This window comes from Lactuca saligna, chromosome 3 (assembly GCF_052625555.1).
Source record: "Lactuca saligna cultivar CGN05327 chromosome 3, ASM5262555v1, whole genome shotgun sequence".
Taxonomy (NCBI): domain Eukaryota; kingdom Viridiplantae; phylum Streptophyta; class Magnoliopsida; order Asterales; family Asteraceae; genus Lactuca; species Lactuca saligna.
In genome coordinates, this window is record NC_136419.1 from 129,613,562 (window position 1) to 129,685,650 (window position 72,089).

Below are 72,089 nucleotides of genomic sequence, written 5' to 3' on the forward strand. Positions count from 1 at the left end.
GGTCTCCAACCTAGAACTGCAAGGGCTTTCTTCGTTTATCGGCGTAGCTCTTTTGTCTATTTTGTGAGGCTTTCAGTCATTCCCGAATTTGTATGTTCCTTTCAGTGGTTTTGTGGATGATCTCTGGGCCAGTGAGAGGCCGATCAGGGACCTGCCCCTTGGCTAGCTGCGTGTCGCCCACCTCAGCTTAGCATAGAGGGGATCTACACTTACACCCATACAAGGCTTCAAAGGCGTAGCCTTGATGCTGGTATGATAAGTTTTATTGTAGGAGAACTCAACCAAGGGAAATTAGGTGTCCCACGACTTACCGAATTCGATGACACACACTTTCAACATGTCTTCCAAGGTCTGGATGGTTCTCTCACTCTGGCCATCTTTCTGAGGATGGTAAGTTGTGCTCATATCCAATTTAGTTCCAAGAGCTTTCTGAAGTGACTGCCAAAATCTTGAGGTAAACCTGCTATCTCGATCGGAGATAATGGATATCGGCACGCCATGCAGTCGGACTATCTCTTCGATGTAGATTCGCATGAGTCTCTCCTTTTTGAAAGTTTCCGTGATTGGCAGAATGTGGGCGGATTTTTTCAATCGGTCGACTATTACCCAGATGGTGTCGTACCCACTCAGAGATTTGGGCAATTTGGTAATGAAGTCCATGGTAATCCTCTCCCACTTCCATTCCGGTATCTCCGACTATTGAAGCAAACCTGAGGGCTTTTTATATTCGACCTTCACCTTGGTGCAAGTTAGGACTTGCCCACAAAGGTAGCAATTTCCACTTTCATTTTTAGCCACCAATGTAGTTTCTTGAGATCACGGTACATCTTGTTCGAAGCTGGGTGAATGGAGTATTTAGTCTTGTGACCTTCATTCATGACAACCTCTCTATAACCACCGAAATTTAGGGTCTAGATCAGGTTCATTAAATAATAGACTCCATCTCCTTTGATCTCTAAGTTCTTCTCCATTCCCCTCAAGACTTCATACGACACTTTTTCTGGCTTTAAGGCTTCCAGCTGAGCCTTTCTGATTTGTGCGGATAAGTAAGAATGAATAGTCATTGTCAGTTCCTTCAGTCTACGACCTGAGCATTCCTTCTGACTAAAGGCATCCGCCACCACATTGGCCTTGCCGGTATGGTAGCGTATTTCAAACTCGTAATCGCTGAGTAACTATACGCATCACCATTGTCTTATTTTTAGCTCTTTCTGGTTGAAAATATGTTGTAGGCTCTTATGGTCGGTGAAGATTATGCAGTTGGTTCGGTAGAGATAATGTCTCCATATCTTTAATGCGAAGACCACTGCTCCCAACTCCAGGTCGTAATTTGTATAATTTACTCTGTGTGCCTTTAGCTGTCTTGAGGCATAAGCAATAACCTCTCCTCGCTGCATGAGCACACAGCCTAAGCCTTGTCTGGATGCATCACAGTAGACAACGAAGTCCTTCGTCCCTTCGGGAAGAGACATGATAGGTGCGCTGCATAGGGCCTGCTTTAATTTTTGGAAAGCAGTGTCTTTCTTTTCATTCCAACAAAAGGGTACACCTTTCTATGTCAGAGTGATTAAGGGTTTGGCAATTATGGAGAAATTTTTGATGAACCTGCGATAATAGCCAATGAGGGCCAAGAATTGACGAATTTCTTTAGGCCTCTTTGGTGTTGACCAGATCTATATCGCTTTGATTTTGGAGGGGTCCATGAGTATTCATTCCTCGCTTACCACGTGACCTAAGAAAGTTACCTTTCAAAGCCAGAATTCGCACTTGGAGAATTTCACGTCTAGATTTTCCGTCCTTAGAGTTTTCAGCACCAATCTCAAGTGTTGTATGTGATCTTCCTCGCTTCTGGAATAGAAAATTATATCATCGATGAACATGATTATGAACTTATCTAGGAAAGAACGGCACTCCCGATTCATCAGATCCATGAATATCATTGGTGCATTGGTTAGACTAAAGGGCATTACTACGAACTTGTAGTGAACATATTGAGTCCAGAATGTTGTCTTAGCAACATCAATCTCGTGGACTCGCAGCTCATGGTACCCTGATCTTAGGTCTGTTTTTGAGAAGTAGCTGGCTCCTTGAATTTGGTCTAAAAGGTCATCGATCTAGGAAGAGGATAACGGTGTTTGACGGTGATCTAGGAAGAGGATAACGGTGTTTGACGGTGAGCTTGCTCGGTTCGCGATAGTCAATGCACATCCAAAAAGATCCATATTTCTTTTTCACAAATAAGGCCGAGGCTCCCCAGGGTGAGGAACTCAGTCTGATGAATCCTTTTTTGAGTAGTTCGTTGAGCTAACTGGATAACTCTTGCATTTCTACTAGCACTAGGCGGTAAGGGATTTAGCTACAGGGGTAGCTCCTGGAATTAAGTCGATGCGAAATTCGACTTGGCACTCGGGAGGGATTCCCGGGAGCTCTTTGGGAAAGACATCGAGAAAGTTGCAGACTTTGGGGACGCTCTCAAGGTGTTTAACTTCCTACTTCTCGTTAATGACATGGTCTAGGATTGTTTGACACTCCTTTCGCAGAAGTTTTTGGGCTTTGAGGCGCAAAATGACACGAAGGTTTGAGCTGAGTTTATCACCATAAAACATGAGGAGTTCACCAGAGGGTAAATTGAGATGGATGGATTTTTCGTAACAAAGGATATCAGCATGATTGGGGCTCAACCAATCCATGTCGATGATGACATCGAAGCTCTTTATGGATACTGGCATACGATCGATGGGAAAAGAGTGATCATTTTGGGTAAGGGTACAGCATACGAATATGTCTTTAGTGCTCTGTTTCTCACCATTAGCCATCTGGACAGTAAACATTTCGATTAGAGATTGGGATTTATGTCGAGGAGGAACGTACTCATAACAGCGGTAGGTTTAACAACTGCCTATTCCTGGCCCATCGCTAGCACTCTCCCTGTGCTACCAGTTGTTGTTGCCTTGGGGAAATTTCTTTTATAATGCCCGACTTCCCCACAGCCATAACAGGCTTGAACGATACCTGCTCCAGAGGCCTAATTGGTTGGTTAGACTGGCGTCCTGCAGCCTCTAGCCGTGTGACTCTTCTTTCCATAGTTGCTACAGATAATTTCATGACATGGGTCGGGGTTATGGTGATAATTGCACTTTCTACATCGAGGAAGGGTACCCGTATATCTGTTGGTAGGTGCTTGATTGGTAGGCGCAGTGGCAGGAGTAGTAGTAACAAGAACTGCCACAGTTTGCTGTTTCTTGGAGGGCTCCTGCGAAGACTGGACCTTTTGCTGTTTCCAGAACTTTCTTTTCTCACCACTCCCTTTTGCTGGTTCGAGAGAGGAAGTCACTTTATCAAGATCTACTCTGTGATCTATGAGAGTTTGCGCCAGGAACTTGGCATTGTCGAAAGTGGTTGGCCAAGTAGCCAAAACATTTCATTGCGTTGGGGGAACCAATCCCCAAATGTATCTATTTATTTTCTTTCTTTCCGGGGTGACCATTCCCGGGCAGACAAGTTCTAGATCTTCAAACCTAGTAGTGTAGGCAGCAATGTCGGATCCCTTCATCTTCAAGTTCCATAGCTTGTGCTCCAGTTTCTGCACCTCGCCCCATGAGCAGTACTCAGCAAGCATGAGCTCCTTCAGGCTCTCCCAACCCATAGCATTTGCTACTGGCAGGGTTAGGGATTTGTCCCGACTATTCCACCTAGTCAATGCTCTATCTATGAAGGTGCAATCAGCAAACTTCACCTTGCTCACTTCCGAGCATGCGCATATCTCGAAGACCGATTCAATCTTTTCGATCCATCGGGATAAGGAAATAATGCTTCCATTGTCATCAAAGGATATGGGTTTTGTGTTCAGAAAGTCTTTGTAGGAACACTCATTCCGGTGTCCCTGGTTTCCATTGAGATAGAGGGGTTGGGCACCACTTTCTGACCCGCTAGAGCCTCCCGAATTTATCTTTGACATTGCGGCAGCCACAGCTGCAGTAACAGCTGCCTGAAACATAGCAGGATCGAACTGAGCAGGTGGTGGAGCTGGATCTGTTGAAGGGTTGTTGTTCTTTCTATTAGGTCTTTTCTTTGGACGCATTTTTTTCTGTATCAGAAAGAAGAAGATGGTAAGTCCCTCATACTTTCGAATCAAGAGATATGAAACAAGGTATATCTTTATCCGATAGTTATAGTGTGCTACTAAGCGATAAATAAAGGAAAAGTTACTAATACAAGTAATCTATTGCTAAGAAAGAATGAGTAGCAACACTTGGAATGAATCTCTACAGTGTATTTGGCTCTGGCTAAAATACTCCTAGAGTATTTTAAGTTGTATGTTTTGTTCTATCGATATCTTGTGGTAGGGATACTTGGTAAGTTTTAGGCCTGCAACAACACCATAGTCACTCCTAAGCACATGTTGGTCATGTCTCGAATAAATATAGTTGATTAGGATATATTGACCCTAGACATGGTTACATAACTGCCCAGGTTTAATCGCAATGTCCAACATCCAAATACTTTTGGTTTATTCTACTCATGATACAGTTTCTAGTATGTAGGTATACTTGTACACTTCTTGTAAAATACTTATATTTTAAAGTATACTTTTAGTTTAGAGCACTTCGGCCCCTTTGTGTTTATAGTTGTATACCATGTAAGGTTCGGTATACTTAGTTCACTATATACATTAGCTCTTATACCAATCTGTCATACCCCCAAACCGTCATAAATAAACGCCAGAAACATCCGGGGGTAGGTGACGTCATTTGTAGTATCACAACAATTTCATCATAGTAATCAAGTAAACACAACCATTACATTGCATATGAGTATTTACATTTGTTTGAAAACATAGTTTGTCTACATCAAAATGAGACAAAAGTAAAAGACGTGATTCCATAACGCTATGTCTTCTCCAAAAGCTGGTAATGATTCCTGTCTATTGTTGTCCTGAGAATACAAGCGATTTTGAAAACATATCAGCATAAAGTTGGTGAGTTCATAAGCATGTTTTTATATTGAAAACTAGTCACTGAATTTGTACAAATGATTTATTTTCATTATAAGTAAAATATCGTTTGTATCAAAAACCCTGGTTACCACTAGTATGTAAGATATGTTCCATTGGAAAACACTGGCTACCAGCAGTAAGTATAGTATGTTCCGTTTGAAAACCCTAACTACCACCATGTATCTCTAAATCATGCTCACGCCTTCGAGCATTCTTAACAGCTTTATCAAATGAAAGAACTTCCCTATTGGCTACAAAATCATGGATTTCACGTCGTAGTCCCTCTCAGAATAACTGAATTTTCTCATCTTCGGTTGGAATATACCTTGCAGCAAACGGTGCTTTTTTATTGAACCGAGTTTAATAATCATTCACAGTCATTCCTCCTTGTTTAAGCTCAAGGAATTCCTTCTCCAATCTTCTCTTCATATCCAGAGGACAATACTTCTCTAGCACACGAGTTTTGAATAACTCCCAGGATAAATTCTCCTGGTCATACCCGTTGAGACCTTCATATGTTGCTTCCCACTAGACCAAAGCTTCTATGATGAGCATTGTAGAAGCATAAATATCCTTGTCTTCATTATCCACATGAGAGACACGAAATACTTTCTCGGTATTCTGAATTCAAGTTAAAACAACTATGGGATTAAGGACACCAGAATGAACGAATGCGGGAAAGATAACTCTTATGATAGATCCTTAAGAGTAAAGAAGATAATGGGGATGGGTAATTGGGTCGATTGTTTGATTGTTTAAAGATAATAATTATATTATTGTGGGTTCAAAACCCTATGTACTCACCAGGTTTCCCAACCTGACCCACTCAATTTATTTATATTACAGGTGTTGAGATGATGTCACATTACAATGAGAGATTAAAGAGATGTAGATCACTAGTGTAAATAAATGTAAGTTCTGTTTATGCTTATGTTTCTGTATTGATGATGACATCCCAAATGTTTTAAAATGAATTAAAAATACTTTTCTTCGGAAATGCTTTGATAACATATTTATCATGTTTTACTTGGAACAAATTCCGCAACATTTTTATTAAAAGAGGTACTCTGATTTTTATTAAGAATAAACAAAATCGGTCTTTTCTGGCCGTGAAAATAGGGATGTCACATGGAGTATTCCATACTCACAAAGATCAAGATTTGGGACAAAAAGGTGCCAACATTAAGTTAAATTAGATCTTAATGAAATATTCATCAAGGTTGGAGCTTTATACCTCTAGAAGATGCACAAGAGAAAGAGAGAGAGAGAGAGAGAGAGAGAGAGAGAGAGAGAGAAAGAAAGAGAGAGAGAGATAGAGAGAGTAGTTGTTGGATCCAAAGCCTTAAGTGAAACACCATAACATCTAGGTTCCTCCTTCACCACCAAGAGCACTAAAATAGCACCAAAATGACTCTCCAAGCTTCAAAACACACTCACACACTTTAGAGTTTTGAGATAGGGATGGAGGTTGAACCTAAGGAAGCTTATGGGACTATAATGATGCTTAAATAAAGTCCAAACACTAAAATTTTGGGTTTGAACCATGGCCACGTATGCCCAGCATATGCGAGCCTTGCCCAAAAATTACGAAAATGCCCATTGGGACTAAATTTGCAAAGAAAACTCAAATAAGGGGTCAAAGTTGAAAATATCTGGAAATCAAGATGTTACAACTCCTGCTCACTTGAACTAGACTTCGTCCTCGAAGCATGCCACCATGAATAAATTAGTGTAATGCTCACGCATCTCTGCTTTAGGCTCCTATGTCCATTTGGAACCCTTCCGATGTTGCCATTGGACCTTGACTAGAGACACTTCTTTGTTGCACAGGGTCGCCATCTTCCTATCCAAGATCGTTACTAGTCTCTCCATATAATTCAAGCCTTCATACACATGAATATCATCCAAGGGAACAATCGTAGACTCATCGACTACACACTCCCGAAGCTGAGACATGTGAAAGGTGTTGTGATTCGAACTGAGCTTATTAGGCAAATCCAGATGGTATGCAACCTTGCCCACCCGGACAGAATTCCTGAAAGGACCAATGAATTTGAGGCCTAGCTTGCCACAATTTAGAAATCGGATGACATTTTTCCAAGGTGACACCTTTAGAAGCACCAAAATGTTGTTGTTTTCCTGTTTCACAGATTTCCTGCGAATACAAGTAGTTTTGAAAAGTGTCAACAATTAAGTTGGTGAGTTCATAAGTGTTTTGTTTGAGAAAGAAACCGTTTTCTTTGTAAAAGCGACAAAGCATGTTTCCAGAAAACCCAATATTTTCTTTGTTAAGAGTGAAATGAATGCTTCTATGTTATGCGATAATGAACTCTAGAAAGACCCGTAGATTCCTTCTATAATCACCCAGTGTATATAAGTTATATAAGATTTAAATTAAATAAACTGTCGAATATAATGGGTATGCCCTAGGTCCACAACCAAACAAGGAACAGGAAGAAAGGCGGACCCACCAATTCTAAGTCAATTATGAATAGATTATTATATAACTCTAACATATACACTTAGCAATTATAGCCGAAGCCTAACCATTCTATATGAATGTAGTTTTAACAGAAATATGTTTCCAAATAAAATGCAATGTTTTGCTTATAAGAGTTAGGTAGTCCTAAATCCCAGGACCGAAAGTAAACAAGTATTTTCCATAATTAAAGATATAAAAGTGATTTTAATTCGGCATAAACCCCTTTTTGATATAAAAGTGTACAAGTATTTTTTCCATACTTAAAGATATAAAAGTGATTTTAAATTGGCATAAAACCCTTTTTGATATAAAAGTGTACAAGTATTTTTCCATACTTCAAGTAATTCATGTGAGTTAAATCGACATAACTCGCTAATTTAAAAGTAAAACCCATAAATCTTATGATTTGTTAATACCACATGTGAGTTATTATAACCATGCTAAGACTCAGACGGCCTCGTAATACGACGTTCTTCAGGTGTCACACGTTAAATGACACTTGTCACCTCAGACCTACCGGTCTAGTTGTTGCAAGCAACTCTGGTGCGGGCTTGTCAGACCCAATATAGATCTATACACAACTATCACGCTCTCCCTCCGAGAGACTCTAGTTACAATTTATAGGATTTTTGACTTTGTTACCACGAAGGTAACACGAAGGGAATGTCTCACAAATTTATTCATTAACAGATTTACGTGAACCGAACTGAAAACCTTTGGTAAATAAGTTTGAAATGTAAATGACACATAAACTTTACCTATTATAGTTTATCCAAAACGTTTGTAATGTAAAAGAACCCCTTTTTATGAAAATACATTAGTGCTATGATTCCATAAACTATTACTAATATGTAGTATATGAAAAACCCATTTGTTTTGAGAGTAAAACCTTTCTCATGTAGTAACAATCCATAAACTATGCTTATTATAGCTTATTATATGTGTTCGAATGAATGAAGAATCCTTATCATGAATGAATAAATTTCAGTTTATGATGATAAACTAACAAGAAAATACATTCAATATTTAGAACTTATTCTAATACACTTTGCTCAACATAATACAAAGGGTTATGAAAGTTATAAGCTGTTAACTAGTTTTTAACCTTTCTGCATTGTTTTAGAAAAATCATATGAAGTCAAAAACTGAATTTGTAAATTTTGATAGTTCATAAAACGTGTTTAGTTTATTGAAAATTTTTATTATGATTTTTGGAATTATTTAACTTGTGTTAAAATGTTCATATTCACAGACTCATCCGAATTCGTTTCTGAATGATAGGCAGTTTTGTAAAAAGCACCATCAAGTGTAGACAAATCGTATGAACATGTGCAAGTAGTCATTTTAAAGGTAAAAACCTGAACTATTTGCATCTAATATAGTTTTGAAAACTAAAATGTTTAAGTTGACCAAAACAGTCCGTGAATGGGGTTAAACTTTTTTTGATGAAAGTTGTTGGATGGGTTTAGTTATGTTCTTGGTGTTTTAAATTGTATTCTCCCCCCCCCCCCCCCTTAAAACTTAAGAAAACATGAAAAGATAGGGGTATGAACTCACCTTGAGTGATTAAGTAGATGGATGATGAAGAAAAGAAGTGTTCAACTCAAGAACACTTAGAAGATTGCTTGAAGATTCTAAGAACTAACACAAGTATGATGAAGTTTGTATAAGCAACCTATGATGTGAATAGAAAGAGGTGGAATAATCATTTGAGGGATGTTAATACTTACCAAAAGTAGAAGAAAATCTTGGAGAATAGCCTTGAATCTCGAAATTTTAGAGAGAGAAAGTGAGAGAGAAAGGTGTTTATCTTTTAGGGGAAAAATTAGAGAAATGAGAGAAATGTGAGGAGAGATAAGAGTTTCTCCAGCCTTTGACTAAGGATGTGGCTGGAAAATGGTGGTAAAATGACAATGAAATGACTAGGTATGATGGAATAGTGACTGAGGGTTGTACTATGAAAGTATGGGGAGGTTGCTTGTGTCATACTCTAGATAGAGTCAACACTGTACCCCAAAATCTAACTTAATAGATTTTATTCTTAGGCAAGGATTTCCCCTAAATATATGATTAAAATGAATATTTAGGGTCTCTTTTATTAAATTACGAGTTTTGGTGAAAATCTCGTGTTAAAATCACGAAAAACGAGCTTAAAACGAAGTTTGGGACAAAAACCAGGAAAAAGTTGTGAAATTCTGAAATCAGGAGGCGAGGTTCGGTCCTAGGTGTTGAACTGTCACACCCCTAAACCAAAGATGGCGGAAACGTCCGGGGGTGGAGGACTTCATGTATAGTATCATAACCACAATTGCAATAGTAATTTAAGCAAACACAACCAACATATATATAATTGAAAGATTTACATCATTGTATGAGTTATGTTTGTTTCCAAATCAATTACAATATGTTAACAAAAACATGAAATGTTGACGCCTTAACGTCCCATCCTCAAAATGCACTTCGGTACCTGTTTAGTAATTTCTTTAGAATACAAGTTGTTTGAAAAAGTGTCAACACAAAGGTTGGTGAGTTCATAGGATTTTGTTTTCAAACTTGATAAAAGTCTTTCTCTTGTAAATGTCACGTTTGTTTCAGAAAAATCCGATATTTTCCTTAAAATTTGTGTAACGTAGTCTTATGACCGAAGACCAAAATGTATAAGTAACCTCTCTTACTAATAGAAAATGATATGTGTTTAAATCGACATAAATACGTTTGAATTAAATGAAATTCGCGTAAATTCTTATGTTTGTTAATACTTTCTGTGAGTTCATTATAACCATGCTATGACCTAGTTGGCCTGACACGACGTTCTTCAGGCGTCGTAAATGTTTATGATATTTGTCACCCCAAACCTGCCGGTCTAACTGTTGCATGCAGTTAAGGTGTGGGTTTTTCAAACCCAATATAGATCTATATACAACTATCACGCTCTCCCTCCAAGAGACTCTGGTTACAATACATGACTTAATGGTAAGTGTGAAGTGAATGTCTCACAAAGTCTTTAACAAATTTACGTGTAATGTAATGAAAATCCCTTATTGTATAAATGTACAATCTTTGTATGAGTGTGTCATGTAGCGTATCATAAACCATACCTATTATAGTTTATCAATAACAAGGGTAGTAATGGTAACGTACGTAATCTATATTCAACGTAGTTCGTTCAATTGTTTGAGTAAAATGGATGTACTTGGATTATAACAATCGTGTTATCCTTTATATTTCATATGAATATCTATATCAAAATCCATTTATTAACTAATGCATGTTCGTATACCAAGATAAAATATCATTCTTTTGTAATAACATACATTCACGTAAGGATATACACCTTTCTCAACATGATACAAGGTGATAATAATATGTTAGCATTTTTCTGTTTGAAACCGCTTCGATCATTGTTATTAGAAAATGTATAAAAACTTCATAAAAGATCCAAATCAGAATCCATAAATTCTGGGAGTTTGGCGAATGAGTCTAGTTTGTTCATAAATTTTTCCATGATTTTTAGTGACCTCCAACTTAGGTGAAAACGTCCATAAAAACAGACTGGTCCGGTTTGATCCTTGAAGTGATAGGACGTTTTGCAAAAATCACCATAAATTGTAGAAAACTCGTATGGAGATGTGCAAGTAGCCATTTTAAAGCTAAGAACTTGAAATACTTGCAAATTGTACAATTTTGAAAACAAAAATGTTTTAGTTGACTAAAACAGTCTGTGAATGGAGTCTAACTTTTCTGATGTAAGCTGTTAGAAATATTTAGTTTTGTTCTTGATGATTTAACCTGTATTCTCCCCCTTAAAACAAAGGAAAATATAAAATATAGGGTTATGAACTCACCTTATGTGATTTCAGTAGATGATTGTTGAAAAATGGAAGTGATCAACTCAAGAACACTTGAAGATGCCTTGAAGATTTTCGAGAATCTAACATCAACGTGATGGAGTTTGTCTAAGCAATCAATGATTTAAGTAGAATGAAGTGCCATAATCACAAGGAGGATGAATTATACTTACCAAGAGAAGAATAAAGCTTGAATATCATCCTTGGAGTCTTGAAATAGAGAGAAATAGTTTGAGAGAAAAGTTGTGTTGTATTCTTGGTGAAATGAGAGCAAGTGAAAGAAAATGAGGAGAGAGGGTGAATGTCCAGCTCTAAAAATGTGGGAATGAATTTTGAGAGAGGTAAAAAGGACAAGTAAGTGACAAGGTATGGTGGGGAGGAGTGTGGGTTAGTCATGGAGTGGGTATGGTGGTTGCTTGTGTCATAATACAAAGAAAAGTCAACACTCAACCTTTGTACTTCACCCACTCTTCTTGGATAAGATTTTATCCCCAAAAAAGTGATTAATAATTAACTAAGGGTTTTATATGTTAAAATAAAGTTTTGGGTGAAAATCCCTAGTTAAAACGATGAAAAACGAAGTTAAAATGAAGTAGTAGTCGAAAACCGGAAATAAATGAACTTCCAGCGAGACCTCTCGGTGCTGTTCAGAGGTTCGGTCCTCCTGAGGCTGGGCGAGAGGCCAAATGAAGCGAAATAGCAAGAAGCGAAGGTCAAGTTTTGTTCGAAAGCATCAGGAGAGAAATAGCCCGAAAGGCGGAGTAGGAGCGAAATGGACCGAACGCGGAACAGGAGCGAAATGGACCGAGACTCGGGTTCGGGCATTGCGCGAGGTTCGGGCCCGAAAGGGAGGGTTACGGTCTGCGAGGTTCAGTCCTGAGAGGGGGGTTTCGGTTCCGAGAGGACTTTCGGTTCAGCTTCTGGATTCGGTTCAATTGGTTTCGGTCCCTAAGAGGACCTTCGGCCCTAAGAGGCTTCGGCCCTATATAGAGGGTTTCGGATCTTTTAGGGTATTTTACCCGTTCTAACTCCGTTTTAAGTGATTTTTGACCCGGTTAATGGTCGGAATGACCCGAATGACTTCAAAAAGTTACGGGAACCATTGAGAGAGATTTGGTAGAGATTTCAAATAGAAAGAGATAGAGTGAAAACGATTCAGAGAGGTTTCGTTTGTGACCTTTTTGAGTGTCCGGCTTCGCAATGCAAGGTTCGTAAACCCCATTAAGCCATGTTTTAATGTCTTACACACTCCCGATGAGTGTGCATTAGTGTTTTATCGCTTTGGTTCATTGTTTACCGCATTTAAGGCTTAGGAAAAATTCAATCACCTGGATTTTTCAAATGATGCTTTCTCATTAAAATAGTGATGAGAATTGTTATCGAGAATTTAGAAAAGAAAAGATAGATTTGAATGATTTAAGATGAAGAACACAGAGAGTAAATATTAATCAGATCTTATATTGATAAAGATTGATTACAAAGTTTAAGCAGAAGTGAATTCAAGCATCGTCCTACAACTTCTAGCCTAAGTCCCTATTTATAGGGAACATTTTAACTTCGCACAAAATATGACTTAGTAAAATAACACAAAATGCGAAACTATACAAAAAACTCTATTCGACTTATACAATATACATTAACATTCTCCCCCTTTGTAAACAGTCGATACAATTCAACTCATAAGCTTTTGAATTGCAGAGTGAATTGCCTTTCGCACCTCTCCATACCAGGAGATCACCTTCTTCAAATCCTTCTTGTCTCCTTCGTTATTTTTCTTGCAATTGTTCATACGTACAATGAAGTGCGTATATTGCGAAGAATTATATCTTTCAATCTCTGAGACCTTGAACAAAAATTTCTTCGGATTACCTTTTGTGTCTCTGCCTGAAAACACCATACCAAATGGTTTTAAGCAGATTTCTCCAACAGCATACTTTGACAAAGCAGATTGTGTCAAAGTCTCCTCCCATGGAACTTTCACTTCCCTTCCCACAACATGTGCTAATTCATCATCATTAAGGGCTAGATAATTGAAGTAATTGTCTATGAAAGTCTTCACATGTGCGAAGCCAGCTTTGAATACATCTGTATCAGAGCCTTTAAGATTGTTTTCTTCCATATGCTTCAAAATCAGTGCTACTTGAATTAAGTCATTGCAATTCATCAAAGGAAAGTCAGCAAATGTGAAGTCATATTGTTTCTTGTCAGCTCTGATAACAAAGTATCTGAAATTCTGTAACATCTCTTCAAACATAATATCTTTCTTTATCGTCACAACCTTCTTGATCTTCATTAACGACCAGACTTCATCAGGATTCTTCCCCAAGACAGCATGAAATCTGATTTTCATTTGAGTATAATCATTCGGATTATCAAATTTCTCACTGATCTTGTATTGTGCATTGATGAATAGCATTTCATTAATGGGGAAGTCCAACTGGCAGTGATCTGAGTTCGCAATATCATAACTTCTTTTCGGCTTTTTCTCGAACTCATACATCTCCCTACACACAACTTTTGACTCTATGGTTTCGTAAGAGTAAAGTTTTGCAGGATCTCCTTTGTTCATGGAGGCAGGATCACTTGCCCGTTGCCTCATAATGCTCTGGACTTGCCTCATCTTCTCCATCTCAGCCTCAGCCTCTGCTTTCAACTCTTCGTTTGATTTTTCATATAAAATTCCTTTTCCTCTTCCTACAACATCATGTTGGGGTTTTGAGCTTGAACCACCTTCATTTCTTCCAATAACAATACCCTTGGTAATTGTTCATGTGGTGATTGTTGTTGCAGAAATCGGCTTTGAAGGAATTGGAAGAGTAGCAATAAGCTGAGTCGATATCACTTTTCCCACAGTTTTCGCATCCTCTTCTTTGCTTCGTCTTTCTTCTCCCCCTTGCACCCCTGTGGAAACAGGCGGAGCACTCTTTGGAAGTAAAGAAGTGAAATTTGTGAGTGGAGTAAGGGCTTTGTGAATAGCTTGTTCTAAAGTATTAATCTTTAGAGACAAGAATTCAGGAGTAAGAATTTGAGATGATGAATAATGCGAAAGAGCTGTTTTTAGATCAGTGACCAACTGGATGAGCTGATCAAACTTCATCATTATTTCTGCTTTGTGATCGGCAAGAACAGGAATATTATGCAGCTTTTAAAGCTGAGAAGAAATATCCACAATTTGTTGTTGAACTGCGTCTTGTTTGTTGTGGACATCGTGTAGATCCTTTGCAAGTTCAGACTTCAACTCCTGAATTTTGAAGTTGACGTCTTCACGAACCTTTTTAACATCTTGTACAAAAAGAACATGACGTTCTTTTGTAACTGCGCGAATATCTTGAACTACAGAATTAAAATTATTGCCTTGAGACATGATTCTGAGCTCATTGTTTTTATCAAACTGAGCAATTTTCTCCATTATTCGTTTTTCTGCTCCTTTAATCATGATATCAACCTACATGGCAGATATTGATGACATTCGACCTAAATCAGCCTGTGATTGAATAATGGTCTTCAACTTTTGATTCAGTATTTTAAAATGTTTTCCTGTCATCAGCATATGATCAGGAATATCTTCTTCATCTGAATCGAAAGGAATATCATCAAGTATCCCCCCAAAGGCACCTCCTTCAACTTCTGGATCTGACATTGGTTGCAAAGGTTGCGAAGGTTGAGGATTTTCAGGTGATTGCGAAGGGAATAGTGTGGTGAAAGGGTTTTGTAGAGCATGGTCAAAAATGTTTGAAGTGGTAGATAAAGTGGTAACAGGTAAGGAAACGGGTAAGGTTGTTTGAATGGATGGGGCAACACTCAGGATAGGTGCCCCCGTATAAGATACGTTGACAACCATATCAGAAATAGAAACCTCCTCAGTAACTGATTTGGTAAGAACTATTTCGAGTGGTTTGGTTTGGGAGATAGTGGTAGAAATTTGCGCAGTGGGAATGATAGATAAAGAAATAGGTACCATTGTGGTGATAGGTGGAGTTTCTGCGACAATTTCTTCTTCAGATGATTCATTACGAATCACCATCTTCCTTCGCTTTACCATTGTACGTTGCATGTTTTTCGCAACGTCTTCAACTCGTTGTCGCTTCTTTGTGGGAGATACTGGGGCTGGAATATTGTGAATAGTAACACCTTTACTACTCACTTCCGCTTTGCGAATCTGCTTCAGTACCCCAGACTTGGAAGGTAAGAGTTCCTTCTTCGACTTCTTGGAAGGTTCCTCAGTTGAGATGACTTCAGCTGGTACTGATGAAGATGAACCCCTCGCAAGTTTCTTGCTAGCCTTCTTTGTTTTAGATGGAGTTGCAACATCTAATAAAACTCCAGTTGGCTCATCTGTATCAACAGTTCGCAAATATCTCACCAAAATTTTGTGGGTGGGAGAGACTTTGCGAAGCATCGCGTCTGGAATACGAGCCACATGTGTAAAAATCGCTTCATCATCTTCTACAGCTTTGGGAAATTGATAGAAAGAAAATTCAGCAACTTCAACATTTGACAACATTGGAATTTATTCTTTCTCATACACGTGTTCAAGAATCAAACTCCAGTATCTTGCACACGAAATTCCCTTCTCTGAATTTGTATGTTCTAAACTTTTGACAAATTCCTTCCACAGCTGTGTTGCGTAATCAACATTAATGTCATAGTATATGCCCATCACCATGGCATATACTTCCATTCTTCCTCTATCCAACCCAACTACTCTGCCTGTAAGACATCGGAGAAAGATTCCAAAAAGAAAATTCCACATACACGACAACCCAGATTTTCTGAAATCACTGATTTTTGTTAACTCCGGTTGATGCCCCATTTCGTTAAACATATGAATAACCTGGGAGTTGACACGTTTTATAAAGGGAGGGTTGTTTGGATTTGTAGAATTTCCACAAACAAGTTCTTCGATAGTTTAACTCATTTGTTGTTGATGAGATTGAAAGTAATCACATCCGCTGTGTGATTGTATGAAGCCGTGGAAGCGGCACGTGATAACCATACCATGGGAACCGGAGATGAACTGAACATTGCAGTTGCTAAAGAAGATCGTTTCAAAGCAACAATCAGCATTTTCAACCCTTCTGGATAAGCGGAAACTTTCAGATCCACTTGGTAGTTAGTGCTTTGAATCTTCATCAGAGACTGAGAAAGAACCTCATCAGTGTTGGAAGTAGTGGCCACCATTGTTAGGGTTTGGAAAAATAAAGTGGAGGTTTGTATCAAGGTTTAATCTTGGAAGTGTTTGTGAGAGTTCTTGTTTGCGTAACCGTAACCATTGTTCTTTAACCCCCTTTTATAGGTTACTCAAAATTGATTTGAAATTGAAGCGGGATACATTTAATGTTATCCGACGTGGCACCTTGAAAGTCGGATCATGACTGCAAAAGGTAACAACATTCCAAAAAGTAACTGTCACATCTCCTTGAAAACCGGACAAAATACCAACGATTTTGAGTATACAGCCTGTCAAGTATCCATTATAGAATAGTAACCGATAAAACCCTTCGCATGGAAGCAAGGCTCATTCAATTTTGGGATTTAAAGTGAATTCATATGCCAGACTTGCGAAATCATCAATCTGAGTTGGTTGTACTCAGAACCTCAAGGATTTCGTGTGTGCATTGTGCCAAACAAAATAAGATAAGAAACAAAGATATTTGGAATGTTGTGATGTCAATAATTTAATTTGACATGAATGCAGTAAAACCCCGGGCAAAGGTTACTTCGTTAATTATCAAGAGAGATAATCAACTCCTTGTATAGTGTCCCGTGAATTACAATCGAATACTTATAGAAAAGTATCAAAGGGCTTCTTTTTTTAAAAGTCATTTTGGATTGGTTTGAAATTTCATTACATATCAACCTTAACATAATGTGAGAAAGTGTAAATGAAATTACTTGTTTGACCAGTGTAGTCAGTGACAAGTTGGTTTTGGAAAATATTTATCATGACAAGAATTTGCGAATGAAACTTACACTGAAATCATATTCAAATGAAAAGTTTGTCCTGGATCTTGTTAGGTAATCAAACATTCTGGGTTCGGAATATTTGATCCAGACCACACATGCGAATTGAATATGATTTGAAGTTTCGAAATTTTGATACGGAAACAAAGGTTCCGTAAAAATTTGGAACAAAGTTCCCCGTCAATTCCTTAAGGTGTATGATTTTTGGGTTTCACTTGCATCACAGACTCATGATGATAGATCATAAACACAGAGTTGTGATTTGTCTAGGTTTTGATTGGTTTGATCAAAAACCTCAAGGATAAATCTTTTCAAAAAAAAATTTGGATTGAAAGAATTGTTTAGTAAATACAAAACGTAAACCCTAATACGCAAGGGCTAACTGAGTCATCCGGTTTGACTTTTTGACTTTGGTTGACTTTGAGTTGACCCGAATTTGACTATTGTCACATCATCCCCCCATTAGAGGGAATTTCATCCCGAAATTTTCGTTTTGACTAGGACTTCAAGAGGTAGGAAAAAGATGCGGGTATTTTTGTTTCATTTGATCTTCGCGTTCCCAGGTGAACTCAGGTCCCCGTTTAGTGTTCCAACGGACCTTTACAATGGGAATACGACTCTGTTTTGTTCGCTTGATCTCTCCATCCATGATTTCGACTGGTTCCTCCATGAAGTAGAGATTTTCATTAAGTTGGATTTCATCGAGAGGTACTAAAAGTATCTCATCCGATAGGCACTTTTTCAAGTTTGATACGTGGAAGGTAGGGTGTACGTTACTAAGTTCTTGTGGTAATCGGAGTTTGTATGCCACAGGACCAATCCTGGCAAGGATTTCAAACGGTCCAATGTACCTCGGGTTTAGTTTCCCATGCTTACCGAGCGTATCATTCCTTTCCAAGGGGAAACTTTTAGTAGTACCCGATCTCCGACTTGGAAGTCAAAGGGTTTGCATCGCTTGTCTGCATAACTCTTTTGTCGATCACGAGACGCCTACAGTCTTTCCCGAATTTGAACAATCTTTTCTGTGGTCTCCCTTATGATTTCAGGCCCAGTAAGGGTGCTATCAGGGACTTTCCCCCTAGCTAGATGAGTATCCCCCACTTCGGCCCAACACATAGGTGATCTACACTTACGACCGTAGAGAGCTTCGAATGGAGTGACTCCAATGCTAGTGTCATAGCTGTTATTATAGGAAAATTCGATAAGCGGTAAATGAGTATCCCACGCCTTACCAAAGTCTATCACACAGGCTCTCAACATCTCTTCTAACGTCTGTATAGTGCGCTCGCCCTGCCCATTGGTTTGCGGATGGTAGGCCGTACTCATCTCTAACCTAGTTCCCACAGATTTCTTTAAGGACTGCCAAAATCGCGAGGTGAATCTACTATCTCGGTAAGAGATAATGGATATTGGTACACCATGTAGTCACAGAATCTCCTTGATGTATGTCCTGGTTAACTTCTCCATCTTGTCGGTTTCCTTTATTCATAGTAAGTGCACAGAGTTCGTCAATCTATCTACGATTACCCATATGGTGTCAAGCCCACCCGATGTCTTAGGCATCTTGGTTATGAAATCCATGCTTATCCGTTCCCACTTCCACTCTGGTATACGTGGCTATTGTAGTAGTCCTGATGGCTTCTAGTATTCTACCTTGACCTTGGTGCAAGTCAGACACTTGCCCACGTAGGTAGTAATCTCAGCTTTCATGTTCGGCCACCAGTAAAACTTCTTAAGGTCTAGATACATCTTATCCGAACCTGGATGGATGGAATACTGTGTCTTGTGTGCTTCGTTGATGAAAACGTCTCGGAACCGACCGAACTTCGGTGTTCAGATCTGGTTCATGAGGTAGCCAGTTCCGTCCTCCTTGATTTCTAGGTTTTTATCCATCCCTCTTATTGCCTCACCCGTCACGTTTTCTGGTTTCAAGGCTTCATGTTGAGCTTCCTTGATTTGTGTGAACAGGTGTGAATGGATAGTCATTGTTAGTGACTTCACTTGGTGACCCGAGTATTCTTTTATGCTTAGGGCATCGGCTACAACATTAGCCTTGCCTGGATGATAACGGATTTCGCACTCATAATCGTTCTGTAGCTCTACCCATCTTCTTTGCCGCATGTTGAGTTCTTTTTGATTGAGGATATGCTGAAGACTTTTGTGATCGGTGAAAATGGTGCACTTTGTGTCGTAGAGGTAGTGTCTCCAGATCTTCAAGGCGAACACTACCGCTCCCAATTCGAGGTTGGGGGTAGTATAGTAAACTTCGTGGGTCTTAAGTTACCTTGACGCGTAAGCGATAACCTTCCACCTTTGCATGAGCACACAACCGAGGCCTTGATTCGAGGCATCGCAATACACCATGAAATCATCAGTTCCTTCTGGAAGAGACAAGATCGGTGCACTGCATAAGGCTTGCTTTAGTGTCTGGAAGGCGGCTTCTTGTTTCTCTTCCCATTTGAACACCACACCTTTCTGATTCAGTGTGGTGAGGGGCTTAGCAATCTTGGAGAAGTTTTGTATGAATCTTCGGTAGTAGCCTGCGAGTCCCAAAAAATTGTCGGATTTCTGTTGGCGTTGTAGTTGTTGACCAATTTTCAATCGCCTTGATCTTTGAGGGATCCATGTATACTCCTTCCTTGCTTACCACATGGCCAAGGAATCCCACTTCTCGGAGCCAAAATTCGCACTTTGAAAACTTAGCGTAAAGCTTCTCGGCTCTTAGGGTCTCCAGAACTAGTCGTAGGTGTTTCCAGTGCTCTTCTTCGCTCCTCGAATAGACCAAGATATCATCGATGAACACGATCACGAATTTATCTAGGAAGGGTCGGCACACTCGGTTCATCAAATCCATGAACACCGCAGGCGCGTTGGTTAATCCGAATGGCATCACTACAAACTCGTAGTGCCCATAACGAGTTCTGAATGTTGTCTTGGGGACATCTTCTTCTTGAACTCGGAGCTGATGATAACCCGACCTCAAGTCGATTTTTGAAAAATAACTTGCTCCCTGAAGATGGTCGAAGAGGTCGTCGATTCGGGGTAGGGGATATCGGTTCTTAATGGTAAGTTTGTTTAATTCCCGGTAGTCGATGCACATACAAAATGATCCGTCCTACTTTTTCACAAAAAGGACTGGTGCACCCCAGGGTGAAAAGCTCGGTCTAATGAAACCTTTGCTCAACAGTTCAGTCAACTGGCTGGACAGTTCTTGCATCGCTGCCGGTGCTAGGTGGTATGGAGCTTTGGCAACGGGGGTAGCTCTAGGAATTAAGTCGATTCGGAATTCGACTTGTCGTGCGAGTGGTACACCTAGCAGCTCATCTGGGAATACGTCAATGAAGTTGCATACTTCTGGAATTTCTTTGATGTCCTTCACCTCTTGTTTCTTGTCTATGACATGGGCTAAGAATGCCTGGTATTCCTTTCGGAAGTACTTTTGGGCTTTGACGCAAGAGATGATTTTCAAATTTTCACTGGGTTTATCCCTATAGATGAGAAGAGTTTCGCCGTTTGGCAGATTAAGGCGAACGGCCCTTTCGTAACATAGGATGTCGGCACGATGAGAGCTTAACCAATCCATACCAATGATGACGTCGAAACTTTTTATGGTGACTGGCGTTAGATTGATTTTGAACGAATGGTTGTCTAGAGTGAGGGTACACCCTGTGTAAATATCATTAGCGCGCTCAACCTTTCCGTTTGCCATTTCTACGACGTATGAATATTTTAATGATTGGGAATTTTGCTTAAGTATATGTTTGAATTGGTGACTTACGAAACTTCTTTCGGCCCCACTATCGAAAAGTACCCATGCATAAGAGTTATTGAGGAGGAACGTACCAGTAACCACCGAGGGGTCCTTGACTGCTTCTCCATGCCCTAAAGTTAGGACTCTTCCTGTACCCCCAGCATTAGGGAATTGTGCCTTGGGGCAGTTCCTCCTGATGTGCCCTGCTTCACCACATCTATAGCAGGTTTGGCTTGCCCCTGCATTGGAAACTTGGTTGATCGGTCATGCTGGCGCTTTACAAAAACGAGCAGTGTGCCCTTTTCTATGACAGTTTTTGCAATACATTTCCCGACAAGCACCATTGTTGTGGAAGTTGCACTTGTTACACTTAGGGAGACTCCCTGCATATTGCTTTGGTGGTGTCGGAGTGGTAGCAGTGGTGGCAGCACAGATAGCAACAGTCTGTTGCTTCTTGGCGGGGTCCTGCATCGGATGTTTCTTTTTATTGTTCCAAAACTTCCTCTTGTTGTTCCCTCCTTTTGTTGGGTCGGTGGTGGCTATCATGGTACCATGGCTTGCCCTGTGATCGATAAGTTGTTGTGCCAATTCCTTGGCACTCTCAATTGTAGTAGGTTTCGAGGCCAGTACACTATCTTGAATTTAGGATGACAGCCCCCAGAGGTATCGCTCCACCTTCTTCTCCTCTGGAGTGACCATTGTTGGACAGAGGAGTGCTAGGTCATTGAAGCGGGCAGTATAAGTTTCAAGGTCTGTGCCCGACATCCTGAGGTTCCAAAGTTCTTCTTCAAGTTTTTGTATTAGGCCCCTCGGGCAATACTCCTTTAGCATCAAAGTTTTTAAATCCTCCCAGATTATAGAGTTAGCCATTGCAGGAGTAAGTGACTTAACTCGGCCATTCCACCAAGTAAGAGCTTTTCCGGTGAAAGTGAATGTCGCGTACTTCTTGACCTTGCTCGCTTCGAGACAAGCACAGATTTTGAAGACTGCCTCAGTCCTTTCGAACCATTGCACGAGTGTGATGACACCCCCGCTTCCATTAAAGGGTCGGGTTTGCCATTCGTGAAGTCTTTGTAAGAGCACTCCTTCGTACGCCCCATGCTGTCCCCATGAATTGAATTGGTAGCTCCAGATCCAGAACCGCCGGAACCATTTGTACCCATTTGCGACATTGTTGCCGCCACGGCTGCCGTCACTGCAGCCTAAAACATCACAGGATCAAACTGCGGAGCTGGTGGCGTAGGGGGCGGCGCTGTGTTGCCGGAAGGTCTTGGTCTTTTCCTTGGTGCCATCGTTCTGTCATAATTTAAAAAAAATGACCAGTCGGTAAGACTTCAATAGTAATAACGAGTCGAGTGTTACTTATTTCATCTCATTTGTAATTTTATCACGACTTTATTATTTGTAAACTATTTATGTTATCAGGTTATGATGTCTAGTGCCAAACATTCAATAAAATAAAATAAAATGCATGCCAAATTCATTGATAAACTTTTAGTACATAAAGTTTTGGGGAAAAATTGACCTCATAAGGGTCTACGTTACATCAATGCAAAAGATAGTTTTGACAGCACAAACGCCCTTTGAATAGTGTAATCACTTAGTCGCAGGGTCAACCTACATACAAAAGAGTAGCACCAACGTGTACTCATAAACTTTTACTACAAAGATGTGAGAATGGTAATGAGTTCTAATACCGACGATCCTTCCCTGATGGAGCCTGGGATGATGTCATGAAGTCTATCATAAACCACATCTATTATAGTTTATCAAAAACAAGGGTAGTAATGGTAACGTACGTAATCTATATTCAACATAGTTCGTTCAATTGTTTGAGTAAAATGGATGTACTTTGATTATAACAGTCGTGTTATCCTTTATATTTCATATGAATATCTATATTAAAATCCATTTATTAACTGATGCATGTTCATATACCAAGACAAAATATCATTCTTTTGTAATAACATACATTCGCGTAAGTATATACACCTGGCTCAACATGATACAAGGTGATAATAATATGTTAGCATTTTTCTATTTGAAACCGCTTCGATCACTGTTATTAGAAAATGTATAAAAACTTCATAAAAGATCCAAATAAGAATCCGTAAATTCATAAATTATTCTATCATTTTTAGTGACCTCCAACTTAGGTGAAAAAGTCCATAAACACAGACTGGTCCGGTTTGGTCCTTGAAATGATAGGCAGTTTTGCACAAATCACCATAAATTGTAGAAAAATCGTATGGAGATGTGAAAGTATCCATTTTAAAGCTAAGAACATGAACTACTTGCAACGTGTACAGTTTTGAAAACAAAAATGTTTTAGTTGACCAAAACAGTCCGTGAATGGAGTCCAACTTTTCTGATGTAAGCTGTTAGAAATATTTAGTTGTGTTCTTGATGATTTAACTTGTATTCTCCCCCTTAAAACATAGGAAAATATGAAAATGTAGGGGTATGAACTCACCTTATGTGATTTCAGTAGATGATTGTTGAAAAATGGAAGTGATCAACTCATGAACACTTGAAGATGCCTTGAAGATTTTCGAAAATCTAACATCAAAGTAATGGAGTTTGTGTAGGCAATCAATGATTTGAGTAGAATGAAGTGCAATAATCACAAGGAGGATGAATTATACTTACCAAGAGAAGAATAATGCTTGAAGATCAGCCTTGGAGTCTTGAAATAGAGAGAAATAGTTTGAGAGAAAAGTTGTGTTGTATTCTTGGTGAAATGAGAGCAAGTGAAAGAAAATGAGGAGAGAGGATGAATGTCCAGCTCTAAAAACGTGGCAATGACTTGTGATAGAGGTAAAAAGGACAAGGAAGTGACAAGGTATGGTGGGGAGGAGTGTGGGTTAGTCATGGAGTGGGTATGGTGGTTGCTTGTGTCATAATACAAAGAAAGTCAACACTCAACCTTTGTACTTCACCCACTCTTCTTGGATAAGGTTTTATCCCTAAAAACGTGATTAATCATTAATTAAGGGGTCTTATATATTAAAATAAAGTTTTGGATGAAAATTCCACGTTAAAACGATGAAAACGAAGTTAAAATGAAGTTGTAGTCGAAAACCGGAAAGAAATGAACTTCCAGCGAGACCTCTTGGTCCTGGCCGGAGGTACGGTCCTCCTGAGGCTGGGTGAGAGGCGAAATGAAGCGAAACAACAAGAAGCGAAGGTCAAGTTCGGTCCGAAAGCATCAGGAGCAAAATAGACCAAAAGGCGGAGTAGGAGCAAAATGGACCGAACGCGGAACAGGAGCGAAATGGACCAAGACTCGGGTTCGGGCCTGAAAGGGAGGGTTCGGGTCTGCGAGGTTCGGTCCTGAGAGGGGGGTTTCGGTTCCGAGAGGACTTTCGGTTCAGCTACTGGATTCGGTTCTCTTCATTTCGATCCCTAAGAGGACCTTCGGCCCAAAGAGGCTTCATCCCTATATAGAGGGTTTCGGGTTGTTTAGGGTATTTTACCCGTTCTAACTCCGTTTTAAGCGATTTTTGACCCGGTTAAGGGTCGGAATGACCCGAATGACTTCAAAAAGTTACGGGAACCATTGAGAGAGATTTGGGAGAGATTTCAAATAGAAAGAGATAGAGTGAAAACGATTGAGAGAGGTTTCGTTTGTGACCTTTTTGAGTGTCTGGCTTCGCAATGCAAGGTCCGTAAACCCCATTAAGCCATGTTTTATTGTCTTACACACTCCTGATGAGTGTGCATTAGTGTTTTATCGCTTTGGTTCATTGTTAACCGCATTTAAGGCGTAGGAAAAATTCAATCACCTGGATTTTTCAAATGATGCTTTCTCATTAAAATAGCTGATTGTTTAGTAAATACACAACGTAAACCCTAATACGCAAGGGCTAATTGAGTCGTCCGGTTTGACTTTTTGACTTTGGTTGACTTCGACTTGACTCGAATTTGACTATTGTCACATGAACAACCGAAGGTGATGCTCGGTCCGAGGAGGATTCGGTCTATGCCTTAGAACCGAGGGTGAGAGGTTCGGTTCCGAGGAGTCTCGTATACAAGGGGAAAGAGGCGAAGGCGAGGCTCGGTTCGGCTGGGCAGCGAGGCTCGGTCTCGGCTGTCAGCTGGGTTCAGCTTCGGCTGGAGCTAGATTGGGTCCTCCTACTATCGGCTCTTCTCAGCTTCGGTTTCTCCTAGTCTCGGTTCCAATAGAAGGGCTCGGCTCCTTAAGGCTGTTTTTCGCGTAGACTTCCGTTTTCGAGCGGTTTTCGACTAAATTAAGGGCCATGATGCCCTGAGTGATTATAAGGAGTTGAGAGAGATTTTGGGAGAGATTTCACATTCTTGGAGAGATTTCTCATACAGAGACAGATTTGGGAGAGATTTCACGTTCTTGGAAAGATTTCTCATACAGAGAGAGATTTGGGAGATATTTAACATACTTGGAGAGATTTCTCATACAGAGAGAGAGAGAGAGAGAGATTTGGGAGAGATTTCACATTCTTGGGGAGATTTCTCACATAGAGAGATTTGGGAGAGATTTCACATTCTCGAAGAGATTTCTCATACAGAGAGAGATTTGGGAGAGATTTCACATACAGAGAGAGATTTAGGAGAGATTTCTTTTGTGACCTTTTTGAGTGTTTGGCTTTGCAACACACTGTTCTTACACTCGGTTAAGCCTTGTTATGTGTGTTATATGCTCTCGAGGGGTATGGAATAATGTCCTATCGAGTAGATTCATCACTTACCCTGATTAGTGTTTAGAATTTCCGAACACGTGAAAGCTCTAAGTGATACTTTATATTAAGATTGCGACTAGGTACAATAAGAGTCATGATGGAAACCCTATTATACAATGGTTAGATGGGTTGACCGGTTTGCCTTATTGACTTTAGTTGACTTTGACTTAACTGGAAATTGACGGTTGTCACATCATCCCCCTGTTAAAGGGAATTTCGTCCTGAAATTACTACTTTGACCGGGACTTCGAGAGTTGGGGAAGGATGCGGGTATTTTCGTTTCATCTGATCTTCGCGCTCCCAGGTGTACTCAGGTCCTCGTTTAGCGTCCCAACGGACCTTCACCATACGAATGCGACTTTGTTTCATTCTCCTGATTTCCCGATCCATGATTTCCATCGGTTCCTCTACAGAGTGGAGACTCTCGTTCATCTTGATTTCGCCGAGTAGTAAGTGGGCATTCCCATGCTTTACCGAAGTTAATCACCCAAGCTATTAACATGTCCCCAAGGTTTGAGCAGTCCCTTTTGTTCTGCCCGTTGTTTGCTGGTGATAGGCCATACACAAGTCTAGCCTAGTTCCCGTTATTGTAGGAAACGCGAATCCTTCCTTTATTCTACCTTGACCTTGTCACAAGTTCGATACTTGCCCACATGTGTAGCGATGTTAGCTTTCCTATTCATCCATTGATGTTAATTTTTAATGTCCAGACACGTCTTGTCCGAGCCTGGGTGAAGGGAGTAGCCAGTTTTCGCGTGCTTCATTCGTTACATTATTCTTGTATCTGTCAATCTCGGTGTCCAGATCTAGTTCATGAAATAACATTCTCTGTCGCTCTTGCCTTCTAGGCTCTTATAATTGGTAAAGATTGTACATCTTCTGTCGTAGAGACGGTGTCTCTAGATCTCTAGGGTGAATACTATCATTCCTAGTTTGAGGTCATGTGTGGCTTAGTCGATCCCGTATGTCTTTAGCCGTCTTAAGTCATGAGTAATAACTTCTCCTCGAAGCGCTACATAGGGCCTGTTGTAGTGTTTCTCATTTGTTGGTTAGATCGGTAGGGAGCATATAGGTTCCATTTACGCGCCTAGATTACTTCAAATGGTAGAACATCCACTCGTACTCCTGGGAAGCCTTGTCCCGAAGCTCCTGGTTGGACTCGTACCTAGTCCGTCTATCATTAGCTCGTGTATATAGGTCGTATGTAATTAGGATTGGTAGGACGGTTGGGTGGGTGACTCTGCGCCAAGTCCACAACCAGACAAGGAACATGAAATAGGGTGGAATCACACATCCAATGTCCGTAGAATCTTAATTATACATTATCCTCGCGTATATACTTAGTAGTGATAGACTAACCGTATTCGTCCCAAGCTTCTATTCTTGAACTTTACCTTCTACGTGAAGGGTCTCCTGGAAATACTTGTGGTAAGGTTTCGGAGGTATAATACTCCTCTGGTGAGTGTTTTGGGGTTTCACAGTGAGAGATGACCCGAAGGTCCGTGCTGGATGTGTTTATGGGAGATGAAGGTTTCGATATTCGGTGGGTTAGGTGAAGGGTCCTTTCGTAGCTGTTTAATCGGAAAGGTAAGGACTATACCAATCGAAATCGAATGCTAACAACAGTACCTTTTTAGGTAAAACATGTGTTAAGTTGTATTCGCATGAAGTGTTCATTAGGGTGATAGAGTATCTCGTGTTTCTTTTCAGTGTGTTTCGCTTTGTTTGATGTTATTATTACTGCAGATGATTCATACCACAACGTCTAGCACTGATAGTGAGTGTGTTCTGATAGCTAGCAATGATACTTGATATCATGATTTCTGACCGGTCACTCTATGATTGAGCGGTATATGCACGTCGTATGAAATTTGATATTGGTGAAATCGTCGAGTGGGTAGCTCCACCCTAATCCTACTACTAGACATGGAACTGGAGTCAGAATGGAATTATTTGTTTCAAGCGTAACGCCTCGATTCTCAGGTATTGTTAATTTGAGTTTTTGGACTAGGCCTTACTCGACGATTTGGTTGACCTACTCGTCGAGTAGCAGTGAGAAGGATCGCGGGTTAGGTGACCTACTCGGTGAGTCCATATTCGGGACTCGGTGAGTAGGAGCTGGCAAGTGAAACCGTAATTCCCGGGGTTTGCACCCCTATTTAAAGGGACCTTAGCCTCCCTTGGACCTCCTTACAGTTCCAAAGAACCCTTGAGAACCTTATTCATGTATGTGTGCCTTGTGTGTGTTTGAAGCTTGGAGGAGAGTTTTTGGAGGAAGAAGACTTGGAGGAGAAGGAGATTGAAGCAATTGGAGTGTGGGAATCAACACTCATCTCAGATATTAACTTCAAAAGGTACCCAATCCGTCATTCTCTCTATAGATCTCCCTTATTGGGTGAGTTTTACAGTTTTCATGGGATATCAAGTTGGTATGATGAGCAATGGACTAGATCTAAAGTTGTAACTTCAGATCTGGACTCTCTTTGGATTCTAGAAGCATAAGTTGGAGCTTCAGTCATGATTGAGGTCCCCTTTGTGCATAGAGACCCATTAATACCTTAGATTTGCCATTTTGAGCCTCTAAAGCCATGCATGCATGTAAAGTTTGCAACTTTACGTGATAAGCATGCCCTAGAAGCTTGGATCTATGATTTGGAGCCGCTGCATGGCTCAAAATGGATCTGTATGGAAAGAGGATTTAATGGACTCGGCGAGTCGCAAGATGATTGTAACGCCTGTAGATCTGGGCTAGTCAATTTAAGGACAATAAGCGTCAAAAATGACTTTTTGATGGAATATTATTTTGAAGGAATAATCTTAACTAAGTTGTAGTATATGTTACAAGGATTCTGTACATATAAAGAACGCCGAAATCCGATTTAAAATGAAGAAGTTATGACTTGTCGAAGTTTCGCGACAGAACCGGCATGACACAGCGCAACGTAAATAGTGAATTTACGTTAGAGCGATATTTGGCCTTAGCGATCTTAATGAAAGCCGTAGAATACATTAAACCGAGATCTTGCATAAAAAGAACGCCCAAATCTGACTTCGTATGAGGAAGTTATGATTTTTCGAAGTTTCGGCTTAGCAGTAGACAACCCGAATACTCGATTTGAGATCGAGCGGTTTTTAGCCAAAATAATCTAAACGAGAATTGAAGATCTCGTCAATGGTAGTGCAACAATAAGAAGACAGACGAAAATGGAGTTCAGATGAAGGAGTTATGAATTTTGAACATAGTTTTCCTATCCCGGACTACTAAAAATAAATAATTAATAATATTTTAAAATGAAAGTCAAAATTAGCCAACGAAGTCTAAATGAAAGTTGTAGATCGTATTTTTACCTATGTGTGGATATAAAGAACATCAAAAATGGAGTTCGTATGCGAAGGTTATGAATTTCTGAAGTTCAGGGCACGAACTTCCACCCCTGTCAGAGCTCGCGAGGTGAGCAAGTGATGGACGTCTTCCAGGGCAAGTAGCCATGACAAACGTAATGACGTATTGAGCTCACGAGGTGAATATTGGAAACTCACAAAGTGAGAATTAAAAACTCACGATGTGAGTTTAACATTTTTTCCCTATAAATAGAATTCAAGGGGCAGCCGAGTTTGGTTGCTCATCTCTAACTCTCCCATTCCCGATACTCTCTCTAAGCCCTATTTTAACCCCATGAAGCCCCTGTATCATCCCGAGACCCGAAGCAAGTCCCAAAGACCGAAGATCCCTAGAAGAAAAGAATTTCTGAGCCAAAGCTTGCCTGCGACAAGCCCGGTATGTGAAGATCTACCAAAGAATACTACTTTTACAAGTCGTAGTGCTGTCCGATTATCTTCTGATCACGTGAGTGTATAGTCCCTTTCAGAACACAATTTTAATACAAGTATTGTCTGAATGTATTAAGTATATGTTTTGTGTGAGTGTGTGGTAACTTTCTTCTAACACATAAATATAAAGTATTAGCTATGAAATACGTGCTATGTGTTATATATTATTTGTCTATTTGAGATGGGCTTGGAATTGATGTTTTTATACGGGTGTTAAATTATTTAAACTATATATGTATTTTATATCTACAAAATATGTTGGGTAGAACATGGGTAGACGAAATAGTGGCAATTATGGAGTTAGCGCCTATTGTATAAACCTTGGTGAATATGGAGTTAGTGCCTATTGTATAAACCTTGGTGAGTATGGAGTTAGCGCCTATTGTATAAACCTTGGTGACTATGGAGTTAGCGCCTATTGAATAAACCTTGGTGACTATGGAGTTAGCGCCTATTGTATAAACCTTGGTGACTATGGAGTTAGCGCCTATAGTATAAACCTTGGTGAATATGGAGTTAGCGCCTATTGTATAAACCTTGGTGACTATAGAGTTAGCGCCTATTGTATAAACCTTGGTGACTATGGAGTTAGCGCCTAATGTATAAACCTTGGTGACTATGGAGTTAGTGCCTGTTGTATAAACCTTGGTGACTATCGAGTTAGCGCCTATTGTATAAACCTTGGTGACTATGGAGTTAGCGCCTATTGTATAAACCTTGGTGACTATGGAGTTAGCACCTATTTGATAAACCCTAGTGACTATGGAGTTAGCGCCTATTTGATAAACCTTGGTGACGATGTGACTTCGTGCTTGTTGAGTAAACCTTGGTGACTACGGAGTTAGCGCCTGATAGTTATGGATTTAGATAGATAAACTTTCGCAGCAATGGACTTCATGCCAATTCCTTAGGTAAATCCTTAGGAATGAATGAATGAATGATAATTGGTTCTTAGGGTAAACCTTAAGAAATAAAGGAGATAATGGGGATGGGTATTTGGGTTGATTGTTTGATGATTAAATATAATAATTATATTATTGTGGGTTGAAAACCCAATATGCTCACCAGGTTCCCAAGCCTAACCCACTCAGTTTTATTTGCATTACAAGTAATGGCACAAGGGTATAAGTTCATGGACTTGACGATAGATTTTGGATTATAGATTAGTAGTTACAAATAACTGTTGTAAGATCTATTTTATATTGTTTATGCTTTTGGTCTATATCGGAACATGATATCCCGAGGTTTTATTATTAAATAAAAAAATACATTCTCTTTGAGAAAGGTTTTGATAAGTTATTATCATATCTTGTTTTGGGAACAAATTTCGTAACTGTTTTCTTTAAAAGATTACTCTGATTTTAAAACAAAGCATAAACAAATCGGTCTCTTCTGGTCGTGAAAATGGGGATGTCACAATGGCCATTGAACTCGACGATTGGGATGAACAACTCGGTGAGTCCAATGAAGATTGTCATGAGACGTTTGAACCAAGTATATGTTCGCAAGTATATCCGTCGAGTCGCAGGGAGGGAATTCGACAGGTGCCTTAAGGTCTGATCAGGATTCGAAGGAACTTAATGAGTCACCTCGATGACTTGGCGAGTTGGTTAGTGCTACAAGGGACTCGACGAGTAGTTAGGTGTACTCGGCGAGTTGAGGTCAACATGGATTGTTGACCTTGACTGAGGACTTTGACCTTGATCAGGTGTTGGTTATTGGGTTATGGAGTACCTTATAAGGTTAAGGACTTATGAGTATGTTGTGCTATGACGATAGGTGGTGGGCTTGCGTCAAGTGAATTGAGAGTTGAAGTTTGCCTTTTGATTCGATGTCTGCGAAGTGAGTTATCCTCACTATATCGATAGGGTCTACAGCACCAAGGCTAGCCCTTTAGTTGTTATTTTTATGGTATGCTACATGTGATTATGATCTGTTAGATTGGAAATCAGGGTAAATAGTATGTTATGTTCTTATGATCCATAGGGATTTGTATGCTAGTGACCTACTAGGTCGGTACTCTAGTTACAGGAGAATTATTTGATTGATGATCAGTGTGACATATATGTTAGATGTTTGTATATGCCTTTATATGATAGTATGCGCACATGGTTATTTGCTTGTGATTGGGTTGAGGCGGTCCTGCTTTGCGCTGAAGGCCAATACACCCTATAAGCAGTACGGGGAGACTGTAGGCCACGTCGCGGACTAGTCATGCCAAAGGCTCGGGATAGATTCAGATGGACTGTAGGCCCGGTAAGACGGTCCAGTCAGGCCGATCGCCAGTATGCATGTTGTTTGATTGATTATTATTGTTATGGTATTGCCAATGTGGTGTTGGTATTTTGGGGGTAGCTCACTAAGCCCTCGGGCTTATAGTTTTTAGTTCATTGTTTCAGGTACTGCAGGAGATCATGGAAAGGCGAAGGCATGACCGTACCGCTACTCATTCTTATGTTATGATTTTGGGACACTCTGATGGAAAATGATTTGAAAACATTTTGTAAACAATGCTATCTAGTTTTTATTTATGATTGAAAAAGTTTAAATTTGGTGTAAATTTTATGGTTGTTACAAGTTGGTATCAGAGCCTTGGTTTGAGTGAATTGGAGGAACACTCGTGTGAATCCAGTCTTAAATCAAGGAGATTTTCGGAAATAAATTTTAAAATGGTTTTCAAAATAAAGGATGGAGGATGCAGAAGGTACGATCAGGCGAAGCCTGTAAGTAAACCCCAAAATACCATGCAGTTATTTGATTTTCTGATATGTTAGAACAGCATGCTAATGCTAGGCTAGGGATCTTCAGGAATCACATGATAGATTTGCATGATTGCATGTTACCCATTAGCCTAGGGTTTCTTGTATCTAATTGACATCATAACTGTGGATGTTTAGTGTATGCATCACGGTTGTGCATAATAAAGACCTTATAGCCTGAGAATGTTGATTCGGCCTTCGGGTAGGATTGGATATTCGAAAGTCTATTGGATCCAGCGTTATGTGCAACTAGCATGCACTACCGCTGCAGGGGATGATGGAAGTTTCATGAATGTTTGGGTTATGAGAAATGGGGAGATTAGATGCGAGATAGTTGATATTCCTCTAGAAGTGAGGGTTGGGCGCATTTTTATATTTATGATATTGTTAGGGCGTTGTGGTGATACTTAAGACAAATATGGGTAGTTGTGGAAGGTAGTATGGGCCCGTACTACTGAAAGCACAAGACCCATACAAATAGAAAGGAAATCACAACCCCTAGGGTTTTGGGTTTTGGTCTCCCGACATTATGTTATTTATCTCATGGCTTGTATATATATTTCAGTATGGTGGTGACAAGACGTGTTGCTTCGGGATCCAGATAGGGATCAGGATCAGGATCAGGGTTGGGAGACAGAGGGTTGGAGGTCCCGGTAGCACCTGAGCCCGTGGTTCAGATAGGGACAGAGGAGTTGGATGTCAGGATCCAAGAGATCATGCACGATGAGATTGCTGCTGCATTCCGAGCGCAACTGCTAGAGATGTTTGGGTCGATTAAGACCGCGATGGTTGAGTACTTTGATGAGCGATATGTAGCTCTAGCAGAGACAGCTGCCGCTGCAGCCACTTCGGCTGTAACTGTGGCAGGGGTGGGGGAGGAGCCGGCAGGGCTTTCCAGTACCGGGACTTCGATAATACGAAGCCCCCGACGTTTGATGGTACACATGATGTGATTAGGGCTATGCGGTGGTTATCTGACGTGGAGGATTGTTTCTTCACGTGCTCATGTCCTGCTGACCAAAAGGTCATGTGTGCCCTAAACCTGCTAAGGCTTGCGGCAAAGGACTGGTGGAGGCTGACGACTGGGTCGTATACTGATGATCAACAGGCGGCTGTTACTTGGGAGCAGTTCAGAGATATGTTCCGTACCCGCTACGTTCCACGCGTTGAGCAGGAGCGGCTTGTGTAGGAGTTTCTAACCTTGAGACTGGATGGGGAGTCTATGATGGAGATTACCCATATGTTCACGAAGAGGGCTATGTTTTTCTCGGAGTTCGCTTCAGAGCAGTCTCATATGACTCGATATCTGAGTATGCTCAAGACTGATATTTGACAGTTCGTGTCTACACAACGATGTGATACCCTCCTGGACCTTCAGGAAGCCACGAGGGGACGTGAGTTGGAGATAGAGTTGCAGCTGAAGGATCAGCATCAGGCACCGACACAATCTCAGCCGGTGCCTAAGTGGTCTAAGACCGCTGATACACAGTCTAGGGGTCAGCAAAGCCGCACTTGTGGAAAGTGTGATAGGATTCATTAGGGAGTTTGTAGAGCAGGAGGTGGGTGCCACAAATGTGGCAAGGAGGAGCACTATGCCAGGGACTGTCGTCAGTCCGCCCCTCCTGTAGATATAAGGATTTGTTACCGTTGTCATCAGGTTGGTCATGTGAAGACCAACTGTCCGCAGCTCGCCGCCAATACGGCGTAGGGTTCCGCGCCAGCTGCTGCGAGGATTGAAGATGGGAGGCCAGTCAAGGTGGAGCCTCCAAAGGCTCAGGGTCGCGCCTTCCAGCTCACGGCCAAGGAGGCCAAGTCAACACCAGATGTGGTTGCTAGTACGTTTCTATTCTCTATCTCAGTTATTGTATTTGTGTTATGCTTAGTGATTGTACCTATGATTAGGTACATTTTTAGTAAATTCTTTGCCCGCTTTGGTATTATTTGACTTGGGGGCTAGTCGGTCGTTTGTATCTCAGTCCTTCTCTATAGGGTTCAGTGTGCCGATAGATGATTTTGAGTTGGGAGCGGTGGTCTTCGCTCTCAAGATTTGGAGACACTATCTGTACGAGGTCTGTTGTACTATATACATGGATCACAAGAGTTTGAGACACATCATGGATCAGCTGAACCTGAACATGAGGCAGCGCAGGTGGCTAGATATGGTCAAGGAGGATGATTGCGAGATCCTTTACCACCCTGGTAAAGCGAATGTGGTTGCGGATGCACTGAGCCGCAAGTCAGCTGGGTCCCCGACCCCAGCTAGTTGTATGAGGATAGCAGTGGATTCCCCACTGGTGGGTTTGATCAGAGATTCCCAAATTGAGGGCATGAGGCCAGAGAACTGGAAGTTCGAGGGGATTAACGGTGAAAGCGCCCGGTTTGTTCAGGATAGCCGCGGATTGTTGACCCGTTATGGTCGGGTTTGGGTTCCGATGACCGGAGGGGTCCGGCAGACAGTGATGGAAGAGGCTCATAAGTCTTGTTTTTCGATTCACTCGGGAGCCACCAAGATGTACTATGATTTGAGTTCGAGTTATTGGTGGCCTGGTATGAAGCGAGATATCGTTTGGTTTGTTGAGAAGTGCTTGACATGTAGGATGGTCAAGGCCAAGCATTAGAGGCTGCATGGTAAGTTACAGCCTCTTGATATTCCCATGTGGAAATGGGAAAGGATCACAATGGATTTCATCACGAAGTTGCCGAAGACGGCAAGGGGGTTCGATGTTATATGGGTCATCATGGATCGATTGACCAAGAGTGCCCATTTCCTAGCCATACGGGAGAGCTCGTCGGCAGAGAAGTTGGTCAACTTGTACGTCAGAGAGATTGTCTCTCGCCATGGGGTTCCAATTTCTATCGTTTCCGATCGAGATGTCAGATTTACTTCCCATTTTTGGTAGAAGTTCCATGAGGAACTGGGTACACGACTGCATATTAGTACAGCGTTCCATCCGCAGACTGATGGGCAGAGTGAGCGGACCATTCACACCCTCGAGGATATGTTGAGGGCGTACATTATTGATTTCGGTGGGAGTTGGGATTCCCACCTACCACTTGCAGAGTTCGCCTTTCGAGCTGTTGTACGGGCGGAAGTGTAGGACCCCAGTCTGTTTGGGCAAGGTTGGGCACAGAGTGATGGGTCGGATAGAGGTAGTTCTGCAAACTACCGAAATGATATATCAGATTAGACAGTGACTGCAGACCGCTCAGAGCCGACAGAAAAGTTATGCCGACCGATGCTGTCTGATCTGCAATTTCAGGTGGGGGACATGGTTCTTCTGAAGGTCTCACCCTGGAAGGGTGTGATCCGCTTCAAGAAGAGGGGAAAATTGGGTCCCCATTACATCGGGTCGTTCAGCACTATCGCCAAGGTTGGCAAGGTGGCTTATAGGCTAGAGATTCTGGAGAAGCTTAACTGGATCCACAACACATTTCATGTTTCGTAATTGCGAAAATGCATTATGGACCAGGAGGTAGTAGTATCGTTGGATGACATTCAGGTCGATAAGCGCCTGAACTATGTGGAGAGGCCTATGGATATTTTGGAAAGGAAGAAGAATATTTTGTGGAACAAGGAAATACCTTTGGTAAAGGTACAATGGGAATATCATATGGGATCCGAGTGGACATGGGAACCGGAGGCGGAGATCCGCGACCATTCCCCGGTATTGTTTATTCCAGCAGACTTCGAGGGCGAAGTCTAGTTCAAGTGGGGGAGAGTTGTAACACCCCGATTCTCAGGTATTGTTAATTTGAGTTTTTAGACTAGGCCCTACTATACGAGTTGGTTGACCTACTCGTCGAGTAGCAGTGAGAAGGATCGTGGGTTAAGTGACCTACTCGACGAGTTGATATTCGGGACTCGGTGAGTAGGAGTTGGCAAGTGAAACCCTAATTCTCGGGGTTTGCACCCTTATTTAAAGGGTGCTTAGCTTCTCTTGGACTTCCTTACAGTTCCAAAGAACCCTTGAGAGTCTTATTCGTGTGGGTGTGTGCCTTATGTGTGTGTTTGAAGCTTGAAGGAGAGTTTTTGGAGGGAGAAGACTTGGAGGAGAAGGAGATTGAAGCAATTGGACAGTGGGAATCAACACTCATCTTAGATATCAACTTCAAAAGGTACCCAATCTGTCATTCTCTCTATAGATCTCCCTTATTGGGTGAGTTTTAGGGTTTTCATGGGATATCAAGTTGGTATGATGAGCTATGGACTAGATCTGAAGTTGTAACTTCAGATCTGGACTCTCTTTGGATTCTAGATGCATAAAATTGCAGCTTTAGTAGTGATTGAGGTCTCCTTTGTGCATAAAGACCCATCAATAGCTTAGATTTTCCATTTTGAGCCTTTAAAGCCATGCATGCACGTAAAGTTAGCAACTTTACGTGATAAGCATGCCCTAGAAGCTTGGATTTTTGATTTGGAGCCATTGCATGGCTCAAAATGGATCTGTATGGAAATAGGACTGAATGGACTTGACGAGTCGTAGGGTTGACTCGGCGAGTCGCATGAAGATGGCATTGAACTCGACGAGTTGGATGAACAACTTGGCGAGTCCAATAAAGATTGTCATGAGACTCGACAAGTTGAAGAACAACTCGGCAAGTCGAATGAGTTTTAACCAAGTATATGTTCACGAGTATATCCATCGAGTCGTAGGGAGGGTACTCGATGGGTGGCCTTAAGGTCTGATCGGGATTCGAAGGAACTCGACGAGTCACCTTGATGACTCGACGAGTTGGTTAGTGCTTCAAGGGACTTGACGAGTAGCTGGGTGTACTCGGCGAGTTGAGGTTAACATGGACTGTTGACATTGACTGAGGACATTGACCTTGATCAGGGGTTGGTTATTGGGTTATGGAGTACCTTATAAGGTTAAGGACTTATGAGTATGTTGTGCTATGATGATAGGTGGTGGGGATTGCGTCAAGTGAATCGAGAGTTAGAGTTTGCCTTTTAGGTCGACATCTGCAAGGTGAGTTATCCTCACTATATCGATAGGGTCTACGGCACCAAGGCCGACCCTTTAGTTGTTATTGTTATGGTATGCTACATGTGATTATGATTTTTTAGATCGAAAATCAGGGTAAACAGTATGTTATGTTCTTATGATCTGTAGGGATTGGTATGCTAGTGACCTACTAGGTCGGTACTCTAGTTACAGGAGAATTATTTGATTGATGATTAGTGTGACATATATGTTAGATGTTTGTATATGCCTGTATATGATTGTATGCGCACATGGTTATTTTCTTGTGATTGGGTTGAGGCAGTCCTGCTTTGTGCGGAAGGCCAATACACCCTATGAACGGTCCGGGGAGACTGTAGGCCACGTGGAGGACCAGTCATGCTGAAGGCTCGAGATAGATTCAGACAAACTGTAAGCCCGGTATGCCGGTCCAATCAGGCCGATGGCCCAATATGCATGTTGTTTGATTGATTATTACTGTTATGGTATTGCCAGTGTGGTGTTGGTATTTTGGGGGTAGCTCACTAAGCCCTCGGGCTTATAGTTTTCAGTTTATTGTTTCAGGTACCTGAGGAGATCATGGAAAGGCGAAGGCGTGACCGTACCACTCCTCATCCTTATGATATGATTTTGGGACACCCTGATGGAAAATGATTTGAAAACATTTTGTAAACAATGCTATCTAGTTTTTATTTATGGTTGAAAAAGTTTAAATTTGGTGTAAATTTAATGGTTGTTACATCAAGTCTTTAGTATTTTGATTATAATTAACCCCGATGTATGTACAAAGTCATCACAGCTTACAGGTAATGATCCTAAGGTCATATATGAGTGTCTTTGGATTGATTTGAACGAGAGAGTATTTTAACTACTTTTAGAAATATGGTGATTTTAGCAAGCATAACAAATTCATTACAAACATATGATACTTAGATGTTTTGTCATTGGTTGACGATGTGCCCTAAGAACTGCACCTCTCGCAACCAGAACTTACATTTGGAATACTTGGCATAAAGCCTCTCCCTCCTAAGGGTATCCAACACCTCGCACAAGTGCTCCTCATGTTGATCCTTCGTTTTGGAGTAGACGAGAATATCATCTATAAATACTATCACTTACTGATCCAACATGGCTTGCAAACTCGTTCCATGAGATCCATGAAGACTATTAGAGAATTGATGAGCCTCAATGGCATCACCATGAACTAGTAATGACCATAGAAAGTCCTGAAGGTTGTCTTGTGCACATCATCATCTCTGACACTCATCTGGTGGTAACTTGATCGCAAATCAATCTTGGAAAACTAAAATGCACCTGGAAGCTGATTAAATAAATCATCAATCCTCGAAAGTGGGTAAAGGTTCTTCACGTTTAACTTATTCAACTCCTGATTGTCAATGAACATCCAGTGTGAACTGTACTTCTTCTTCACAAACAAGATCGGTGCTCCCCAAGGAGAGCTACTCGGTTGAATAAACCCATTATCTAGCAGCACCTAAAGCTACATAGACAACTCTTACATATTCGGAGGTGCCAAGCAATATGGTGCCTTGGCTATCGGAGTCGCACCATCAAGCAGATCAATTTGAAACTCGACCTTCTTCTCAGGAGGCACTCCTACAAAATCCTCAGGAAATACATCAGTAAAATACCAAACAATGGGCACCCCACTCAACTCCGGTGTTCCCTCAACTCGAGTATCTACAACCAAATCTACGAGCTCAGAAAAACCATGTTGAAGATATATCCAGGACCTCGCAACTGAACAGAGACTCAGCCCATGTGAGGCTCCCTCTCCATGTTCAGAGACGAGTATGTTCCCCCAGTGGAGAGGGAACGGTTGATTCAGGAGTTGTTGACCCTCAAACAGGGTACTGATTCTGTCACAGTTGTTACCAGGAAGTTTCATGAGAGGGTAATGTTTTTCCCTGAGTAGGTGTCTACCGAGCAGGCTGGCATGAGCCGTTATCTGAGTGTTCTGAGGAGAGATATTCGAGAGTTCGTGGAGAACTCGACTTACCAGACATTTGTTGAGCTCCAGGAAAATGCCCGGAAGAGTGAGATTGAGGTGGAGACTCAGGCCAGGGAGGAGGTCGAGTCACAGAGGATAGATCGGCGGCCGGCTCAGTCTCAGCCGGCAGCCAAGCGGGCTAAGCCCGTTGATTCGAGATCTGGGATCGCGAAGGGCCGCACTTATGGGAAGTGCGGCAAGAGTTACAAAGGGTCGTGCAGGGCAGGGGTATGCTACAAGTGTGGGAAGGAGGGGCATATCGCGAGGGATTGCACGAAGGGATTCTTTGTTTGCTTCCACTGCAACTAGAGCGGCCATCGGAAGGCCGAGTGCCCTCAACTACAGCAGGGATCTGCGCCTGCGGCTAGGGCTACCGAGGTTCAGCCAGTGAAGGCTGAGGCGCCAAAGGCTTGTGGGAGGGCCTTCCAGTTGACAGCAGAGGAGGTCCGTGCAGCACCCGACGTTGTGGTCGGTATGTATTCTTCTCTCTATTTATTTGAGTCTGAGATATTATGCTTATATCATGTTATGCGTAGGTACTTTTCTTGTCAATTCTGTACCTGCCTTAGTGCTATTTGACTCAGGAGTGAGTTGATCTTTTGTGTCTTTAGCTTTTAGTCATCATATCAGTATTTGTCGAGAGGCCTTGAGTCGACATCTGCGAGTTTCTATAGCTAACGAGTGAGCAATGTATGCCATGGAGGTGATACGAGGATGTAGACTTGAGATCTTCGGTGTGGGGTTCCCGATTGCGATGGGGGACTTATGTGTCATAGTGGGCATTGATTGGTTGATCCAATTTGGAGCTATTATAGAATGCGAGCGTCAGCTGGTGACGATTCGAGACCCTAGTGGGGGAGTACTTACGGTGTACGGTGAGGGTACCCGTCCTAAGTCAGCATTTTGTTCGGCTGCTAGGGTGAGGCAGAGTTTGCAGCAGGGCTGTAGAGGATTTGTGGCTTATGTGATAGATACGCAAGTGGCTACTTGGAGGCCAAGTTCGATTAATGAGGTCACGATTGTGTGGGAGTTCCCTGATGTTTTCCCCGAGGAGTTGTCGGGTGTGCCTCCCGAAAGGCAGGTGGAGTTTCGTATCGACTTGGTGCCAGGGGCGGCACCTATTGCCAAGGAACCATATCGCCTTGTGCCGCCCGAGATGCTGGAGTTATCCTCGCAGCTTCAGGAGCTGCTAGGAAAGGGGTTCATCAGACCGAGTAGCTCACCTTGGGGAACGTCGATCCTTTTTGTCAAGAAGAATGATGGTTCACACCGGGTGTTGTATTGATTACCGGGAGTTGAACAAATTAATGGTCAAGAACCGTTATCCATTGCCAAGGATCGACGATCTGTTCGGTCAGTTGTAGGGAGTGTCCTGGTTCTCCAAGATAGACTTGAGGTCGGGATACCATCAGGTGAGGGTTCGGGATGAAGATATCCACAAGACAGCTTTCAAGACTTGTTATAGGCATTATGAGTTCGTGGTGATGCCCTTCGGGCTCACCAATGCACCAGCAGCGTTCATGGATCTCATGAACAGGGTGTGCAGGCTGATGTTGGATCGTTCGATTATTGTATTCATCGATGATATATTGGTGTATTTGAGATCCAGAGAGCAGCATGAGGAGCATTTGAGGGAGATCCTCGGAGTTCTGAGATCGGAGAGGCTTTACGCCAAATTCTCCAAGTGTGATTTTTAGTTATGGGAGGTCCAGTTCCTAGGGCACCTCGTTAACCAGAAGGGGATATTGGTCGATCCGGCAAAGATCGAGGCGGTGATGAGTTGGGAGGTGCCGAGGTCACCTACCGAGATCAGGAGTTTCCTTGGGTTACCTGGTTATTATCGGAGATTTATCAGGGATTTCTCTAAGATCATCATGCTACTCACCAAGTTGACCCAGAAGGGTGTTTTGCTTTTTCATGGGGTCCGGAGTAGCAGACCTCATTTGAGACACTTCGCCAAAGATTGTGCGAAGCTCCGGTGCTCGCACTCCCGGAAGGGATGGAGGATTTTGTGGTGTACTATGATGCATCGATATCAGGATTGGGAGCGGTGCTTATGCAGAGGAGGCATGTGATAGCATATGCATCGAGATAGCTGAAACCTCATGAGTCGAGGTATCACACCCACGATCTGGAGTTGGGGGAAGTGGTGTTCGCCCTCAAGATCTGGCATCACTATCTGTACGGGGTTCAGTGTACTATATACATGGACCACAAGAATTTGAAGTATTTGATAGATCAGCCCAACCTGAATGTGCACCAGAGAAGATGGTTGGATGTGGTGAAGGATTACGATTGCGAGATCCTGTACCACCCGGGCAAGGCTAATGTTGTAACTGATGCCCTGAGTCGTAGGGCGGAGGGCGCCCTGATACGAGATGTTTGCATGTGGTTGACAGTGATGACTTCGGTATGGGACACCATTCGAGAGGCCCAGGCGGAGGTCGTGAGACCGAAAAACCGCAAGAGGGAGCGAGTGATCGTGCAAGTATCAGAGTTTGTTACCGATAGTCGAGGACTTATGACCTTTCAGGGTGGGGTTTGGGTACTGTTTGTGGGCGGAACGCGTACCGTCTTAATGGAAGAGGCGTATAGATCGAAGTTCTCGATCCACCCCGGGGCCACTAAGATGTATTTGGACCTGAAGAGGGAGTATTGGTAGCCCTGTATGAAGAGGGATGTCGCATGGTACGTAGAGAGGTGCTTGACCCGTTACAAGGTTAAGGCCGAGCACCAGCATCCGCATGGTAAGTTGCAGCCGTTAGAGATTCCAAAGTGGAAGTGGGAACAGATTACCATGGATTTTATCACCAAATTACCGAGGACTGCTAGGGGTTTCGATGCAATTTGGGTGATTGTGGACAGGTTGACGAAGAGCGCTCACTTCCTTGCCATTAGTGAGAGCTCTTCTGCAGAGAGGCTGGCAGAGTTGTACGTGAGGGAGGTGGTATCGCGGCATGGAGTACCGATCTCGATTGTCTCAGATTGAGATGTGCATTTCACTTCCAGATTTTGGAAGAAATTACATGAGGAATTGGGTACAAGGCTGCATTTTAGTACCGCATACCACCCACAGACCGACCGACAGAGCAAGCGGATGATTTAGACGCTCGAGGACATGCTTCGGGCATGTATACTAAATTTCGGTAGGAGTTGGGACACATATTTGCCCTTGGCTGAGTTTTCCTATAACAACAGCCATCACTCGAGCATTGGTATGCCACCCTTTGAGCTGTTGTATGGAAGGAGGTGTCGTACCCCCATTTGTTGGGGCGAGGTAGGGCAATGTGTTGGGAACCGGAGGGTGTCCGAGCTAACTTGGGAACCGGAGCGCAAGATGCGTGAGCATCATCCAGAGTTGTTTGTGGAATGAGACTTCAAGGATGAAGTCTGATTCTAATGGGGGAGAATTGTAACATCCGGACTCCCAGGTAACTTATTTATGCTTTAATATTGAGTTTTTAGAGAGAGACTCGGTGAGTAGGCGCTCAGACTCGCCGAGTAGGAGCGCGGATGGTCATATTGATTTAATGGAGGACTCGGCAAGTCCACGCTGTTTAATGAAACCCTAATCCCCGGGGTTTGAGACCTATTTAAAGGGGTTTATAGCCACCATTTGCGGCTACCAGAACCTTGAGAGAAAACCTTGTTGTGCTTGAGCGTGTGTGAAAGAGAAGAATCCATTATTGGACCTTTGTGGGTTGTTTTGCAAGAAGAAGTTGATTCCAGCTTGGAGGAGGCAAAGGAAGTTGCATATTCGTGGATTTCAAGCAGAGGGCATCATCTTTGAGGTAGCATATCGACCTTCTTTCTGTTTTGTTAAGGCATCCATGGATCTAGGGTTTCCTATGCCCTTTATTGGGTTGATTTGTTAAGAATAAGGTCCCTTATCAGGTTTAGATTTCAGATCTGGACCCATAGTGGTCCAGAGAAGGTTATCCATCTTGCTTTATGTTGGGTTATGGAAGAAATGAACTTAGAGTGTTGTATTTGGGACCAAATCATCAAGTAGTGTCATTTGGACGTTGCATGTGTATCAAGTTCGAACCTTTACATGTTTATTGAGCTTGAGGAAGTTAGATCTATGGATTAGAGGAGTAGATCTGACCTCTGAAGGTCATTTGAGTTTGAGCATGGCTTGAACTTGCCGAGTCCAGGAACAGACTCGACGAGTAGGATGAGTTTCCCCCATAAATCACGCAGATGGTAACTCGTTGAGTTGGGGAAGTGACTCATTGATTCATTTGGGGTTTTGAGGACGTGAGTTCATGACTGAACTCGCCAAGTCACAATTGTGCACTCGGCGAGTTTGGTCAAAGGGTTGACCGTTGACTTTTTTTGACTTTTAGGGTTTGGTCAACTTTAAAGTATTTGAGCCTTGAGAGGGGTAAAATGGTCTTTTACCCTCCTAAGAGTGCTAAGATATGGAATGGTCTAGCCTTGGGAATTGTGTTGATGCCGAGTGTTTATTTTCGTATGATTAGGCGGAGGCTAGATCCTATTTCACGGAGACCGGGATTTCCGAATTACCGAGTTACACGAGGTGAGTCTTCTCACTATACATTACCTAGAGTGGTATTATGAGTTGACCGGAAGGTTTTATGTGCTATGTATAAGATTGTGTGCCATGTATAAGACTATGTGCTATGTGATGTATGTATGATATATAATTGTATAGACTGGACCGGAGGGTCCAACGAGACAGACCGGGTCGGATGGCCCAACGAGCTATGACTGGACTAGAAGGTCCAACGAGCTACGAGACTGGAGGGTCCCGCTGAGACACATCGACCGGAGGGTCGTACAGTAGCCTCGAGTGGCGTATGTGTTGTATTTGGTATTTTGGGGAACTCACAAAGCATTTATGCTTACAGTTGTTGTGTTATGTGTCTCAGGTACTAGCGAGGACCGTGGGAAGGCGCCGGCATGGACCGTACACACTGAAAGGAGATTTGATTTATGATCTCGGGGACATGTTTGATTAATAACTATTGTGAAACACTTTTTTTAGAATGTTTTATATTAAAATATGGTTGTTGAAAAATGAAAATTTTGTTCTGAAAATCTCGTCGTTACAACCTACAGCTAGAGTAATTAGGGTTGGTAGTGTAGTTTTGTAAGCGTGTTGGGGTGGCAAAGCACATGCTCGTATGGTTCATATAAGGAAATGAAAAGGTCATTGATTGTTAGGAACTTTCACTCCTCTGTATTTAAAATATTCATTTCTAGGAGCATTATGATATATACCTCAAATGGTCCCTTATGAAGTATCTATTGGTCTTATTCTTATTATGCGACTTGTGAGCGCGTTTGGATCCACAAAGGAAATTGCTCGAATGTTCCCCCAACCAAACCCAAGAACAAACCAGAGGGAACCATAGCATAGGTAATGTTCACGTCTCGTCTCAAGGCTCATTTTGATTTGTGTTTCATAGGACGAACAACTATATCTGATCAAGAGTCAGGGCACAATGTTCCTAGTACTATCCAGGTGCGAAGAATCCAAAAGTTGACTGCAATGAGCAAAAATCTCACTCACCGGCCTAAATGATTAGCAAACACTCGAACGTGAGAGCAAAGGATCACCCAACAAATTGATGATCTCAAATGGGGAGGAGAGAGGGTGCAAGAACCATGTTTTTAGAGAAGTGGCGGTCTGAATCTTATCTGAACTACTAGAAGAACCGTCTAAGTCATGCCATGAGGGTTCATTCTCCAAACCATATGGGACGAGGCCTTTAGGTTGTTTAAGTAGGTTGGATGATAAATCGGCCATAGGAGTACTTCGGGATATATGCCAGGACAACTAAAGTGGATCATACGACAATGCCACCCATTTTCAATTCTTGGAAGTCCCCGACAGAGGAAAGGGTTGTAAGTGATGGTGCGGTCTACTTATTATCTAGTGAGCTAAGTCGTTCAATAAAGGACTTGTTCAAGTATTGATGATTCTTCTTTATGACATGCTCATTTAGGACATGTATATTATAAAAGATTTCTTTAAATGTCTAAAAATGGATTATTCTATCTTTTGAATTAACATAGATAAATATAAAACATGCATGGTAACTAAGATTATTAGATAACCTTTTCCTAATGTTAAAAGAAATTATGTTATGATTGAACTAATTTATAGTTATGGATGTGATTTTCATTTAAATCCATCCTTAGGAAATAATAAATACATAGTTACTTATATAGATTACTACTGTCATTTTTCCTCTGTATACTTGTTGCATTCAAAGGATGAAGCCCTTGATAAATTTAAAATTTATAAAAAAAATAAAGTTGAATTGCAATAAAATGATTAATCAAATCAATTCACATTGATCGAGGTGGTGAGTTTTATGATCCTAGTTATATCCAATCTATTGGAATCAAACATGAAATAACATCTCCATATAATCCTCAACAAAATGGGATTTCTAAAAGGAAAATTAATTTTTTCAGGAAATGATGAATTCTATGTTGTTATATTCAGGTTTAATGATGGGTTATGGGGAGAAGCTATGTTAACAGCTTGTTATCTTTTAAATAGAGTTCTGAATAAGAGGAAAAACAACTTCCTTTAAACTTTGATACAAAAGGAAACCAAAATGAGGATATATTAAAAGTTTAGGGTTGTCGTGTAGTTGTAAGACTGACTGAACGAAAGACGAAGACTTCGGGTGAGAGAGGTATTAATTGTATCTTCATGGGATATGCTAAGAATTCCATAGGGGTGCCAATTCTCTACCCGACCCATAACCCAACACAACAATAAATCGGTTTGGGTTGATAATTCTGACCCGCTAACCAGTCAACCCGTTTATTTCATAGGTTGGGTTAGATTACATGCTTGGGTCCGCTAGTCAACCTGCCAACCCGATTATATATATATATATATATATATATATATATATATATATATATATATATATATATATATATATATATATATATATATATATATATATATAATATTAAAAAATAAATTTTTATTTGTTAATTAATGGAATACACTATATGACATGCCCTAACATTCTATCATTAATACACTTTTATATCTCAATCCATTGCAATTCTATTTCACGATCATTCTAGTAATGTAAAATGATAATTGCAAATTAATTTAGATACATCTATAGTTCGTATAAGTTAGGGACCAAACGCACAAATTACCCTAAACCATAAGGACCATTTGTGTAATTTACTCTCTCTCTCTCTCTCTCTCTATATATATATATATATATATATATATATATATATATATATATATATATATATATATATATATATAACAACCTTATATAAGCTTTGGTACCTAACCACATAATATCATTTCGTTTTATACTATACTTGCATTGCAATCGCCTAAGGTTCTTAAACTTCAACTCTAAACTTGATTTACTTCCATGTTTTTCGGATTCACCGTTATATTCCTCCTACATCATTTGATTTGTAGCGGTAGTACATGAAGCCCACCAGGAAGTATTCGACATAAAGACGTGATTTAAAGATAGATAATGGTGAAAGTCCAAAGATTTTGAAAGTAATCAACTTACGAGGTTGAATTTTAAGAACTTTGGGCGATTAGAATACAAATATAATAAAATTTAAAAAAAAAACTACGTAGCATGATAGTGTTTAGATACCCAAGCTTATATAAGGTTGTTAGGTGCATTCACTTTACCCTATATATATATATATATATATATATATATATATATATATATATATATATATATATATATCATAAAACAAGCGTTTTTCCTTAAACCTCATGCATTTGAAACTTCCAAGACTATTCAACTTATACAAATTTATGATTAATTGAAATATTATGATTTCTAACTCTTAAAACTCTTCAAATCATGCTATTTAATTAATGAGTTAAATAAAATATTTAGCCTATATAAGAAACTTGTAGATTACATATTGCATGTATGTCAACACAAAACGACAGATTATATATGTAGGGTTTGAAGAGTTATATGAGTGGTTCCATCGATGTAAGAATGCAATTGCAACTTTATCAAATATAAATTCATGTAAACTCAAATTAGGTGCACCTAAAGTTTAAGATATCAACCAATGTTCAAATTTTAGGTATGTTTGTAAAGCTATACTTGAGATCATTTTTTAAGTTTATGTGTCATATTATATATATAATAAATTGAGCGGACGCTTATGTACAGTCACTTTTTGCTTTTCCGATTTTGGCCACACGTCGCTGCCTTTTCTCTATGTTTCCTCCCACAATTTTTGTTTTTCCGAATTCTACCACATGACCTTCACAATTGTAAGTTTTCGATTTTTTGGTATTTTCTGGATACTTTTTTGTTTTGGGTATACTTTTCTTCAGTTATCTCCATATCCTTTTATATATATCTATATAATATATAATTCTGTCGCACGTGTTATTATTTTGTGGATTTGATTTAATTTTCTTGCCTACGTGGTTTTTTCGTGTCGTCTACCGGATGCTCCTTGGTTTTCTTGCCTCCGCTTTCTTTCTTCTCCGGTTATCTATCTGCTCTAGGTATTTTTCTTCTGCTGCTTCTTCATCATTTGTCGATTAGGGCTTTTGTGACTGCGTCTTTAATTTTTGTTTTCTTCTTGCTTATGGTAAATTTTTTCAGCTTTTAATTTCCTTGATTTCTGATTATGAATAACTGTCGAAAACGTAAGCTTAGTGACTGTGGGTCTCCCTCTTTTGCTTCTGTTGCTCCTCTTTTGCGCAGGAGTCGACGATCTCGATTTTTTTACTTCTGTTGCGCTTCCTACGTATTATGACTGTGGGGATTGTATATGTGTTTGTGAATTTTGTGGAGCTTTGTTTTGGTATATTGAAAGGATTGGAAATCATCGTCAAACTAATCATTCTAAGTATAATCACTGTTGTAAAGGAGCTTCTGTTGTGTTACCTCTTCTGCGAATGCCTCCTCTTGAACTTTATAACCTTTATACATATGCTAATTTTTTGAACGACATTAGAGGTTATAATAGTATGTTTTCCATGACGTCTTTTGGGTCTATTGTTGACGAGGATATTAACAACGGTCATGGTCCATATGTTTTTAAGGTTTCTGGTCAGGTTTGTCATTGGATAGGGTCTTTGTGTCCTGATGAGTCTAAAGGTCCAAGGTTCTTGCAGTTGTATGTTGTCGATACTGCTAATGAGGTTTCTAATCGGTTGAAAGCCTTTCACACCTCTACTAAAAAAGATTTAGATGGTGCTGTTGTAAAAATTCTAATGGAATCCCTTTCAGTTCATAATGAATATGTTAGGACATTCAAAACAGCTAAAGAAATGGCTGAAGCTATGAAATTAGATTCCTATGCAGTTTGTTTGTTCAGTGACGTCCCTGATCATAGGTATGGTTGCCCAACTGCTGGTAGTTTAGGTTGTATTGTTACTGGCGATGACAGTCATTGTAGCAAGTATGACATCATTGTTCACTCGAAATCTAGTATTCCTCAACGAGTAAGTAAACTTCACCCAAGTTATATGCCACTACAATATCCTTTGCTTTTCCCATTTGGTGAGGAGGGTTGGTCTCCACGTTTGAAATTACGTAATGAGACGGGGAACAGTGTTAGGAACCTCACGGTAAACATGTATTATAGTTATCAAATCTATGCACGTCGAGGTATGTATTCTCTTATACTCAATTCCGGTCGGCTTTACCAACAGTACCTTGTCGATGCTTATACTTGTATTGAAGCTGGCCGGTTAGATTATGTTTTAAACAATCAGGACCATTTACGATCCGAATTTTTGTCCGGTCTTTATGATGCCCTCTCTAAAGGGGATAGAGAGAACCGTTTCGTGGGTAAACGTGTTTTCTTACCTGCATCATTTGTTGGTGGTCCCCGATATATGTACAGTCATTATCAAGACGCCTTATCGATTTGTAGAGTGTATGGGAATCCACAATATTTTATTACATTTACATGCAATGTCAAGTGGCCAGAGATAAGACGGCACATGGAAAGTTATGGTCAGCGTGATGCTCACAATAGACCTAACATCATAACTAGGGTTTTCGAGATGAAAGTGGCTGACTTTATTAACTTTCTAAAAGAAGGTAAAACTTTTGGCGAAGTTCAAGCACGTAAGTATCGTTAGTTTTTGTTTCCTACTACTTATATCTTCTGTTTACGGTTTCTAAAGTTTTCTCTCATCTTTCTATACTCCAGATTTGTACACTATTGAGTTCCAAAAGCGAGGATTACCGCATTGTCACACACTTCTGTGGGTGTCGAAATCAGATTCTATCCAAGAACCTGCTGATATTGACAGCTTTATAAGTGCTGAACTTCCAGATCCTGTTTCAGAAGCATTGTTGCATCGGACAGTGACAACGTGTATGATCAATGGTCCGTGTGGTCTGTTAAATAATAAAGCTCCTTGTATGAAGGATGGGAAATGTAGCAAGCATTTTCCGAAACCGTTTCGTGACGCTACAACTTTTGATGACGAAGGTTACGCACACTACAAAAGGGATGCAGTGAGACGTCATACAATGCAAAATGGTATTGTTATCGATAACGGATATGTTGTCCCATATAACAAGCGGTTGTGTAGTCGGTTCGATGCGCATATAAACGTTGAATATTGTGGCTGGAATATGATGGTCAAATATCTATTCAAATATATTTCAAAAGGGGTTGAACGTGTTAGATTTGTTGTTCAAAAGAGTGAGGTGGCCGACTCTGGTGATCCAAATTCACAGGTTTGAGTTTTGAACGAAGTCCAAAACTTTCTAGATGCATGTTATATATGTCCTCATGAGGCCGCATGGAGAATCTTTAATTTCGACATCCATCGACGGAATCCCCCTGTCATGATATTTCCTATCCACTTACTAAATATACAACATGTTATGTTCAAAGAGGCTGGTAGAATAGAAGATGTCCTTCGCAATCCTGGTTTTGCAAGAACACTACTACTTGGAAGGTTTGACAGCAATGCAACAGATCCACAAGATCGAGATCTTACGTATATAGACTACCCAAATAGATACGTGTGGGATGCTAGATCAAAGGAATGGGGACAAAGAGTTTTAGAATCTTCAAAAAGTATAGGTAGGCTTGTGTTTGTCCATCCATCTTCGGGAGAGTTATTCTATATTCGAATGTTACTCTGTCATCAAAAAGGATGCACATCTTATGAAGATGTTCGTACGGTGCATGGTCATCTTCATCCAACTTTTCGAAGTGCATGTAACGCACTAGGGTTAATAGGTGAGGACATGGAATGGCTGACGGCCTTCATTGAAGCTTCATCATGGGCTACTTCTTCACAGTTACGTTCCCTCTTCTGTCATCTACTGCTTTTTTGTGATGTAAGTAATCCACAATCACTTTGGGATGTTGCATGGCGGAAGATGATAGATGATTACTTGCTTAAACTAAAAACCGAGTTCCCAGATAAACGATTTCATATGAATGATGATATAGTGCAGCAACAACTGCTTTTTGAACTAGAAAATGCACTCCGATCTTCTACACCTTCTAGATCGTTAGCTAACTTCCATTTACCCGTGACAAATCCGGATACTATTGTAGTCCTGGAAAATCGTCTCTTGCTAGAAGAGTCAAGTTATGATAAGGAGTCCTTGCAACACCAACACTCACAAATGTTTCTACAATTAAATGAAGATCAGATGCGTATTTATAAGACCGTTGTCAAATCCGAAGAAAACAAAAAACAGGTGTTGCTTTTTGTGTACGGACATGGCGGGACTGGAAAGACATTTTTATGGACTACATTACTTGCATACTTCAGGTCTATTGGGAAAATCGTTCTTGCAGTGGCTGCTTCGGAAATTGCATCTCTACTTTTGCCTTCTGGAAGAACTGCTCACTCACGGTTTAACATCCCAATCAATTTGGCTGAAAAAAAATCATGTGACATCAAGAAAAGGACATTACTTGGAGATTTGCTCAAACGGACATCCCTCATTATATGGGACGAGGCACCGATGAGCGACCGTCGATGTTTTGAGTACCTCGATCGATCTCTTAGAGATGTGTTGGAGTGTGAAAAACGACCTTTTGGTGGCATTTCAGTTTTACTTGGTGGTGAGTTCCGTCAAACACTTCCAGTTTCCCCAAAAAGTTCCCGAACTGAGATTATTGCATTAACCCTTCCAAATTCATACTTGTGGTCATATTTTGAGGTCTGTACACTGCATCACAACATGCGCTTAACACAGACTACCACTGATGTAAGTGAGGGTCTATCCATAGTTGCTTTCGCTGACTGGCTGCTTAACATTGGGAATGGAACTTTAGGTGTGCCAGATGCAGACAATCCACATACTACAACCTGGGTAGAAATACCACCTTCGCTTTTAATACCAATAGATAGTGAGTCTTTGAAAAACCTAATCCTCTTTGTCTATGGAAATAGACTGCTGGACAATCCCTCACCATCCGATCTATCTGTAAGGGCTATTGTTTGTCCCACAAATGACATTGCTGACAAGTTAAACGTAATAATTCTGGAAATGGTAAAGACCGATGAAAGGGTTTATAAAAGTACAGATGCTATGCAACCTAATGGCAAATATACATCAGAGTTAGAGGGTTTATATCCCATTGAATATCTAAATCAGCTAACCTTTGCTGGAATCCCACCTCACACTCTCAAGCTGAAAATAAAAGATCCTATTATGTTGCTGAGAAACATTAACCAGAGGGAAGGTTTGTGTAATGGCACACGGTTAATTGTTTCACAACTACTTCCAACCATAATTGAAGCAACAATTATAACAGGAACGTGCACTGGGAAGCGTGTATACATACCTCGCATTAAATTCGTTCACAAACCTGCTAATCTACCGTTTGCCTTTGAACGTAAACAGTTCCCAATTAAATTTTGTTATGCCATGACAATAAACAAAAGCCAAGGGCAGTCACTAAAAAGGATTGGCATCTATTTGCCACAGCCCGTATTTACACATGGTCAACTTTATGTTGCATTATCAAGAGCAACATCACCTACATCCTTGAAAATCCTGATAAACAATGACGAATGTACACCTCATAATCAAACAAAAAATGTCGTTTTTAAAGATTTCTTATCCAAAGTTAACTGTAATGAGGTTGATAATTCCATTACTATCTACCTATGTACTCTTTCCCTGAAAATTCACTTTTACTTGTATTGTGCCTCTTTACATTAATATCATTATATATAATCACTAACCCATCCTTTATTGCTTGAATTAACAGAGACATGACTAACATATCTGACCTGAAGTATGCATGCGAGGGAGGAGCATTACAGGTGCGAATTCTGCACAAATGGAAACCACAGTACCGTCGGTATGAAACATGGTATCTCGGTGTGGACAAATACGTAAGCAAATCAAACCTCATTAAAAAAATACACTATGATTACTGATCGTTATTAACAGTTAACTGTATTTCAATACATTAGGGAGATGCTATACAGATTCTGGGACAAAGAACAAATCAGGGGTACATAGAATCAATTTTCCATATCTCTAACTGCTACACAATATCAGAGTACACCTGTCCCTATTTAGACGAGTATCAGAAAGTTCTAGAAAACGAAATCTATATGGATGTTGGCCTGATTTCCATAATTGTTCCTCTTCCTGACACTGTCACAATCCTTGCAACCTGGTTCCGATTTGCCTCGAAAACAGATCTCCTCAACTTAGGTGAAAACCCGTCGTATTATCCAGGTATATACATAAAAGATGTAATATTAATATTACTTCCAGTTTTAACTACATTCTATTTGAACTAACAGATTTCATTGGCGTGCTAAAAAAAATGAGAAATTGCACAAAGCGTAATGGAGAAGAATTCGTTCTTCTAATTCTTGCAGACGAAAGGTTGACAACATTTAACAAAGCCCAGTCTTTCTTATGATTACTTTTACTTTTTTTAATGTTTACTATGTATATAAAATTCAGTGGTGATGAAATAGCGATCAGTTTACGGAAAGAGTGTATTGATGTTCGTGAGAAATTCAGACTTGAAGAGTTGGCAACCCCTCCTGCGACAACAGTTGTTGCCATTACAAATATAAAGCCTTCATCAATACACATTGCAGGTACTTTAAGGTTCGGATCATCACCTGCCACACACGTATATGTCAATCCCCCCATCCAGGAGACAACACTTCTAATCCACAGGTCTGTTATACTTTACCAAAGATAAGGTAGATTATTATATATTAATATCATACATTCACAACTCAAATCCGGTTGTAGCTTCACTGGCCCTACACCCCCAACCTCCACAGCATCTGGACCACTAACAACACTGCATGAGCTAAACAACAAGATTCATAGTGAACTGGTGGTATGTTATCTACCTCTATAACAACCTTCTGACATACTATTACCAAAACTACAATGATATAAGAATCTATAAATACAGGATAAAATATTCAATGTAAAAGCTACACTGACAACAATCACATTCAAAGACTGCTGGTTCCATGTACTATGCACAACTTGCAAAGATCCGATTTTCAGGAAAAGCAATTACTGGAGTTGCAGTGCTCACGGAAAAACAGCCTCACCCATATTCCTGTAAATATCACTATGTCCCAGAAATGTAATACCAGCAAAAGTTATTTATGCTAAGTTTTATTAACACATAATAACCCCATACAGGTATAAACTAATTACAACTCTGACGGAACCAACGGGCTTTCTAACTACAATCATGACCGATGGCGCGGCTCAAAAACTAATTGGTGCTACACCAGAAAAACTAATGACTGATGATCATGAAAGTAATAAAAAGCTCCCACCAACACTTATCAATGATCACGAGGGCACATCAAAGACCATGTCAATCCAAATGCTAAAAGGCTCTACAACTGAAAACATTCGTTTCATAATCGTTGACATACATGAAGTAACCATGGTTAATCAGTCAGTCGCACCGGTCACACCAACACAAGTTTCAACAACTACAACGACAACAACACCAATCACTCCAGCAGACCTTCAAGGTTCCGCAAATGTTGAAATCAATCCTATACTTGGAATGGCATCTACAACATCACAAACATCACACACAGCAAGAACATTGACATACGACACCGCTGGTACTTACATATCCACTTTACTTGGATAAAAAATGTCGATTTATAACTCAGTTTTTATTACCATACAGCTGAATCTGTACTAAAGAAACAACCGAAGCGAGGACGTAGAGCAGAGTAAACACCAACCTCACCTTATGTTGTCATCCCAAATTTCTGCTTATGTACCATCCGATATAAAAGGCAGTAGGTTATATGTAAACCACTTACCCCTTTAACAACTGTACTCTATCAGGATTACAAACATGTAACCGTCATTTTGCACTATGGATTGTAAACACATACTCCACAAAGTAATGAACCTTTTGTATAAAAGTATTATTAAATATTCCAAAAGAAAGTAATATCGTTAAAAAAAACGTCATTCCTACCACACAGTAAATCATTCACAAACAAAACATAAAGTAAGCAATATCAACTCAGAAATAAAATCTTTTTAGTCATCTTATACAAATAAAAACTTACGACATAATCAACATGTAAGAAAAAAATTAAATCATACTCACCTCACTACAAAATCCTTACACACAAATAAAACTCAAAATAAAAACAACAAATGTTTACTTATCATATGCTACCTTTGAAATTCACGGCAATCCCTTTCATTCATAGCTAATATTTTGAATACTATATATTTTCAAATGAAACTTTGATATCCTTTTCAAAATAATTTTTATAAGTTATGTATGACTACATTCCAATTCGTCTGCTATCACTATTTCTTCAAAGATCAAGTTCACATCATAGTGTTCCAAATCTCTGCATCATCACAGTCTAATACGTGCTTTTCTACATCAAGTTAGCAAAGTCTTTTGAGTTAATAATGAGTTATTGCAAATCATGTGATTATCGAGTTAAAAATGACTTATTATGCAAATTATGTGATTACCGGTTTAGAACAATTAACTTTAGACTCGGAAATATTGGTCTGCAAAAGAAAATCTTAAAAGTTACTTAATTTACTGCAAATCAATAATTATAGGTTTTTTTTATAGAAAAATGATGTTGACACAATAAAACTTTAGAAAATATCCATAAAACAACATTGTACTTTATAAAAATATGATTTTTCACATTCTTTACAAGGAAAAGTACAATGTTTTGTTGTGAGTATGTGTTGTTTGGGAAAGTTTGTATCTCTGTTTACAGATTCTTAAAAACTGTTTTGCCCCGATTTGATTAAAAAAGTTATTAAATGTGATATGTGTAAATTGTGGGTTAATAATAACACAAAAAGTTATTTTTCGTCTTTATTTTGGATAAAGGGCATTTTGGTCTTTTTATATAAAAATGAAATTTAACATTAAAACTTTAGAAAATATTCAAAAAATAACACTACATAAAATATGCAAAAAATCTTAATTTCATTCCGGTGACGTATTTTATTAAGAACATGTTTTCTAGAATAGTAGACGGGGTCATATTATGGAAGAAGGGCATTTTGGTCGTTTTATAGAAAAATAAAATTTTACAATAGAACTTTATAAAATATACAGAAAATAACATTGTATTTTATAAAAAAAAAATATGATTTAACATTTTTTACAAAGGAAACTACAATGTTTTGCTGTGTGACTATGTGTTCTAAAATAAAAATTGCAACGCATGTGACTGTTTTGCCATGCAAGAAAAGGTTATTAAGAAATCTAATTTTCATTCCAATGACATATTTCCTTAAGAACTATTTTGCCCCGATTTGATTAAAAAAATTATTAGATGTGATACGTGCAAATGGGTGGTTATAAAGATAAGAAAAGGTTTTTTTTTTTTTTTTGGATAAAGGGCATTTTGGTCTTTTTATAGAAATATCAAATTTAACAATGAAACTATAGAAAATCTGCAAAAAAATAGCATTGTACTTTATAACAATATGATTTTTAACATTTTTTACAAAGGAAAATACAATGTTTTGTTGTGTGACTATGTGTTGTAAAAAAAATTTGCAACGGATATGACTATTTTGCCCTGCTCAGAAAACTACTTTTAACTTTAATAAAAAGCAAACAACATGTTTTCTAGAATAGTAGACATGGTCATATTATGGAAGAAGGGCATTTTGGTAGTTTTATAGAAAAATAAAATTTTATAATACAACTTTATAAAATATACAGAAAATAACATTATATTTTATAAAAAAAAATATGATTCAACATTTTTTACAAAGGAAAGTACAATGTTTTGCTGTGTGACTACATGTTCTAAAATAAAAATTGCAACACATGTGACTGTTTTGCCATACAAGAAAAGGTTATTAAGAAATATAATTTTCATTCCAATGACATATTTCCTTAAAAACTATTTTGCCCCGATTTGATTAAAAAAATTATTAGATGTGATACGTGCAAATGGGTAGTTAAAAAGATAACAAAAGGTTTTTTTTTTTTTTTGATAAAGGGTATTCTGGTCTTTTTATAGAAAGATCAAATTTAACAATAAAAATTTAGAAAATATGCAAAAAAAATAGCATTGTACTTTATAACAATATGATTTTTAACAGTTTTTACAAAGGAAAGTACAATGTTTTGCTGTGTGACTATGTGTTGTAAAAAAATTTGCAACAGATATGACTATTTGTCCTGCTCAGAAAACTACTCTTAACTTTAATAAAAAGCAAACAACATGTTTTCTAGAATAGTAGACAGGTTCATATTATGGAAGAAGGGCATTTTGGTTGTTTTATAGAAAAATAAAATTTTACAATACAACTTTATAAAATATACAGAAAATAACATTGTACTTTATAAAAAAAATATGATTTAACATTTTTTACAAAGGAAAGTACAATGTTTTGTTGTGTGACTATGCGTTCTAAAATAAAAATTGCAACACATGTGACTGTTTTGTCATACAAGAAAAGGTTATTAAGAAATCTAATTTTCGTTCGAATGACATATTTCCTTAAGAACTATTTTGCCCTGATTTTATTAAAAAAATTATTAGATGTGATACGTGCAAATGGGTAGTTAAAAAGATAAGAAAAGGTTTTTTTTTTTTTTTTGGATAAAGGTCATTTTGGTCTTTTTATAGAAAGATCAAATTTAACAATAAAACTTTAGAAAATATGCAAAAAAATAGCATTGTACTTTATAACAATATGATTTTTAACATTTTTTATTTCTTTGTAATGTTTGAGTAAGTTTTCTTTGTAACATTTTTTACAAAGGAAACTACAATAATTTGTTGTGTGACTATGTGTTCTTAAAAAAAATTACAACACATATGACTGTTTTACCCCTACTCAGAAAACTAATTTTAACTAAAAATCAACATGTAACCTTACTCCAAAACTACTTAATAATAATTATATTATTTGCAGATTATGAAGTTTTTACACCCGATTTGATTGAAAAAATTATTAAAAAAATTACAACACATATGACTGTTTTACCCCTACTTAGAAAACTAAAACTATTTAATAATAATTATATTATTTGCAGATTATGAAGTTTTTACACCCGATTTGATTGAAAAAATTATTATTTTCTGTGAGTATTTGTTGTAAAAAATATTGCACCCAAAACACTCACACGATTCTTACAAAATTACGGTAAAATTATAAAGGTAAAATAAACATATTTTACCCCCAAACTAATACACCCACCATCATAGCCTACCATACAAAAGTATTGCTACAACCATCAGAAAGAGCCACGCCATCATCCAAATAGACTTACACAGCATAGCTAATTTATCCTACAACAATTTAATGACACTCACAAACCGATACATACCTCCACGGCAATTATCAAAACCCACCTCCCAACTTAAAATACTATATAAGAAAATACCCAATCCCCCAGCACATGTTCACAAGAAAATACCAATCCCAGCCAAAAAACCAAGAAAATGAAAAACAAAGAAGTCGAAAACGTCCTGCAGGCGCTTATCGCCTACCTCCGCGATGTAGGAGATTTCATGGAAGCAGTCCAAACCAGAATTGAAGAAGGATTTACCACAGAAGAAAAAACAGAGCACAATAACGATAGTTATGAAATTTTGAAAAACATACTTGAAGAAGCCAAAGTTGAGGACCTCTACATGCAAGACAATATCTCCTTTATGCTTGGATCAATCCACAAAAGGATTGGAAAATACAAACATGTAATAAAGGAGGCGCCGGTAAATAGAAGCTAACACTAGACTTACTTTCTATCAATGTTTTTATCCAGTAGGTTTAAACGAATGTAATGAACTCCGTCTTCACGTTAAATAAATAAGACTTGACGTCACTTTCTGCATACTCCCGATTAAAAAAAAATATGAATGCACGTCTTCTAACCCAACCCATTACAGAAATGGCAAGTGAAAACATGAAAAATTCCTCTAATTTTTCGTTAATTCTTAACAAATATTATCAATATATTTCAAAACCACAGCAGAAATAATTGATAATCCGAAGTAAATCATCAAAAACTTACCAACCCCGCAAAGCGGGGGATCCTTTACTAGTTTCTATAATCACGAGATGATGAAGTGAGACTGATAATTACTTCTCATGAGCTTTTGGTAAATCAACCTTCAAACTATTTATCAGTTAGAGCAATTAACTTTATTAACATGTATGTATGTTTATGTTGTCTTTCTTTTTATGTTAAGAAAATATATTTTATGTCCAAGAAAACATTATTCAACATGTATTTTATGTTATTATAAGTTATATTATGTTAGTTTGTATCGCTTATTTTGTTGTAAACAACATCGATGTAGTTTTTTATAATTGATTTTGATAAGAAGTTTACAATTATTATTCCAAATTGTTTGTGATAATGACGAATTAGATCGAATGATTTTTAATATGATATGACTTTATTGTTGAAAACCAATTATTATGTGTGTTATAAAAATGAATTCTTTATGTTTTAACCAAAACTCTATATTATATTATACTTATAAAGGAGACATTTTTCTATCACCTCATGCATTTGAAACCTCACACAAATTTCCAAACACCTCATGTATTTGAACCCCCCCCCCCCCCCCCCCACACACACACACATTTTCACCTTCAAAGTTATTAATCAAACATCATGAAAGGTTTTATGGCTTATATAATATGTTTAATAAACAATTAATGGATAGTCTATTATAAAAATGTCATTCTCTTTGAGTGGACACACAAATACAAATCACATACAAAATTCACAAAGAAAACAAGTTTAAGGTTTTATGTTGGTTTGAGGGCTTTGAGTAGTTTTTCAAGCCATTTTATTATTTTTAAGTTTTTTATTTGTAAGTTTGTTATATACTAATTCTTTTTTTTTTTATATTCTTCTTGGTTTAAGTATTCTTTTAAGACAATCATTGTATGTTGTGGTTGAAACTTTAATGTAATTTGATTAGATTCATGTTATCGATTATATGTTATAGAAAGTGATATAGATAATATTTAATTAAATATTATATATATATATATATATATATATATATATATATATATATATATATATATGTGTGTGTGTGTGTGTGTGTGTGTTTGTATGTTTGTGTTGCTTCAAAGTAATAATTAATTAAAAAACATGGATAACAATATTATCTATATTATCCATGTAAGTCTCTTTTAAAATGCAAATTGTCTATCTTATCATTTTATATTTTAGTATATGTAACATTTTAATTATAATAATAAGGTTCATTTAAAAGTTTTCTTTCTTTTAATAATAATAATCATAATCATAATAATAATAATAATAATAATAATAATAATAATAATAATAATAATAATAATAATAATAATAATAATAATAATAATAATAATAATAATAATATGTGATTTTAAAAATAATGAACAATATTTATAAATAATAAAATCAAATTATAAAAATCATAGATATGTCATATTATCAATGCTAGCCTCTTTTGAAATGAAAATTGTCTATGTTATGTTTATTATTTAGTGTATGTTTCACATTTTAATAGTAATATTAAGTGTTTCTCAAAAGTATTCTTTAACTTATTAATAATAATAAGTTGTTTAAAACTAAAAAAAACAATAATTTTAAATGATAATAACATCATTTTATAAATTACATAGCATTTACAACAAATACATTGTATTTTAAATGAACATCATTACTGAAATTAGAAAATAATCGTATAACTAAAAATTTAAATTAATCAATCATAGCCATGGTTGTCAAAATCACGATCCTAATCGTAGGATCGTACGATCCTACGATCCTAGGGATGAAAAACGATCCAGATCGTAAAAAGATCGTATTTGGGATAGGATCGCAGGTAGGATCATAAGATCGTAGGTATAATCGTAGGATCGAAATCCGATCTGATTCTACCTTCCTTTGATTTTATTTTTTTATTATTTTTTTTTTTTTGAAAATGAATTTTGTACAATGTTATGTCTTTTATCATTTACCAATCTATCATTTATTATTTTTTATTGTGACTTATGACTAATATTTTTAAGTATTTATAACTTTTGAATGAAAATTTACATGTTTAAAATATATTTCATGATTAAATATTATAAATTAAAATTATATTCTATTTTGTGGGATCTTAGGATCTCGATCCTAATCTTGCAAACCCAAAAACGATCCTAGATAGGATCCCGATCTTGACAACCTTGATCATAACAAGTGTTAAAAATAATATTAAATAGATAATTATATTTAATATTATTAATGATTAAGGTGTGTTGATGTAAATGAATAATATTGTTTAAAAGATTATGTCAAAGTTAATGTCAACAACATAACCATTTTAAACATATATTTTTCAACATTTTAACAATATATTTTTAACCTACGTTGCACAACGCACGATAATTCATCTATATATATATATATATATATATATATATATATATATATATATATATATATATATATATATATATATATATATATATATATATATATATATATATATATATATAAAAGATGATTCCTTTTCCTGTTCAAAAACGTTGATATTACTCTTTTTTTTCTTTTTGCTTTTCGTGACGCACGATTCGTCGTTTTTTCTACTCATTCCTTTCCTTTTCATCAAGACAACTTCTAGTGGAGTTGGAAACACAATACATCATTTCAATTTTATTTTCTTTACTATTTTATATTTTATTTGATGTTGCCTTGTTGGCATGGTAATTGAATAAATGAACAAGAAAAAATGTATCATTTTTATTAAGAATAACGGAGGTGATAAATTGGATATAATAGACTGGCCTATATATTAGACTATGGATCAATGTATACGGTACAGAGCTTTTAGTTTTTATTTTTAAAAAATAATTGAATAAATAAATATAAAAAACTTGGTTCCGAAGCAGAAGCTTTTAGCTTATATTTTTAAACAAAAAACTTGTAATCCAAAAACTAAGTTAAGTAGCTACTGGTGTTTTAATTTTTGTTTTTTATCTAATTTTATTTATTTAAAAGCTTAACATTTACTTTTGTCAAACCCTCTTTCCACAAATAAAAACTACAACTTACAACTTCCAACTACATATTTGTTTTGACAAACATGTTGGAAAAACTAATCTTTTTATTTTGAATTTTATAAATGTTACCGGATTAGATATGATTTTATAAAATGCATTATGAGAATAGTAATATAAATTCTTTAATAGTTAGGAAGTTGCAAGTATTAAAATATATTTTAGACATCATTCAACATGTTTGAGTCAGTCGACGATATGTTATAAATAAAGCATAACTAATATAAACTCATTTATAAATAAATTCGACCAAATTTCTACATCTAATTTGATTAATGGATATGAGCTGTAGATATTGGATCCAAATTCAACGATTAACGAATCCTAGTAACACGCCAATGGGTTTGGTCAGTCATGGCGGACCCATCTTGGCAAAAAGAAGGAGGCCAAACTCAAACTATATGATTACAGAATTTAGTCAATATTGTTTTATATCATCACTTTCTTCATGAAAGTAAAGATTGAAAATGACATACGTCGATTTCGATAGAGCAATCGTAGATAAGTACCGAATGATATTTATTAATAAAGATTGACAAAAAAAAAAAAAAAAAAAAATCATATTTACAGCTGTTTTTGATTTCGATAGAACAATCGACTAAATTTAGAGTTAATATGATTCGTAGCTAATTGCTAATTTCACAATCGAGGTATTAATGATTCACTTCCTACATGACAGAAATATTTTCGCAGTCACATTTACTTAGACTTTTGTTCACTATTTTTGGAATGTATTTTACCCAATCTAACGTTAGTACGTTATGTTTGGCAGATTAGCTAAAAATCTAGCTGCAAGTTGAAAAATGAAAATTTATCTAATAAAAATATTGTTCGGTAAAACTAGTTGATAAGTTTTCAGAAATTTATAAAATGAGATAAAAATGTATATAGAAGATTAAGTTTTTTTTACAATTAGTAAAAGGGTATATTTGGAAGAATTTAAAAAAAGAAAAAAGAAAAGGAGAGAGAGAGAGAGAGAGAGAGAGAGAGAGAGAGAGTTGGTTGAAACGTGATGGAGACCAAGTGGTATTGAGCCCAAAGTTACCCAAACCAAGAATTAGACGTGTATATTCTAGAAGGCCCAAAAAGGAAATCGAGAAAAGTGGCTAGAATCTGTTAGAGGAAAGAGAAGAATAGAAGGGAAGGGGTACCCATGTCTATTGTCAGGGATTTGTTATATTGATTGTTCATTGGCTCAATTCTTTGTGCTTGAGAGAGGGAGATTCCCTAGTGTTGATTTCCTTTTTCTGTAATCTTACGCATTGCTAATACAAAATCATTCCCCTTCTCTATCATCTATTTCATTGTTCATTGAAAATATCAATTATAGTTTTACATTCTCTATCATTGTTCCGACCTACCTGTAACCTGTTGTTGGATAAGAATGACGTGTACCACCGGACAACATTTGGATGATCACAATGTGTAATTTTCTCAAATTTAAATGGATGTTAGTAGTTTAGAGTTAATCAGTAGAAGGAACAAGCGGAATCCAAGGAGTTTCGTTCCCGTCTCTCCGATTGGATGAATCAAGAAGAGAATCGCCTCAATAGCAACAACAATGGTGCTCGCTCTAGCAACTCTGGTTCGGGAATTTTTGAGGAGTCGATGACTCCTCTTTTGCAATCATCGACCATTCCTTCAACTGGTGGTGATTCGGTTCCTCCTACCATTCCTTGGTCTGTTAAGAAGGTAAAATTTTCTGAATTTCATGGATTCAATCCTCAAAGATGGATCCATAAAACCGATTTGTACTTTGAAATCAATAATGTTGCTCCAGAATTTCATATACGTCTCACTCAACTGAGTATGACCGGAGTGGCTAAACATTGGTTCACCATTGTGAAACAACTCCGTGCAGTAGAAAGAGTTCCAACAGGAATTGTTACAACAATTTAGCGGATTGGAGATCCAAAATCCATACGAGAAACTTTCGACCATCCAACAAACATACTCGATCCATGATTTCATTGACGCTTTTGAGTACCTTTTGTCTCTTGTTCCACCGTTATCAGAAGCACAAGCAATGGGTTATTTCCTTGTCGGTTTGAACGCTGAAGTGAGACGATGGGTTAAGCTGCAGCGACCAAAATCGAATTCGAGTTTACAATCTCGATTTTGGTATCAACAAGTTGGTGGATCGGGTATGGGCCTCTATCCGGACACCAGATCTGCACTTTTTGACCATCAAATCACAAAACGGGAGGGTATTCGAAGCCCATTGATCGGGTTAATTTTACTTGACTAGATACAGGACAATATACTCATGTGACTAAAAGGGTGTTTGGGATTGCTTTTCAAGATCAAAAGTCCTTTTTGTAGAAAGACTTTTAATAAAAGAACTTTTTATGAAATGACCTCTTTAAAAAGTGTTTAGATTAGCAAAATGACTTTTGTGTTAACTTTTACATGTAAATCACAAAAAGTCAGGTTTTTGTGACTTTGTGAAAGCCCTTATTTTCCTCTATGCAAATGTCATTTTAAAAATGACTTTTCTATTACCCAAACACCTTTTATTTATTTTTTTTGACTTTTTAGAAAAGATAGAAGCTAAAAGTCATTCTAAAAGTAACCCCAAACACCCTCTAAATCGGTAAGTGGTGTTTCCCAAACTTCCTTTACAAACCCTACTCGTGATCGTGGTTTCCGTTCTCTGTCACGCATGGAATGGGAAGAACGGAAAAGGGGTTATGTTTTCGTTGTGACTAACAATTTGCACCGGCTCACAAGTCTCCAGACGGTAAACTTCATATACTCATTCTTGTTGATGATGAAGAGAAGGGCGACAACTGTGTATTACATTCAACTTCATATGTTTTCACACCCATTGAAGATGGTTCCACCGGCTAGTGTTCAGCAATTGAACTTTTTAGTACACATACAGAAGTTTCTTCAGGAGGCAAGATGTTGAAAACGGAAGGGCGATTGGCGATATTCCGGTGATTGTTTTGGTTGACAATGGTGCTACACATAATTTTGTGTCTAGACAATTGATGTTATCTTTGGGTGTTCCCTTTACAGACTTTGTTGGTATCGACATCAAATTGGGTGATGGTCATACGATCTTTCTCACTCAACTTTGTGTGGATCTTAACTTATGGGTGGATAATTGTGAGTTTATTTTGAATGCTTTAGTCTTTGATTCTGGTCATTTGGATGTAGTGTTGGGCATGGAGTGGCTTAAGACATTAGGGGAGGTGACTCATAATTGGCAAGAATCATGGATGCGTTTCACTTATAAGGAAAAGGTGGTGCAATTCCAGGGTATTGGAAATTTCAAACATGCTCTATCTACACTCCAACAATGGTTATCAGTGCCTAGAAGACCCATTAGGCGCAGATGGATTATATTCTATGGAAGTACCAACAATTTCTACACTCTCTACCTTGCAACAACAAGAATTGCAGAAAGTGTTACACAAATTTATTTATATGTTCTAGGAACCCACAGGCCTTCCTCCTAAATGCACATATGACCACAACATTTCTCTATCTTTTCCAAGTGTACTGTTAGAACAAAGTTCTTTCAGGATCGTATGATTCTAAGCAAAATATTAATAAGAACATAAATAAGAACACAAGTATTGCGATGAAGATGCCGAATGATTAATGAAAAATACCCCAGAAGAGCTCGATTAAGAACTTCAATTTGTAGAGGTAAAATTAGGTTTTCAAGAATCAACGTGAATGACTAATCTCTTATATACGCATACATGCATGCATATATTTATAATAAAACCCTAACAACTTATCTAGATAAAGGAAACTATTCTAGATAACTACGGATGGATAAGCCCAATCCGTTTACAAAACAAATAATCCAAGACGCAACACTTAAAATATTCAACAATCTCTCCCTTTGCGTCTTTGGAGCAGAATCTCTATTCTCTTTTCACACCAGTGGTCTTCTTCACCGTTTCAAATATCGTCGGTATAATGGCCAGAACATGTTGTCTAAATGTTATATTCCACCGAAGCATATCTGTAAAAAATTTCTTATCTGATGCTGAGTTCTGCTTGAATCGATGAATCAACTAACTCCCTGTCAACCTTCAAGTTTGGAAAAGGAACCTCAGCAATGACCTCAAAGAAATGATAAGTGAATGCTCTTTTGGTGATTGGCATGTCAAACTGCGAGTCCTTTGAGTTTTCACATTCAAAAGAAGCAATCGGTTCCAACCAATACATGGAAGGAAACTCAATCGCTTGAGTGATAAGAGTATCTCTGTCCCACTCGGGAAACAGAGTCTTCTTGCACTGTAAAATATCCTCTGCCTCTTTAGTCTTTTTCTCCTTATCTTCAGCCTCTCTTGCCACCTTCATAGTCTCATCAAGCTCTCTGTCTCGTTTCTTTCGCTTGAGAGCTTCGACAATCGTCTCTTCAGGATCAGAGTCACTGTCGTCTATGATTTGCTTTCCAGAAACCGAAGTTACATTAACCTTCGGTTTTGTTTTGACTTTGCTCTCCTCTCCCCCTTGTGTCGGAAGAAAGAATTTCTCCTAGACACCCTTCATTTCACTAAGTAGAGAAATGGAAGGAAGAAGTTTAGTTTGGAGATGCTTCTGAATAGTTAAAGTCAGAATTGGATCATGGGCTTCGAGAAGAGCAGTCAACATATTCTTCACATCACCAGCACAACTTTGAAAAACTGCCCTTTGAGTTTTGAGCAGTGATATCTCCTTTTCATTATGGGCCAGTTGTACTTTCTATAAATCAATGGTTGCCTGGTGTTTTATCAACTCCTCCTTCAAGGTGCTTTCTGCAGTTAAAGTAGCAAAACGAGAATCCAAGGATTGAAGAAAAGAGGTGGATTCTGTTTTGAGATCAGCACGAAGGGCATCAAACTTAGTAGTCTCTTCTTGAAGAGTTTGAGAGAAGGAGTCAACAGAAGCTTGGTACTTTTCTGCATTAGTATCAACATGAGCTTTGAGTGAGTCAAGGAAAATCTGAGTTGTATGAACAACCTCAGTAACCTTCTCTGTGGCCTCAGAGCATGAAGCTGTGGACTTATTTACTGCAGCAGTGGATTGGTCAATAGCTTCAGTATATTGCTGAATAGTAGTTTCCACAAAAGCTTTCATGACAACCCCACTATAAGCTTTGCTGTCTGCAAGCAGGCGGTCAAGCTTGTCATTGATGTCTTGAAGCTGTTGATTGTTGGCAGAAGCATCAGCATCTGTATCAGTTGGAATTCGGTAAGGACTAAAGTATAATGAATCATACTCTTCTTCATCACCTCCCAAAGTAGCACCAAAATTAGAAGATGGGGGTGGGAGATGGTGGTTTAGAAACAGGTGGATCAACCACAGAAGTAGCCCCTATATCAGATACATTGACTTCAACTGGGATTTGGGGAATGGTAGTAGTGATGGATTCTGTTGCAAGAGAAGTTGTGATAGGTGTAGTGGAGATAGGAACAGAGGTATAGGTAGTTGAAGTTGGTATAGAAGAAGTTTCAACCGGAAGGGTTGGTATATCTGTAGGAACAGAAAGTGGAGCTTTCTGTTGTGGTGATTGGTTTGGGGTGGAAAGTTTTTTGGGTTGAGGAGATGGAACATGAGTATCTTTAGGAGATTATGGTGGGGTTGGAGATCTCGGTGGTGTAGGCTCTCTGGTGAACACTTGAGGAGTCTCAGTTTCTGCTGCTTGATCTTCAACGGTGTCAGCTGCAGGAGACAAATTCCTCTTAGGCCTTTTAGCCATCTTTTTAATCTTCTTCTGTTTTGTTTGAGAAGAAGCTTCCTCACCAGCCTTTCGCTTAGAAACTTTCTCCTTTTTCTCCTTTGTCTCCTTTTTCTCCTTCGTCTCTTCTTTCTCTGTTTTAACCACCCGCTTGCCTCTGGGTGTAGGTTGTTCCAAAGCATCTAGGGCAGCTTGTTGTTCTGCAGACAACACCCTTGGACCAACTGGAGTCAATTTGCGGTAATCATCCATCATCGTGCTTTGTGTTGTAACACACCTGTACATTGATTTAGGAATTGATCCATAATGAAGAAACTTACGTGTATTAGAGGGAATAATCTTCGTGGTGTGATAAGTAGCGATAGAAGCAAGAAGAGCGTCTGTCATAACCGGAATCTCCAAAGAATCCATAGCTTTCCGTGTAATTACAGTCCAGAATCGACCACATGAGATTTCAGAATGACGGGTTGTGGTATTCAAACTCTGCACCACTTAGGACCAGATTATTGTGCCATAATCCAGATTTTTCCCGTTATATAGACCATAAAGCATGGTGAGAAATCCTTTGCTAGTGGTATCAAAACCACCACTTCTTTCCGCTAAACCCTTGATGAGCAGGGTCAGCAACCCATTCCACTGCGATGGTAAGCAAGACTTCTTGACCTTCGCCACCGTTGTAAGAACGTCGGTGTACCCCATTTCGTACAGCATTGTGAAAATTTGGGTTATAGTGATGAAATCTGGAGAGATGATGGAGGAATCAACTGCAAGCCCTAAAAGGGAACAAAACTTCGTCTTTGAAATTGAGGATTGCTTATCGTGAATACAGGAGTAGATGCGATCCTTGTTTTTGTCATACGTCGCTGATGAGTACACTTGAGAAAGTAGCGACATCGGAACTGCTTCGACTAGGGTTAGGGCCATTACCAGTGGGGAATACTTCAGACACTCCACCACATGCAACATGTATGAGTCATATGCGAATGGACTCAGTTCGATTATCAGATTTTGGTTGGGTCGTATTGTAAGCAAGGAAGATGTAGCGATTTGATCATGCGCGGAGGATGAGGTCGCCATTTTTGATCAAAGAAGAAGATGAACAGTTTAATCTTTGTGTGAGAGAGATAATCTGTGACTTGGTAAATGACAAAGAAAACGAACACCCCTATTTATACAGTTGCCTGGAGAGAGAAACCGTGATGATGAGGTTACTAAAACATCGCCTGAAAAAGCACGATTTGACAGGGTGGTTAATCCTAGGAAAACCTAAGCACGCGTGGGTTTGAAACGGATCAAATTCACACGCCCAAATCTTATCTTCAAACCGTTTGAAATTCCCTGTTATCCCGTGTTTGGTTACAATGGATAACCAAAACTTATACCAATCAGTAATTAGAATGTTGGAAAATATTAGTTTTCATGCATAAGAGTGTGAGAGATAAAGAAATAAAACAAGCATGTATGGGGTGTGAGTGCTGTCCTTTTAGAGAACAGAAAACAGAGGATTCCGGGCAAGAATCACTTCCTTCAAAGTCAAGAGAGACTTGAAGTGCTTGTGCGGTTTCCCGAAAATACGATCAACTGTTTGTCAATAAACAATGAAAGGCTTCTTTTAATCATATGCATTGGGTGGCTTTCCTTCAACCAAACATCATGTTTTAATAAAAAACCGATCGTTGGTAGAGGTACCTGTGAGACCGATGTGATCTATTGAACAAGTAGGTGGGATATATTATGTTTATGACTTATAGGAAGTAGAAATAAAAAAAACAAACTGGATCTCTTTGGGAAGAAATGTCTTAGCTGTAGACGATTTCGTAAAAGATCACGCAAAATAAAAAAGATTTCCTTAGGTAACCAGTTAAAGCTTGAGTATTTCACTCACCGTCAATTCATTATTGGTGTTGAATTTTGGGTTTCACTTAGAACGTGGTAATCGTATCTAAGATCATTAACACAGATTTTGTGTAACCATAAACCTCAGTGGTAAAGACCGAGAGTCTCAAGGGTTACGTTAGTGAACCGAAGGTAGATGGAGAATATAAGTAGATGGTTAAGGAACCGAATGTACCTTCTGCTAGATAAGCGTGACAGAGCAGAGAAACTCTTAACTCAAATGAGAAGAGTAAGGTAGCTCTAGACCGAGTGAGTTAAAATAGCCTGATTTGGAAGAAACGATGGGTATCAATCGAATCATTAAGGCTTACTCGAGATCATAGAGGCTTTAAGACAACATACAGTAGCATGCTTCTAGGGACACTTAACTAGTTTGTATAAAAGTTAAATCATACCTGCTTTGAGAATTTTCAACGGTTATTCTTGTGTCGTGCCTATTAATAACAAAACATACAAGTAACAAAAAAAAATAAAACAGAAAGATAAAATATTTTTGGATTTTTGGATATTTTCTAAAAAAAAAAAATATTTTTTTGGATTTTTGGATACAAAAAAAAATTAAAAATAAAAATTAAAAATAAAAATTAAAAATAAAAATTAAAAATAAATTAAAAATAGAGATTTCAGACGATTAGCGAGAGCAGACATAGCGAAGCCGAGATTCACGGAGATGAGATATACAGTGCGTTCTGTTTAATTCGAAAAGACTAGAGCAGAGATAGACCGAGCGCTCTGTCTATCTCTGTCGTCCTTATTTTAAGGAGAAAATTGAAGATTCGGTACCGACTCTCCTTCCATCATACCCAAGTCTTGTAAGATTTTATTGAAGGTTGTTTCTGGTAAGGCTTTAGTAAAAATGTCGGCCAGTTGATCAGCAGAACGAACAAAATGAACTTCGACATTCCCGTCTTCTACATGATCCTTGATGAAATGGTACCTTAGTGCTATGTGCTTAGTTTTCGAATGTTGTACTAGATTATGACAAATCCTGATTGCACTTTCTGAGTCACAGTAGAAAGGGATCTTTTTCATACTCAGTCCATAATCTCTCAACTGACTTTGAATCCAAACAACCTGAGAGGTACAAGATGCGGCAACGATGTATTCTGCTTCTGCTGTAGACAAGGAAACACAGGTTTGCTTCTTTGATTGCCAACTGACAAGTTTTCCGTCAAGGAATTGACATCCTCCGGTAGTGCTTTTCCTATCCAATCCATATCCTCCAAGATCAGCATCTGAAAAGGCTTGTATGAAGAATCCAGATCTTGCAGGATACCAGAGACCGAGAGTTGATGACTTCTTCAGATATCGAAAAATATTCTTTACAACAGTCATGTGGGGTTCTCTTGGATTAGCTTGAAACCTGGCACAATAATAGACAGAGAACATAATATCTGGTCTACTAGCTGTTAGATACATGAGGGATCCTATCATTTGTCGATAAAGAGTTATGTCTACAGCCGGTTTCTCCAGAGATGGGGTCAGCTTGGTATCGAATGCCATTGGAACCTTTACTTTTGAATCACCCTTCATTCCAAACTTTGTAACGACCCAAAATTTAAGAACAAGATTTCTTTCAATAAATCATTACTTAAAGTAAAGTCATCATTCCAAAACATATTATAAGAATAACTTTTAAAACACATGTTCATTATCAGAGTAAACATTCCCAGGCTGTCTAATCTATGGTGTGTGCCATGCGATCACCCCGAGCTCTTCCCTCCGCTACCGGAAGTACCTGAAACCAAAACTGAAAACCGTAAGCACGAAGCTTAGTGAGTTACCCACCCTACCACATATAATGCATAACAACATACCGCACATATTGGGCCACGCCCACTATCTTGGGCCTCGTCTCCTACCTCGGGCCTCGCCCGCTACAACGGCCCCGCCTGGCTTCGAGCCCCGCTCGGATACATATCTGTTTTACTTAGGCCCTTCCTGTCACAGGGCCTCGCCCGCCAACAAATAATAACACATAAACATTTCATAACTAACACATACAACTGGTTCTGTCCTAAGGCCTCGCCTATCCTGGGCCTCGCCCATGTGCTGCTACTGATGAGTCATGGGACCCCGTCCATGCTCCTAATGGTAGTGAGGTACGGGCCTAGCCCACTCTCACTCCTGTTCTAGTTCGGGCCTCGCCCCTATTCTGCTACTAATGAGATATGGAACCCCATCCACACTCTGCTACTGGTGAGATACGAGACCTCGCCCACACTCACCTCCCTACCAGGCACATACATGTATCACACAGACAACAAGTATAAACTATCATATAAACAATTCCTTGGGCACCTACCCGCTATTACTGGACCTCGTCCTGAAAATAATACTAGCATACTGTGCCTAGGGCTAACCCCGGGTCTTCTACTCATAACTACATGGGTCGGCATTGTGGCCTTAGACCCATTCACACAAAGGGAAACTCACCTGCACTGGCTGAACTTGCTGATGATCTCACTAGTTGCTGCCTGACAACTCACGGAACTCCTGCTCCCCTTGCTCCCCGAACTACCAATATCAAGGCAACACTGAGTCTAACTGACCCCCGAAAGACAACCAAGTCCACCCTGGTCCAAAGTCAAAGTCCTAGTCAAAGTCAACCTTCCAGGTCAACCCTCCTCGCCGAGTCACCCTACTGACTCGCC

General features: G+C 39.0%; 2 protein-coding genes across 2 annotated transcripts; both read left to right on the forward strand.

Moving 5' to 3' along the window:
• The first annotated feature begins 48,319 nt into the window (after nt 1-48,319).
• Nucleotides 48,320-50,045, forward strand: LOC145035979 (uncharacterized). Its single transcript, XM_078984473.1, has 2 exons — nt 48,320-49,391; nt 49,504-50,045. The coding sequence occupies exons 1-2, from the start codon at nt 48,320-48,322 to the stop codon at nt 50,043-50,045; spliced, it is 1,614 nt and encodes a 537-aa protein (XP_078840599.1).
• Nucleotides 50,046-50,150: 105 nt separating this feature from the next.
• On the forward strand, nt 50,151-53,977 carry LOC145035980 (ATP-dependent DNA helicase RRM3-like). The gene is made up of 6 exons (XM_078984474.1): nt 50,151-52,415; nt 52,754-53,024; nt 53,093-53,177; nt 53,259-53,398; nt 53,826-53,882; nt 53,967-53,977. The coding sequence occupies exons 1-6, from the start codon at nt 50,151-50,153 to the stop codon at nt 53,975-53,977; spliced, it is 2,829 nt and encodes a 942-aa protein (XP_078840600.1).
• The last annotated feature ends 18,112 nt before the right edge of the window (nt 53,978-72,089 follow it).

Bases quoted from the DNA above. Each gene is read 5' to 3' on its own strand.
- LOC145035980 (XM_078984474.1), top strand. From the start codon at position 50,151: ATGATATTTCCTATCCACTTACTAAATATACAACATGTTATGTTCAAA. The intron at 53,178-53,258 runs GTTGACAACATT...TATAAAATTCAG, and splicing joins CTAATTCTTGCAGACGAAAG to TGGTGATGAAATAGCGATCA. The intron at 53,399-53,825 runs GTACTTTAAGGT...TCCGATTTTCAG, and splicing joins TTCATCAATACACATTGCAG to GAAAAGCAATTACTGGAGTT.
- LOC145035979 (XM_078984473.1), top strand. From the start codon at position 48,320: ATGACGTCTTTTGGGTCTATTGTTGACGAGGATATTAACAACGGTCAT. The intron at 49,392-49,503 runs GTAAAACTTTTG...TCTATACTCCAG, and splicing joins TATTAACTTTCTAAAAGAAG to ATTTGTACACTATTGAGTTC.